Source organism: Sciurus carolinensis, chromosome 13 (assembly GCF_902686445.1).
Source record: "Sciurus carolinensis chromosome 13, mSciCar1.2, whole genome shotgun sequence".
Taxonomy (NCBI): Eukaryota; Metazoa; Chordata; class Mammalia; order Rodentia; family Sciuridae; genus Sciurus; species Sciurus carolinensis.
The window spans coordinates 13,678,408-13,739,355 of NC_062225.1; the positions used below are offsets into that span (position 1 = coordinate 13,678,408).

The following is a 60,948-nucleotide window of genomic DNA, read 5'->3' on the forward strand; positions in this document are numbered from 1 at the left end:
ATTGGTGAATATTATAAATAATATATAATAAATTACAGATTAAACTTTATTGTGTACTTAATTATCATTTATAACTAAAGCATAAATTAAAATTTCTTTTATAATATGGAAAAATTATGTCCAAGAACAGGAATCTGTTGATTTCAACTGATGAAGTGCCATGTAGCCTTATAAAATATCCTGGAGAAATGGATACATCCTAGAGAAAAATGTTTTTGAAAATTTTCTGAGTTTTTATAAGGCAAGTGAGCAAACAATATGCATTGTACTTTGTCATTTTAAAAGGTATATATGTGAACTAAAAAAAGACTAGAATGTCATTTACTAAAATCTAACAGTATTTCTCTGGAATAACTGTAGTATTAAACCTTCTGTAGTATTAAACTGTAGTAAACCTTCTTTCAATTTATCTATGCTATGTCTTCTAATTTTTTTGGTTTATTTAAAAATATTTTTTTGGTGTGTGTATTGTGGGGAGGGAGACAGAGTCTCATTATGTTGCACAGATTGGCTTCAAATTCCTGGTCTCAAGTAATCCCCCTACCTTAGGCCTCAGTCTACTGGTTAGCTCGGACTCCTAGCACACACCACTATGCTTGGCCTTTTTTTTTTTTTTAATAATTAGCACATATTATTTACATAATTAATGAAAGAAGAGGAAATCCAGGAGACAGAGTGTGTTCTATAAGGACTCCTTAAAGAAATGGCTGGTTCTCTGCTGACTTCAGAAAGCAAGGAAGATTTCCAAGGGTTTGTCTAATGCATTTAGAAGCCAAACTGGAAAGGCTCCCACTGGCCAGTAATGGAAAAATTTATGTCATTATAATGGGAAATTTTGTTATTTTTCAATGAGAATAACAGTAACAAAGTATTGAAACACATCAAGGATGGTGAATTCATACATTGCTAATGGTAATTTTAAAGAATTCTCTCAAAGGGGAGTTAGGGATTCATTATTCTGGAAACTGATAAATATAAGAATGAAGCATTTACTCTGCCTCTCTGTACCCCTATTTGCTGAGGGGTGATTTTTCTTCATAGAAGTATTCCAGCTGATAAATGAAAAAGGAATGATTATCACCATTTGCGAATCTTTAATAAAATAATAGATTTAGTTAAAGACCATCAATGGCCACTAACTTTTCAAAGAAGAAAAGCACAATACGATAGGCTTCCAGATAGAAGTAAATAGCACAACCTATAAAATACATCCTCGTTCCTAAACCAGGCCCAGATCAAATCGGATATTTTGATCTAACTACCAGTTCACAGAACTTGTCTCAAGATAAAAAAATAAAAAGGGATGGGATGTGATTCAGTGGTTAAGCACTCCTGGGTTCAATCCCCAGTACTCTATTGAGAGAGAGAGAGAGAGAGAGAGAGAGAGAGAGAGAGAGAGAGAAACTATCAATGAAGAAAATTTGAGAAATATTTCAACATATTACAATGTGTGAATCTTGATCCAAACAATCAATGTAAAATAACATTTGGAACAAAAAATCAGGGCTATTTATGCACTGACTGGATATTTAATTATGTTTTAAAACTGAGCTAATTTATTTATTTTTGAGATGGGTATCCTTTGTCCAAGCCAGACTCAAACTCCTGGGCTCAAGCAATCCACCTGCCTCAGTCTCTCAAGTAGCTAGGACATAAGAGTATACCACAGAGCCTGGCTCAGTTTCTGAAATTCCCTTCCAAGTAATCCAACAGGAAGAGAGGAAGTGTTGATAAATTTAAAAACAAATTAGCCATGGGTTAGTCATTACTGAATCTGCTATGAGTGCAAGCAGCTTTGGCAGTCTCTCTGCTTTGCAAAATGTATGAAATTTCCCTTAATAAAACGATTAAAGGGTAAAGACACCTCTCTCCTTTACCCTAAAACAAACAAAGACTTGGGGGCAAGGCCTGTGAGCTCCTCTGGGGTACTGAGAAAGGGAATTGAAGAGTCTGAGTGACACTTTGCAGCCAGTGCACAAAAAGTTGTGAAGGCATGAGAAAGTGGTGGCAATTCTGGATCAGGGGAAACCAATTGAGGCTTGGAGCTGGTAATGAAAGAATAAAAACCAAGAGGCTGGGCTGGGCCCCAGGGCTCAAGAGCTCCAAAGCCTGTTTCTGTTAGCCTGTTGGGACTTCTCTGACCAGCAAGCCTGTAACCAATCAGGAGTTCATAACTCGGCAATAGTACAAAAGAGTCATTTTCTCATTTAAAACATTGATCACACACACAACACTGTGTTAGTTGAGGTAGGCTCATGCAAACAGCAACTACACCATCCCTGCCCTTGTGAAGTACATAGCATTATAAGAAAAAAAAAAAAAAAACTGACACACCAAAAAATATTGTCAGTACTCTAAGAAAAAAATGGGCTTGGGAAATAGTAATGCTGGTACAACATTTATGTGTAAGCACATCGTACACCAGCAATGTGGAAAACAGGAGGAGCACCTAAGTTCACCCGTAGTTAACTAAAGCAGGTTTCACAGAAGAAACAGCTTTAGAGTTAAAACTTGAAGACTGAGTTGGTGTTTGCCAGGAAAAGAGCCAAGAGTAAGAGGTCATTTCAGGAAGAAGGAAATGAATTTGCAAGACATAACATGAAACCACAATGATGTATTCTGGGAACTATAATATTTTGTTTTGCTGGAGCATAAAGTTGGGGGGCAGGTTCTAAGACTTATTCCCAGCCTGCAGTAGATGACCACACTTTACCTTCTTATTCTAGGTCTGGACAAAGGTAAGGCCTTAAGCCTGGGATCTATCAACCTTCCATAATTAGTGTCCAAATGGGAGGGGTGATCCAATTTCAGGAAAACTTAAGGGTTGTGGTCCACTCTGCATCTTAGAGCACATGTAGAAAGACAAAGAGGAATGCTGAGGGGGGTTAACAGTGTGAAACACTGTGGTGCGGGTGCAAACAACCTATTTCCTGTAATTATAGACCCCTGTACAAAGAAGGAAGATGAGACAGTCAGAAGTCAATGCTCTAAACCTCTTTTCCCGCAGCAGCAGTGTTTTGTATGGTGAAAATAAGGAGAAAAGTCAAGTGTGAGTTCACAAATCACATGGTTCACTGCCATACAGAGAGAATTTCTTCCTTAGGTTCACAGTGCTTAAACAACAGGAGAATAATGTGACCAAATCTCACAGGGAAGATACTTGATAGTTCCAGGTATATTAACCACATGGTGGGTGAGTCCTAATTATTAGTCTAGTTGCTCAATTAGGATGGAAACAGGTCTCTGAGGAAAGTAAAGTCTAATTGAAGGTTGAGGTGTACATTTATACAAGTGGTTCTCAGGAGAAACTGGTTTGACCATTACAACACAGATCTGTGATAACACTCCAAGCTAGGGGGTAATGCCAGCATGGGTAGGCCTGGCTTGGCAGCTTAGTCTAAAGGTCTGCATAGCCTACGACTGTAGGTCTTCAGAGAAGGAGCTGAGTGTAACCTGCCATGACTCTCAAAGTATCCCTGTCAAACTTTTAGGCTTACAGGTATTTCGACGACTATAGCTCACATATGGGGCCTGATTAGATATGATGTCACATTCTCAAGGGGAGGGGGAATTTACTCCAAGTTTTCACATATGGGAATACTGCAAGTTTTTCATGTTCTCCAAGAGAGGAGAAAACAAGACATACACTCCTTTTTTTTTTTTTTTTTGGTGATGCTGGGGATCACCTATGACCTATGACCTCAAGTACTCTACCACTGAACTACACCACCAGCCTCACACTACAAGTTCTTATTATACCAAACCCTGAATTGCTCATGGAGGAAACTGTGTTTGGAATCATTTCAATGCTACAAAACAAGTACACTTTGTATCTATTGCAGTTTTATATGAACTTTGAATCGCCTGTATTTATTTCCAAACAAATTCTTTTCCCATTTTTTTAATTGATTGAATATAACTTAGGTGCTCATTTAAATGGCAGTTTACATATTATACATAGAATACTGAGGTAGGATAGAAGACAATGAAAAATAGAAAAAAGTCATATGGGACAAAACAAGAATGGCCATATTTAAACTGTTTTAAATTCCATGTCTACTTTGTTCATACGCAACACTATTAAATCAGTTATCAGACCTTATCCACAGGTTCCTAAGTAACCTGTTTCCTAACTTGGGCCTAAAGAAAAATAGGCCCCCAAATTCATTGCTCAAGAAAAGAATTTTTCTGTAATTTATATTTTTAGGATCTGATTACTCCATACATGTACCATATTCCTGATAAAATGCACAAAACCCCTCCATGTTACATGAATGTAGTACAGTACTGTTTAAACTTACAAAGCAAAATCATGGAATCCCCACAGAGGGAAGTTGAGATTTTTCTCACACTCACACACAAAACCAAAAGACAAACAAACAAACAAAAAAGCCCCCAAATCCTCCCAACAAATACCTAACAGGTAATGATTAACATGTCAAGGGATTAACACAAAAAACAAAGAAGTAAAAAACCTTCTTAGATCATATATAAATTTATAGATCTTATAAATTTATACATACATATGAATAACATATCATATATATGTATGTATATGTATATGTTTTGCATTCCATGTTAGGGTTAAGTCAACATGTTCCACTTAACTCCTGCTCTATTCTCTCTCACGTGTGTACTTCTTGCTTTCTTTTCATAAGATCAACCTGTGTCTCATACTGACCTGTCCTTGAAATCCTTTCTGTGGTGAGTGTCCAGAACCCTCATAGAGGCTGGGGTTGTGGCCCAGTGGTAGAGCGCGTGCCGGGCACATGTGAGGCACTGGGTCAGATTCTCAGCACCACATAAAAGTAAATAAAAAATGAAGGTATCGTGTCTATATATATGTATATACACACATACATACATATATATACACATATATATATACATCCCTATATCCCTCACAGGCCAAGTTGCGGCCCACTTCCCCTTGGGACTTCCTTGGGACCCTCGGTCCGGGTGACACCACTATAACAAAAAGGGTTGTTGGGATTAATCCTTGAGAGAAGGGTAAGGAATTAAACTCACTACCAAAATTACTTACAAAAGGCATTCAGACAACACGTGGATAATACGTGCACGACTCTGAATTCTTTTAAAAATATATTTTAAGTGGTTTAAACAAGGCCAGTCTTTGTCCTGTGCGTCGCGCGGTCCACTTTGCTCAGACATCCGCTGAGATTTGATTTTACACAGCCGCGGTCCTGGCCTGCTGCCCTGCTTCCCGTTACTCGGGCGGTTACTTCCCCGGACTCGGGGGCGCTCTGCGTACTATTGCACAAGCTCTGCTCGGGCCCGAGGGGGTCAGGCGTGGCGCAAGCCGTGGCGCGGGAGGCCACGCCCTCACCAGCCTCAGCGGCCTCTGGACGTACCCGCGCCGCTCACCTCATCCTGCCTCCGAATGAGCTCAGGGCGTCGCGCCTGCGCATTCCACCCCAGAGGGCCGGGCGGGGTTGCCCCGCCCCCGCGCTCCCACGCCCAGCCAGGTGCGCGTGCGCCGCGGCTCCGCCCCCCTGAGCTGCTCTCCACTCCGGATTCGCGGCGGGCCGGCGGCAGTTTCTCTTCGCTGGTCGGCGGCCTCGCTTGTTCCTCGGCAGCCCGCCGGTAAGGCCGTGGCGTGGCAGCGGCGGCCTATGGCCGGGATCCGAGCCCGCGGCGCGCTGGCGCTGCTGGCCTTGGCCTTGTGCGCGCCCCAGGCCCGGGGCCGGGCGCTCGAGTGGTACTCGGCCGTGGTGGGCATCGAGTACGTGGACCCGCAGACGAACCTGACTGTGTGGAGCGTCTCGGAGAGCGGCCGCTTCGGCGATAGCTCGCCCAAGGAGGACGCGCAGGGCCTGGTGGGCGTCCCGCACGCGCCGGGAGGAGACCCCGAGGGCTGCGCGCCAGGCACGCGCTTCTGGGTGCCCACGCCGGGCGGCCACGGGTCTGCGCCGTGGGTCGCCCTGGTGGCGCGCGGGGGCTGCACCTTCAAGGACAAGGTGCTGGCGGCGGCGCGGAGGAACGCCTCAGCGGTGGTGGTGTACAACGAGGAGCGCTACGGGAACCTCACAGCGTCCATGTCGCACGCTGGTGAGCCATGTGGGCGCGAGAGGTGGAGGGGGGTCTTGGCACGGTAGTCAGGGTCGGCGACCTGCAAGCCCTTGGGGCGAATCCTTTCTCTCAGGCCGAGATGTGGCCCTGGGCACGACTCTGACAGTCTCTGGGTGTTGGGAGGTATTAGGGGACCTCTCGATTTGCCCCCTGTGGTTCTCCGATGCTGCTGAGAAGAAGGCAGGTCTGCACACAAGATTAGATCTTCTTATTTGGTGGTTGGTGTGGAGGGAGGCGCCCTCGGAAGGGGGAGCAGTAAGGAACGAAAATCTACAGGAGGAAGATTGTGGTTCTACCAAGTGGGAAGTCCCATTTCCGTTCACTGTTACCAAAATCGGGCTGGTGGGTAGGAATTAAAACTTTAACCAGTGCAATCCAGGGTCGTGCTGTTCCTTCACTCTGGTATTTTTTTCACTCTGGTGTCTTCACTTTGATGAAATGTCAATATTCTCATTTTTGTTCGAAAATCTGGATTCGAGTCAGAGAACCTGGGCTTTAAGTTCTGTATGTTTTCTCATTTGTTAAATATATGATTTAGCAATCATTTTTTCTGTCTTGTTTGGAAGAAATTTTAGAAGTTACTCTGTTAACTGGAGAAAAAGACCCTGCTCTTTACTAGGGAACTGGTCTTACACTTTCCCAGGGCAACAGGTTGCATCTTCAGGCAGTTATGGTGGTTTGAATCTTATTTTGCAAAATACTTGGGAACCGAGTTCTTTCTGGGTGGTATATAGGCAGGACCCAGAGAGTAAACCTATTTCTGTTGTGCTGAGATCACCTTAACTGTAGGCATCACAAGATTGACTAATTCTGAACTTCCTTTTTTTTTTTTTAACGTTTCTGTGACTACTAAGAGTCAGACATTCTTTTTCCTGTACTACTGTCTCTTTCTTTCTTTCTGGCTTCTTGCATACAATGCAAAACTTAACTGTAAAATAAGGGCAAAAAAGTGAGCCTGGCCTGTTTGGTAGAATGTTGGGAATTGTAGATGAGAGGTGAAAGTGGAGACTTATGGACAACTCTTTCAAGAAACTTGGCTACAGATTGTGGGGAGGCAGAGAAATTGGCTGAAGTTGTAGGAGCAAGGGTGTGTGAGATAAGAGATGGTAAGGGGTATTTGAAGTTGGATGGATCCCAGGTTGCAGAAGTGACTAAAAATGTTGGATCTGTGATAAGGCAAGAAGGCTTTGTCCAGAACACTTGTGGAAGCGTTAGCCACAGATGGAGAGGGATGGGAATGAGCATAGATATCTGTATGGTGGCATGAGGCTACACACCACCTTTGGTGCTGTTACTCTAGTGATTACAGATCTACCTGTTTGTCATTGTGTCCAAGCTACATTCCATAAATTTATGAAAGTTCCTGCCAGATGTCACATAACATTGCAGATCCATCCTACCCATAGTGGACCCAAGTTTAGTAGTTCTATCAATGAAAAAAGGTTAGCGTGCCATGATCCCCCCAATGCTGGGTGTACACACTTTTGTATGTGTACATATTTTAATGACTTATTTTAAATGGGATGCTCATCATTCTCAATCACTCAATTGCATTTTCTGATGATACTGACATCCTTCCAAGCGAACAGCACTTGTTCTAACCATGGTTCAGCACCATGGTTTGTTTATATTATTAGCATATAATGTATTCAGGCCCAGAAAAACACCTCTTTATTGTTCATTTGAGATCCTCTTTTTAGGACTTATGTTCCCATTATCATCCTTCATTCTACCCTTCTTGTGTAAGAAAAGACAGAATTAGTACCTTGTTTTAAGTGTGAAAACACCCATTGTGTAGACATTGTACCCAGTATTCTATATACAGTGACTCAATCTTTCTGACAATACTTTAAGGTAGATTCTTAATTCCATTGTACAGATGAGGAAACTGATACTCAAAGAATTTTAAAAGTTGGCCCAGATTACCTGGTGATCTATGGTCAGATAATTCTTTGTGGTAGGTGCTGTCCTGCTTTGTAGGATGCTCGATTGCATTCCTGTCCCCTACCCGCATTGGATTCCAGTAGTGCTCCTATAGTTTTAACAACCAAAAATGTCTCCAGAAGCTGTCAGATGCTCAAGGAGAGGAGGGAATGACAAAATTATCCAACTTTTTGAACCACTAACTTTAATTGGAGATTACTTTAGTAATAGTGTGACTGGTGGATTAAAGAAAGGAAAAGAAGAAAAGTTCAGTCAGACTACCATGGGCTACCATGTGATCTGTAAAGGCCAGTAATGCAGAAATGGAAAGGACTGACCCCTCACAAAACTTGACCCACTTGGGTTTGTGACTTTGTGAGTGGAGAGGATCCAGTTTAATTAGAGGTCACAGCAGAGTCTTAAAGGCCATTTAGACTTAGGTTTCCTGTATTTAGTCAGATTGTAGCTACAGCCAAGAAAACCCACTGATTCAGACATTCTCTGTTCAGTGTAACACTGATTTCTATGAAGTGGGGAGAGGTGGGGTGCTTGTAAAATTGAATACTGACTGTCTTCTCAAGTCAGGGAGAAAGTCTGTAGTTCTGAAACCCATTGCTTGTCTAACTGAAATCCAGTACTAAATATTTTTTTAGATTTAAATCAAGTTTGTGACTTTTAAAAATGATGACTTTTAAGATAATATTCTATCATAACAACAATAAGGACTGTTAACCTAATGCCCCAAAGTTAGTTCTTTAGCAGACTTAAATTGAGCAGCCATTTTGTGTAAAGTATTGTACCTGCTTAGGCAGCAATGCATAAAAAGCATGCTTACTCATGGGGAGTTTGTGGTCTATTGGGAGCGATAAATAGAATTTTCTGAGACAGTAAGGTTTGGGTGTGACCAGAAATATATGCTCAGGGACTTAGGAAGCATAAAGGAAGGGCATGGGTGTTGCAAAGGTATAGAAGTTAACCTGACCGAGATAGAAATTGGTAATAGTCAAGTTCTTAACACAAAATCTTTTAGATTTTGTAGATATTGTGGGTTAAGAAATAGGGTGCTAGACCAGGTGCCTTGGCATACACCTGTAATCTCAGCAGCTCAGGAGGCTAAGGCAGGAGGATCAAGTGTTCAAAGCCAGCCTCAGCAATTTAGAAAGACCCTAAGCAACTCAGTGAGACCCTGTCTCTAAATAAAGTACAAAAGAAGAGGTAGGGATGTGGCTCGGTGGTTAAGTGCCCCTGGGTTCAATACTGAGTACCAAAAAAAAAAAAAAAGAAGAAAAGAAATAGGATGCTCTTTTAGCTGAAATCTTGGCATGATATTATAAGAAAGGCAGTTTGATTCCTTGAATAATTATTTACTGAGTGCCAAGTACTGGCAAGGCTTAGAGCTGTGTTTAGGGAAAGGGAGTTGGGGGTAAGAGCAAGGGAGGTTTCAAAGACTTGTAGGAAATCCCTGATTTCAGAGCAGTCACATGTTGAGAAATGTGCATTTTATATTGGCAGAGCATGGCCTTTCATGAGTGAATAATAAATTCTTGATTCTATAATAGTATACTCATAAGTTATCTACAAATTTAGATTTGATTTTAAGATGTATTTTAGTGCTATAGGAAGACTGACTTGGCAGTTATGGCCTCAGAGAAAGTGGGGTTAACAGGATAGTTCCCAGCAAGGTTGAGTTTTGAAGGGCAAGGAAAGTTGATGGGGAAGATGTATGTAGTGTGTGGTAGGGGTGGGAGGGCTACAGGACTTCTGGGTGGCAGGAGTAGCGCTGCAAAAGGCCAGAGGTCTGAGATGAAGTAATGCATTTGGGAAAGCTGCAAAATAGTTCTCAATTAGAGGAGTATATTCAAGAAATCCAAAATATTTTTGAGAAAGTCAAATTGTCCAAAACATTATTTAAAATTCTGTAGCACCCAAAAAATGAATTGTATTTATTTTGGAGTCCTAACTCACCCCTACCCTGAAAACATTTCTGTTCTGTGAAATGCTTTTGTATTTCTAAGATGTTTACAGTTTTACTTGGTGTACTATTTTCCCTGCTGTGGAGTCTATAATTCTCCTTATTAATTCATCGCAACTACAGTCATGGAGGATTGACTCATTTAAACCTTTCGATGGGCTGTCTCTGCTTGAAACTGGGGCTACAAAAACTAATAAAAAAGAACAGGTAGTACTCGTCTAGTGAGGAGAGACACCTATAAAGAAATTATAGTAGGTGTGTAAAAAGAGGAATACCTAAGGGGCGTTGATAACATTGGTTCCATGAAGAGGTAGATGTCTGTTGCTGAACAGCCTCAAGTTGAACTTGTGCTGAATCTTAATGATTTGTCAGGAAATTCTCCAGGGAGGGGAAAAGAAATGGAGAATGTATGGCAGTTAAGTTACTGGAAAAAAGAAAACCTGAAAGTGCTCAGGATTCTGTTCCTGAAACTTTAAAATGTGACTTCTTGCTGCCTGAGTTGGTTTTCTAGACTAGAGATCAAATCTCCTACTTTAAATATTTCAGTAGCTCTCATCTCCTTCAAGAGAATGTTGAAATCTACTTTAAATAGCTTTCTTGGGAGGAGAAGTGGTACACTAGATTCAAATGTCCCTGTTGAATTTCTGAAGATGTTGGCCAACTCAGTTTTTTAATTTGTTTGTTTAGTTTTTGCTGAGTAGTAAGTAGAGTGCAGAAATTTTGAAAATGAAATGAACATAATTATATTTTTGCACAAAAGAATTTTAAATTATGGTTAATTTGGCTTGCTAAAAATTATCATCTTTTGTATCTATTATCCAACAAGTAGGTTAATGATCATGTACTATGTACAGTGACATTGTACTAAGTATAAGACAAAAATTAAAAGAAACTACCTTTATGGAGTTGTCCTGCCTGATGGTGAGGTGTGTAGGTTCCTATGTGGGGTGGGGGGATTGTGCAGGATGTCTTTTGTTCTTATCCCTAGCATCAGGGGTCCACCCCAGGACCTTACACATACTAGGCAAGCAGTCTACCAATCTACCACTGAGGTAAGCCCTCATCCCCCACCCCCGGCCCACTTTTTTTTTTTTTTTTTTATTAACTTTTATTGTGACCATTTTTTTTTTTTTTTAGCCAAGTTAGATGTTTAATAATGTTAAGGACTAGGGAAAAAAGGAGAAAATCCTAAGGGCTTTATCACCTGTTCCAAGTCTTTGACTTTTTATATCTTCTGTGAAGTTCATCTGTTTCATTTGGAAATAAATGAGATATGCTTTCATGTCTATTAAGGCAGTCATACAAAATAACCTGAGCAGGTTAGCTCTCTAGGGTTGACCAGATAGGTATTGATGCAACCAGGAGGTGAGTGTAGGGCTGATCCTAGTAGCTCTGCCTGGCGCCCCTTGGATTTGTTCATGAACCAGCTCTAAAGCTAGTATGCACCCTCCTCCCTGCCACCCATACCAGGGATTGAACCCAGGGGCACTTAACCACTGAGCCACATCTCCTGTCCTTTTTATGTTTTATTTATTTAGAGACAGGTTCTTGCTGAGTTGCTTAGGGTCTCAGTGAGTTGCTGACTCTGGCTTTAAATTCACAATCCTCCTGCCTCATCCTCCCAAGCCACTGGGATTACAGGTGTGCACCACCACGCCTAGCCAGAGATAGTATGTTTATATCCAGATACCCTACCTACCCCAATTTATCCCCAAAAGTGTTTTGGGAAAGCAGATCAATCACAGGGTTGAAGCAGTCATCATTCTTAAGTTTTGTTAATTTAAAATAGATCCTGGGCCAGGATCTATTGTTGTGCACCTGTAATCTCAGCTACTTGGGAGGCAAAGCCTGGAGAATCACAAGTTCAAGGCCAGCCTGGGCTAAAACTTGATGATGCTGTCTCAAAATAAAATTTCAAAAAAGGGCTGGGAGTATAACTCAGTGGTAGAGTGCCTGACAAGCACTTGGTGCCTGACAAGCACTTGTAAAGCCTGGGTTCAGGTTTCAGTACAGGGAAAAGAACCCTGGCAGCAATCTTCCTGCTCTATTTACAGCATAACAAACTGGTTAGCGCTCATCCTAGGCACTTTTTTTTTTTTAATATCGTAATTTAACTTTATGAATCAATGTTAATTTTCTAGATAAGTTTCAGATGAATGTACAGGTGTTTTCAGCTCAAGATGTTCTTGTATTCATTGTATTAAGATCCATTTCCTCACTTTTCAGTCTTGAGATTTTAGGTTTTCAGCAACCTCTCTAATCTCGGTTAATCCCACATCCCATTCATTCATCTATTCAATGGAATGCCTTTACATATATTTTAGTCTCTGTCTTTATTAGACCAGTCACCATCCATATATATTATTATCACCACCCATATATTATATTATTATTATTATTAATTTTTTTAATTGATGGTTTCACAGTCTGAGAAGCTCTTTCCTTTGCTTAGTAAACTTTTATCTGGCCTTGAAGATGTAACTCAAATATGCCTCCTGGGGAAAGATTTTCTTCTACCCTAGACAAAATTATCCCCTCCCTTCTGTAACTCTTTGTTACTCCACTTGCTTATTACTAAACAGCAACCCAGAGTAGACTCATGCTTATCCTCATTTCATAGCTGAAGAAACATTCTCTAAGAAGATCAACTCATCCAGGCCCCCAAACATAGAAAACAATGAGATTTGAACCTAGGCCTGTCTGTCTCTGAAGCTGTGTCTCTTGTGATTAGGGCACAGGGAAGGCACTGCCTTGGACTTCAGACCCTTAGAACTGGCTTTTCCAGGCGTATGACATTGAAGAACTCAAACATTCTGAGTTCTCAGCTGCAGAATGATAATATGGTCTCTCTCTACTTCAAGTGAAATAATCAGTAAATATGAAAAGGGTTCAAAGTTGTTTTTTTCCTCTCCATTATCACACAAAGCAAATGCCATCAGTACCAGCAATTGTTATCATCTATAATGAATCATACTCTTTTTGTTTGCTTTCTGTATTGAAGTTTTTAACTGGAGTTGGGACGTGCAGGTTCATGATAATGTTCTTTCTGTTTTAGTTTGTGCTTGAAATTTTCCTCAGTTTTTCTTTTTTTAACTCAAAACGCTTTCAGCTAGTTTTGCAGCACTTGGGGTAGAAGTTAGGAGCACTTTACCACTGAGCTACACTGCTTGCCTTTTTTATTTTGAGACATGGTCTTGCTAAGTTGTTGAGGCTGGCCTTGAACTTGAATCCCCCTGCTTCAGCCTCCTGCATATGTGGGATTACAGGCTTGTGCAGTCCACCCTTATAATTGTTTCTGTATACATCTTTCTTTACTAATGTTTATTTTTCTCAAGGCAGGAAACATCTACCTCCTTATTGTGTCTACCCAGTGATTATATGGTAGTTTGCAGGAGTGCTGCAGAAACCACAGCTCTTGCGGAGGGACACTTATGTGCCCCTGGGCAGGTCACAAGATACCTTCCGGACAGGAGCCTGGAAGGAGCCACTTTAGAAGGGTGCCCTTCTAGCATTTCAGTAACCAAATCCCAATAGCTGAGATCTATATTTGATGTGCTACAGATTAAATTTCCGTGTATAGTGAAATTGCATTATAATGTGATTTCAGTGTAATGTCAGGGAACATTATGTGCATTTTGAAGTTACTGTTTGAATAGGTAATATGTAAGCATGATAAAGAATTTCTACTATGCAAAGTAAGACTCCTACCCCCCTGGTAGCCGCCAGCTTATCTCCTCAGAAGCATTCTTGGCCCCAGCCTTTGCGTAGCCTTTTAGAGGTGGTCTGTGTTGATATGAGCACGTAGCTTCTTGGAGATTTTTAAGGGCAGCCTGCTGTCCCGTGGTTTTACTTGTTGCTTTTTATTTCTTCTGACTACCTTGAGTATTGTTAGCATTGACAGGGCTGCTGCTTTAATCTGCACGTGTGTACTGTAACATATAGTTGGTTTCTTTTTGATGGACATTTAAATTGTGATAAGGAAAAAACACTGGCAGGTAAAGGAGAGGCATAAGGGATGAACCCCTGGACAGACTCCTCCTGGGCAGCTTTGCTAATTTGCAGCAGTTGGACAGTACTCCTCATATTCCTCATCAGCATCTAAGCCTTGTTGTCACATCATTTCATTATGGCGTCAGGAACTGTTTCAGTCATATTTTTTGCTGCTTTGACCAAAAGAACAATTAGAGGAGGAAGAGTTTATTTGGGGCTCACGGTTTCAGAGGTCTCAGTCCTTAGATGGCCGACTCGATTGCTCAAGGTCTGAGGTGTGCAGAAGTGTGTTGTGGAGGAAGGCAGCTGGGAGCATGGAGGCAGAGACAGACAGACAGACAGATACAGATACAGACACACCATCAGTTCTGCTCAACAAGGAAAAATATATACCCTAAGGGCAATCCCCCAATGACCCACCTCCTCTAGTCACACCCTGCCTGCCTGCAGTTACCACCCAGTTAATTCCTACCTGTGGATTAATGCCCTAATTAGGTTAAGGCTCTCAACCCAATTATTTCACCTCAAAACCATCTTGCATTATCTCATACGTGAGCTTTCGGGGGACACCTCTCATTTAAACTATAATAGGGACTCAACTCTGAAATCTGTATAGAAGAAGCACCTGAAGCCCAGTTTTTCAATGGCTTCAAGACATCCAGAAGTACTTGCTTTGGGGCCTAGTGAACCTGTAGGCAAGATGTGCCTGTCCTTGAGGATGTACCGCCAGCTACTCAGCTATGATGATGTCATTGAGAATCCCAGACCCAGGACTCCTGCATGCATCCCCTGGAAGCCAGCGATTCCAGAGTGCAAGTGTCATCACCTCACCAAGGTATGAGAAGGAGAGGCCTGTGAATCGTCCCCTGCCATGACCATTGACAGTGTGGACAAGGTCCAGGTAGTGAAGGCTAGAAATACCCATATCATGAAATCTGTGATCATGAAACAAATCAGAAAAGCTCTCATTATTCTGACAATACACATTCCACCAGGGTCTTACCACCCAGAAAACCAAGTGCCTTCAAAGGGCAGGGGCACTCTATAGACTGAAGTTGCAGGGCAGAGAAAGAACAAAAGAAGAGAAGTGGCCTGCATCTACCCAGTCCACCATCAGCAGCACTCCCCACTCTTCCCCTGCACAGAGGCCCAGAGGCAGATTTACTTCTGATTCCTCTATAGCCTTACCTGGCCCATATCCTAGCACTGTGGATCCTGTAAGTGAGTTAAGGACAGAAACTCATCAGATCAGTGGAGCCTCTTTGGACCAAGACCCCCTCTGAAGTCTGATTCCGGAGGTTTTTGCCAACTAGGCCTACCAGAAAGCCCAGAAACCCTCTCCAGTGGAGCTGATCTGTGCCCAGGCCACTGAAATGTCTGGAGATCCAGCAATTTTCTGGCTACGCAAGATGGCCATAACTGGTGATGGAAAGGAAGAAACAGCCGCCACAGAACCATAATCTCAAACTCCTATCTTTAGTGTGCTTTGTAAGCTCACTGTCTTCTAGAGAGCTATTCCAGGGACTCTGGATAGAGGATTTCTTATACTTACTCCCCTTTTATCTTGGCTCTGATATAGAAAGGTATATTTTTTTTCTTTTTTTTTTTATTGTAAACAAATGGGATACATGTTGTTTCTCTGTTTGTACATGGAGTTAAGGCATACCATTTGTGTAATCATAAATTTACAATAGGTAATGTTGTTTGATTCATTCTGTTATTTTTCCCTTCCCCCCACCCCTCTTTTCCCTCTATACAATCCTTCCTTCCTCCATTCTTGCCACCCTCCCTAACCCTAACCCTAACACTAACCCCTCCCACCCCCCATTTTGTGTCATCATCCACTTATCAGCGAGACATTCGTCCTTATGGCTTATCTCACTTAGCATGATATTCTCCAATTTCATCCATTTGCCTGCAAATGCCATAATTGTATCATTCTTTTTGGCAGAGTGATATTCCATTGTATATATAAATCACAGAAAGGTATATTTTTAAGAACACCTTATACTGAGGCTAGAGCTAAAAAAATAATTTTTAAAAACTTTTATATTTGCAAACATTAGTGCAAAGCTTATCTTTATGTGGCTGAAACCATCTGTACCACTTTAAAGTTATACCAAATTATCTCAGTAGTAATGTTTAGGGTATCTCCTTAACCTATTATTGTATTGTTTACCCTAAACAAGAACTTAATGTTTGTGTTGTTCCAAATCCTGGACTTCTTGATTCTTTTACCACCATCAGTGCATTGAGAAATCATGGTGTGGAGGTGTAAATGACTAGTTAAGACACCTTTGGCCTTGATGGTGCTGATCCTGTGCTACATATACGACTGCATGTCCAATGTGATCCTACAATGTGTACAATCAGAAATGATAACTTATACTCCATTTATGTATGATTTTATCAAAATGCATAAATATATTCTATTGTCATGTATAACTAATTAGAACAAAAAAAATTTAAAATAACCAAAATTAAAAAAACACGAGATAGAGATTCTGAAAAAAACAAAATAGAAATCCTTGAAAAGAATGAAGCAATAAACCAAATGAAAAATTCAATAGAAAACACAACCAGCAGACTAGATCACTTAGAAGACAGAACCTCAGGCAGTGAAGACAAAATATATAATCTTGAAAACAAAGCTGACCACACACTGAAGTCATGTATGATGTACATGAGTTAATAATATCTGTTTCACTCTTCTGTCCTTCCTATCCCATAACCCTTCCCCTCCCTTCACCCCCCTCTACCTAATCTAAAGTAACTATTCTTTCCTAGCCACCCCACCCCGCGTTATTGTGAGTTAGCATCCGCATATCAGAGAAAACATTTGGCCTTCAGTTTGGGGGGTTTGGCTCATTTCACTTAGCATTATATTTACCTGCAGATGCCACAATTGGATTCTTCTTTAAGGCTGAATAATATTCCCTTGTGTGTGTGTGTGTGTGTGTATCACATTTTCTTTATCCATTCTTCTGTTGAAGGACACCTAGGTTGGTTCCATAGTTTAACTATTGTGAGTTGAACCGCTATAAATATGATTGGTTGTGTCACTGTAGTATGCTGATTTTAAGTCCTTTGAGTACAAACTGAGGAGTGGGATAGCTGGGGCAAATGGTGGTTCCATTCCAAGTTTTATGAGGAATTTGCATACTGCTTTCCATAATGGTTGCACCAATTTATAAACACCAACAAGGTATGAGTGTACCTTTTCCCCCACATCCTCGCCAACATTTATTGTTGCTTGTATTCTTGATAATTGCCATTCTGATTGGAGTGAGGTGAAATCTTAGTTTTGATTTGCAGTCCTCTGATTGCTAGAGATGTTGAACATTTTTTCACATATTCATTGATTGATTGTATATCTTCTGTGAAGTGTCTGCTCAATTCTTAGCCCATTTATTCATTGAGTTATTTGTTTTTGTGGTGGTAAGTTTTTTGAGTTCTTTATATATCCTGAAGATTAGTGCTTTATCTGATGTACCTGTTGTAAAGATTTTCTCTCAATCTGTAGGGTCTCTCTTCATATTGATTCCTTTGATGAGAAGAAGCTTTTTAGTTTGAATCCATCTCATTTATTGATTCTTGATTTAATCTGGTGCTTTAGGGGTCTTGTTAATAAGGAAGTCAAGTCCTAAACTGACATGGTGAAGATTTGGGCCTACTTTTTCTTCTATTAGGCGCCTGGTCTCTGCTCTAGTGCCTAAGTCTTTGATCCACATTGAGTTGAGTATTCTGCAGGGTAAGAGAAAAAGGTTTAATTTCATTTTGTTACATTGGCTTTCCATTTTTCCCAGCTCCTTTTGTTGAATAGACTATCTTTTCTCCAGGCAGTGTTTTTGGCACCTTTGTCTAGTGTAAGATAACTATTTATGTGGGTTTGTCTCTGTGTTTTCTATTTTCTCTTTATCGAAGTGATCTTTTGCTGCCTGCATTTGCTCTCTTATATCACCCTTTCCTTCACACGTCATTTTAACTACTTACATTCTGAACTCCTCTGACGAACTCCTCTGACATTTCTTCTGCGCCGTCAATGAATTGTTATTGTAGCATCTTGGTTTGTTTGGGGCCCTCTCTTCCCGTGTTTTTTCATGTTGTTTGTGTATCTTCCCTTCTTGTGTATCTGACGTATTACAGTGTGTACCCTATAGACTTACAGTGTACCTTCAGATTTCCTCACCCTTAAGGGGGAGATCAATATTAACAGCACCCAATGCGAACAATACGTAGTCTTAAACCAAATAGCTCCTGTTAAGACGTTTACAGTTTTGCCCTAATAAACAGAAATGATGTGTTTGATTATTATCTACAATATAAACAGTAGGTTTGCAAAAGGGTCTACTGTTTCTAATGGTGCACAGAGAGAACTGGGGGCTGAGGATGTTATGTTTATGAGGTACGAGGTGAGAATTTAGAGGTATTAGATTATGGGAAGAGTGAAAGAGGAATCAAAAGAAGTTGGCTGTTAGCAGGAGAAAAAAGAGAACGAGACTCAGGGGAAATAGATAAGTGAGAGGAAAATATGTAAAGAGAGAGAAAAAGGAGGATAAAAATGTAAAAAGGAAAGAATATACAACAAAACTGTAATATATTTTTCAGACATATCAGTTCTCAGTAGCCCGATTCATGAAAAGTACTTGATTTAAAAAATGTTGGGGATGTGAGAGCTGGAAAAGAAAGAAAAAAATCATGAAGGAAAATTGAATTGTTTCTGTTTGAGTTCATTTTCTTCTCTGCTTCCCTTCTCATGCAAAAAGTGGAGCTGCCCGGAGTTTGCTGGTATCTCCACCCTCAGGAGGTGAAGGTTACTGGGGTGGGAGGGTTAGCCTTGGAGGTGTAACTCCTGGAGGTGGAGTGTGGTCTTAGCCCCTTACATCACCGTGGACCCCACAATTTCTGGTCTCTTAATTTAGTCTCTAAACTGTATTCGTCTCACACTCTCGACTTCCCAGTCAGGAATCTCTCTCTGAAGGTCCTGAGGGGCGGAACGCCAGGACTTGTGCGCCTGCTGCGGAGAGCTATTCTGTGTCAGGCAGATCAGGACCGGGTGTTGATAATGGTGGGCTGGCCACATAGCTGCAGGTGCTGGGCTGGGTTGGTGGCTAGGGAGGGGAGGTGTTGGGAGACTATGGATTGGGGAGTCAGAGGGCCCTGTTGATGCCAAAACGGGTGGGACCAGGTGATTGGTAGATGCCAGTTTGGGAAAGGAGTCAGGGACCCAGCTGTGTCAGGTCCTAGCAAGTGCGCCAGAATTGGCCCTGGAAACCCACTGGGTGATGAGCTGGTTGACTGGGTGAGCTGGGCTCAAGATGCCCTTACACCCTCTTCCAATCTACCGACCCTGTGCCAGACTGTCTCCTGCCTCTTCAGCAGATGGTAGATACTAGCATACCTAGCGGGGAGACCTCAGGTGTAACAAAGCCTGCAGGGACCTTGGTCCCTCAATCTTCCAGGTCCTGGCTGTTGTCTGTAGATGGAGTCAGCCATGTCCTTAGTTGGTGGCGATGGCTGTGGTTGCAAACTTATAGGTACCTTGATGGGCCTCCAGGCCCTACCCAGTGTCCCTAGGTGGAAACTGCCCCAACTAAAGAAAGGCAGTGGCTGCAGTGAAGGTAACCCAAGATGGCGGCAGAGATGTCCCAAGATAGAAGGAACCTCTCTCAGAGATAGGTCAGCGAGGGAGGTCTGTGTGGTGGCCTTGGGTGATCTGCTCAGAGATGCAGTGCTATGGTGCGTGGTTCTTTGGCAGGCAGCTGCCTCCAGGCCCTGTCCAGTGTCCCACAGAGGAGGATACCACATTGAGGGGTTTATAGTGGTGGCTGCAGTGTCCCAAGGTCGGGGCAGCCAGGGGAGTCACGTGTTAATAGATTGAAGCTGCAATTTTTAAAAACCATCTATATTTTCTTTCCTGAAAACTGACTTCCTTTGTTTTTCTATTGTCCTTTTTCTTACAGGAAATTTATTTGCTTTGCAGTTTTGGGGATGGAACCCAGGGCCCTAAGTATGGTAGGCAAATGCTTTGCCACTGAACCACATCCCTAGCCCATTTTTTTAAAATTATGAGACAGGATCTCTCTAAGTTGTACAGGTTCGTCTCGAACTTGTTATCCTCCTGCCTCTGCCTCCCAGGTACCTGGGATTATAGAACTGTGTAGCACCACACCTGGCCAGGAAATTTGTTTTTTAATTCACCTCTTCCTTCTGGGCTGTGTGTGTGTGTGTGTGTGTGTGTGTGTGTGTGTTTGTGTTTAAACACACTTAAATTCTTGATTTAGTTGGAATTTACTTTGGCATAAGTTGTGAAAAAAACTTACAACTTTTGCCCAGATGATACTCTTTTGCCCCACATGATTAAAAAAAAAAGTCTGTTTTATTCCATTGAATTAGAGTTCTGCTTTCATCATACACTGAATTCTTTTGTTTATTTCTGATCTTTTTATTCTGTGCCATTCTGTGGGTGTTTTCATATACTACTACCATGCTGTTTTACTTACTTTAAAGACTGTTTAAAAAGTTTGCCTGATCCATTCCTGATTATTTTTTCCCTTAATGACTTTAGAAGCAAATCTTTAGTTTCTTAAAATTCTATTTATATTTAATCGTTGTTATATTCATTTATGACTAGTTTCATGTAAAATTGATTTTTTTTTTTGTCCCTTTTCTCTTTATTTTTTATCTCATGGTTGCTTGTGCCTTTAGAGTAATGTTAAATAATAGTGATTGTAGTGAAATCCTCGTATTGCCTCTCTGATTTTAACTGGTATGTTTCAGGTTTTATATATTAATATTTGAAAGTGAAATTAGTCAGTCTGGTTATTTTGCTTTTTTATTACTGTGTTTGGTTTTATAATCTTAGAAATAATTTTACAACTTTCTTTCCCCCTTCTAGTCATCTGTGGAACAATTTAAATACCCTTGGCAGTACTTGTTCCTTAAAGGTTTGGTGGTATAGATGTCACCCATGAAAATGAAGGGTGTCCTGACTTTTGGGAGGGTACTTCTTGGTGGTTTATTCTACTTTTCCTCATGCGATCAGTCTTCTCTTTTTTGGTATCAGTTTTAGTAACTGATGTTTTGCCTGAAAATTTTTCAGTTTAAGTTTTCAAATGTGTGTGTTGATGAACTTAGCTTTCCTTTTGTCTTATTTTGTGTTCTTTACATTGATTTCTTTGTTCCTTCCTCCAGGAACAGGAAATATAGTGGTCATTATGATTAGCTATCCAAAAGGAAGAGAAATTTTAGATCTGGTGCAAAAAGGAATTCCAGTAAAAATGACCATAGGGATTGGCACCCGTCATGTGCAGGAGTTCATCAGCGGTCAGTCTGTGGTGTTTGTGGCCATTGCCTTCATCACTATGATGATTATCTCCTTAGCCTGGCTAATATTTTACTATATACAACGTTTTCTATATACTGGCTCGCAGTTTGGAAATCAGGTAATTATGGATAATTTTAATTTTGCTTTTGAAAAGAGTTCATGAATATATCCCATATATATATTGCTTGAAGTTATATTTAATCATATTCTTGATTTCCTTTTCACTCATACTATTTAAGTATTCATATGACTTTTTGAAACTAACCTTCTAATTAGAATGCATTAAATTTTCTATCTTGTGGAAAATTAAACACTTTTAAGTTCAGGTCACTTTTTGCACATTCAGTTCCTGCACATGTCCTCTGTCCTTTTTCAGACAGAGCAATGGCAGAAAGGTACCAGACAGTGAACCTGCCCTCATAACCCTGGGTCTCTGACTTGACCTAAAGGCAGGGAAGGAGCATCCAACAGCTCTCAAGTCATTTCCTCTCAGAGAGACCCAGTCTCAGTAACAGCAGAGAGGAGGGCTGTTGAAGAGCCAGAGGCTTCCAGTGGCAGGATCTGTGCCTGTGCAAAGTTGACCTTCCTGATTGATGGCATAGGAAGGGCTCTTGTTTTTAAGGCCCTTGATGCCGGGCGTGGTGGTGCATGCCTGTAATCCCATGGCTAGGGAGGCTGAGGCAGGAGGATTGCAAGTTTAAAGCCAGCCTAAGCAACTTAGCAAGACCCTGTCTCAAAATAAAAAATGAAAAGGGCTGGGGATGTAACTCAATGGTTAAGCACCCCTGTGTTCAATCCCTAGTTCCAAAAAGTTGGGGGAAGGACTTGACAGAGTGAGCATTTGGTACTTCTATCCTCAGCCTCTTTCTTTCTTGCTGATATTTAAACACAGGAATTGGTTTCTTGTGGCTGAAGGTGTAGTTCTGTTTAGCATGTGTGAGACCTGAGTTCCATCCCCAGCACTATATACAGACACACAAAGTTGATTTCTTCTTCAGGCATAGAATTGAAATAAGTTTTGTCAATTAAATAGCTCTTAAGTTATATGGCTGTTGTACATATTGAATAATATTAAATGGTGGAGTTCTTTTTAGTTATTTTCATTGTAGTCATTTAACTTTTTAATGAAATTTTTTCTAAATAGCTTGCATATAATTTTCAAGATGGTGATTCAAAATTTTCAAGAATAATAACAACAGTATTTTCCTCCCCAAGAGCTATAGAAAGGAGACTAAGAAAGTTATTGGCCAGCTTCCACTTCATACTGTAAAGCATGGAGAAAAGGTAATATTTTTATAGCTTGTTTTCATTTTGTTTCATGGTTTGGACTAGAGAATGTGTTTACTTCTTGAGAAATACTTCCCTTCTGCTCTGTTAATTCACAGTATTGAGCCTGTGGTGCTTTGGTGAATTTGAGTTAGTAGTAACTTTCATGTATGTGTTTATTGTAAAGAGGGATTAGCAGAGATACTATGGTTGAAGAACATTCCAGATCTGTGCTCTCCAGTGGGTTAGCCACTAGTCACATACCGCCTTTTAAATTTAAGTAAATTGAATTAAATTTAAAATTGTGTCCCTCAGTCCCACTAGCTACATTTCAAGGGCTCAGCAGCCTCGTTGACAAAGAGCTGCCATGTTGGACAGCACTGATGTGCCCATCATCTTAGAATGTGCTGTTGGGCACATCAGGGTGACTATAAAGAAGCTGCAGAACTTAAAGTTCATACCATAGACCGTGATTCCTTAAATTCATTTCTGTTCAATTTGAGACTACATGTCCATTCTCTCTGATTCCCCCAAGTACAGGGAAAACATACTTGATATTTGTGGAAAAGAAAAAAAAAAGTACCTTTAAAACTACTTTTTTATTTAAAAAAAAAAAAAAAAAAAAGCAGCTTTTTTTTGGCTAAGACTTCAAGATTCAGAATCATACCAGAGATTTAAGGCATTTTTGGAATAGGACACATTCTGAATCTAGAACTAAATAGTAGATTGCCTAAAAGGAAAACTTGCTAATGCAGTAGTGTTTATTCCGTTAATGGTCCCTCTTTGGTGCTTTGAAATGTTGCTGACTATTCTTGACTTTAGTTGTGGGATTGGTTTAGTTGTTATGTTGTTTGAAACTTAATCTTCTTTACCCTCTAGTTTCTAGTCCCCCACCCCCCAAAAGGAAGAGAAACTGCCTTTATGGTACATATCTCTTCCTCTAACCTACTTAAAGGATGAATAAAGCAAAAATAACACACTAAATTATAGTTATAAGATTTTGAAATCTGTTATTTATGGCTAATGTGATATATTTAGTATTAAGATACTCTAAGAATTGTATTGGTGGCTTCCATTCTTTCCCTGATATAACTTACATTGCAGTACAGTTTGAATCTTAATAGTTTGTTACAATGTACTGATTTCTTTCTGTATAAATGTTTTGAACAGAAAAAGTAAAAAAAAAATTAAAAAAAAAAAAAACAACACTCTCATGGTTTAAGATTAGAGTCTGATTTACAAATCACTAAAGGGTTCTTTGGGAGAGACTTTCCAGTTAATGCCAGATTCTAAACACATTCTACATGACTAGTTGCTTGACAGGTGTATGGTTTTATGTACCCCTGGGAACATGCTTGCCTCCTGCTCTCTGTAGGAACCACTGGCCTTACATGTGAGAAGACATGGATTTATATGTGTAATGAATGGAATCAAGTCTTTGAGAACTTAAGTAGATTGATATTATCTTCTTCCTATCCAGCACATTTTTGAAAATATGTTTCCAGGGACTGTTTTTTGAAAGTTGTCAAAGTAATAGTTAAAAAAAGAAGATCCGGGGCTGGGGATATAGCTCAGTTGGTAGAGAGCTTGCCTTGCAAGCATAAGGCCCTGGGTTCAATCCCCAGCACCGCAAAAAAAAAAAAAAAAAAAAAAGATCCACAGGTATTCCATGAGTTATGTAGATACATGGATTTTATAGCAGTTTACATTTTAAACATATAGAACAAAGTATTTTTTTGCAGTCTACATCTTAACCTGGTTTTGGATACTGATTTTTTTTCTAATTTTTCTTTTGTGTGGACTTACTAATAGTAATATATAAACTTTAATGCTATTATTAAGGACTTCAAAAAATTATTTCAGGGCTGAGGATGTAACTCAGTGGTAGAACACATGCTTATTAGCAAGGCTCTGAGTTTGATCCCCAGCATTGCAAAAAACAAACCAAAAAAAGGTACATACTTTTAAGAATTATTAAAATTATTTCATTATTCTTGCATGGCATATGTTAAATAAGTGACAATATTTACCTCTATTGCAATATATAAAATGTTACAAACTTGATTTTAATGTGGTCTTTCATAACATCTACAAACAAAATTCAGTTTTTAACTGCTTCCTTGTTCATAAGTGGCATATTAGCTAAATGTATTTTTAAGTAATTATGTAAGATGTAGCCATATTTCTTTAAATGAACTTTGCAGCCACATGCAGACGTTGAGTTCCTGAATCCCTGTCCCAGAATTCCATTCTGTCTTGGAACAGTGACCACTCTGGCCCTGACTGCTTGGTTGATGGGATAGGACCAGGTGGGTGGATCCAGGGGTACCCAGAAAAGTGGAGAGGGCTGACACCAATGAAAAGGGTTGTGACCCATAAATTCTTAGAAGTGGAAATTTTGTCACAAGACTCTTTCCTCTCCAGCAATTTTTTGTTTCTTTGTACTTTTGTTAATTCATTACATGAAAAGTGATGACTTATTCTAATTTGTAATTCTTTTAGCACTAGTGAGGTGGATATTTTCAGATACATAGCCATTTTCATTTTCTCATATGCAGGTTATAACTGTCTTTAGCAGATGTAAATTTCTTTTTAATGATTCCAGGAAATAAGTAGTTTCCTGGATATTTATTCTCTTCATTAAATTGCAAGTTTTATGTCTGAAAATTGATTTATTTTATCATATTTCATGCATTTGCATTCCCACATCCCTTAAAAATGAATACTTAAAAAAAACCTCCAAACCCTAGCTTAGTATTTAAATACTGCTATGTCTGATTAATTATGTCATTATTGTGCATTCTTTGTCCTATCCAAAACCACTGCCAACACCAATGTCAAATAATTTTTCCCATTTTCTTCTGGAGGAAAACAATACAATTTTTTCCTTTTCTGCCTCATTCCTTAGATAACCTCTTGATAGTGGTAAGAAGTAAATACCAAATATAATCATTTGCATTTTAGTTTCATGTTATCCCAATGTAAAATAGAATCCATCATTGTTTTAGTCAACATGTAGTACATTTGCCAAGGACGTGCTATATGCCAAGGATAAAGCAAACTCATTCCTTTTCTTTTTACAGGGAATTGATATTGATGCTGAGAATTGTGCAGTGTGTATTGAAAATTTTAAAGTAAAGGACGTTATCAGAATTCTGCCATGCAAGTATGTTCTTTTTACCTACTGAGATATTAACAATTGCTTGACAAGTTCAGTATCCTGACAAAAGAGTTCCATGTCCTTTATGGTATGAAGATCTTGCTATCTTTGATCATCTCGTCTTTCGAAAGAGAAGCTTAGGTTTTCGTACTGTCTTCAAGGCTCTTTAAAATTGCTTTGCTTAGGACACTTCCATGACCATTAGACCCATTATACATCTTTGTCATAAGTGAGTTTTTAGTCTCATAAGCAGGTATTCATTAGCATACTGGGAATCCCATTGTATACTTAGCAAAGCAAAAAGGTGAAGGACCCAAGAGAGAGGGCCCAAAACAGCCAGCAGGAAGCAGGTGGGGGGAGGGCAGTGGTTTGCTGTTTGCACCCTGAGTTTGAGTTCTCTTTGAGGTTGGGTGAAGTAAATATTCCTCCTTTTCCTTGGTTACAGTAACTTAGTTTTGCTCAAGTTCAGTTTTCGCAACAGGAAGTTGTGATTTCCTTTTTATACTAACAGGCTACTTTAATTGATAACTTCTAAAAAAAAATGTGTTAGCAGAAGGGTTTATTTTATGTACAGAAATTATGTTTTAAGTCAGATAAATTTCAGTTAGACTGTACACCTTTTAGAAGCTGTCATAAGTTTATATATTTGTGTTTTGCTTTGTTGCAAAACATTTTAGTATATATTCAAGTACTTCAGGGTAGATTAAGTTCTTGATAATTCTGTGAAGGAAATAAAGAAATGAGTATCAGAATAACAAAGTAAAAGTTTCCCGAATAAAAGTAGATGTGGGTACCTAATGAATTGGGAACAGTACAGGTTGATCATGTCCTATAGAACATCATTAAAATCAAAAAGAGTTTTTAATCTGGACTGGTTTAGGACAGGTCTTCCTTAAAATAATGCTCACAATACTGCACAGATGAGCCTAGGTGTCTACACCGATGGCTGAGCTGACCTTCAAATGCAGACATGTACATTTCCTTGTCTCCTCATTGAGAGTTTTACTTATTCCCCAATTTTCTCCTGTGATTTATACAACACATTCCCAATCATATTTTTGTAAAAATTATTCCCTTGGATCTGTCAGTTTTTAGTTTGCAGATGGAAGGTCAAAAGGCAAGGTGAACTAGACTATGATATAATTAAGAACTGATACTTTTAATCGACTTGGGGGATTTCGCTTTGAAGAGAAGTTCTTCAAATGACAGTGATAATGAACAGTCACTAGACATGTGCTGTGCTCAGCACTGTTTCACACATGCTGCTTGTGCCTCTCGGAGTAGCCTGTCCTATAGGTGCAAAGAGGGAGGGAGGAGCCTTGCCCAGGGCCAAGGCTGTTGAGTTGCACGTTGGGCATTTGAGCCCTGTCTGTGTGACTCCAAAGCCCATACCTGATGCCCTGTCTTCCTCATGCATCACATGGGAGGAAACAGCTAAGGAAATAACAGCAAACCATTAAAGAAGAAAATATATCTGCCCTTTAAAAATTCTGATAATGATAGGTCCTCGTTTATAAATGAATGTTTTTAAAATATGTAAGAGAAAAAAATGTTTTCTAAGCCTGCCACCCAAAGATAGTTGTTAATGTTTTGCTGTATTTCCATTTGACTGCTTTTAAGAACCCATATAATACACTATTCAATTTATTAGCCTTAGCTTACTTAAACCACATTCATTCCCAAAAGACTTGCAAGTAATTTAATCAGGTGCACAGAAATGTACACCCTAGCATGGGATGGAAATAAATCGTGCTATTTTTGTGGAATGAAGAGAATATTTTACTGGAAGTTCCAAATTCTGTTGTAAGTAGATTAGATTATAACTTAGGAAAAACAACTACTCTAGAATGTTGATTTGACATTGGCTAACTGGTACTGAGGGGATGAGTTGATAGAATGTCTTATTTCCTTTATAAGATATATAAACATTTATTTTAAAACATTAACACATACTTAATTTTTTTAGGCATATTTTTCATAGAATATGCATTGACCCATGGCTTTTGGATCACCGAACATGTCCAATGTGTAAACTTGATGTCATCAAAGCCCTGGGATATTGGGTTTGTTACATTTTTGTTTATATTCAATCTCTGCCCCAGTTCGTTCCTAGTGATTAGATTTCATTATTGACCAGAGACAAGAGAAACAGACAAGCTCCTTCTTATAGCCTGTGGTTCTTTGAAGAAGTTTTTTTCTTTATTAAAAAAAAGTTCTTAAAGTAATCAAAAGTTAATGAACTCAATTCATGATGTAATAATAGGCCAGGATGTTTCCCAGAAAGTTTCTAATTATGTAGACCAAAATAACTTGGTATACTACCCTGCAAAATGTTTATGTGGTGATCAGTTTTGTATAAACAAGAATTGTAAGATGTTTCAAATGGAAGGAACCTCCTAACTCTTCTGGCTTAAGTGCACATTTTACATGAGGAAACTAAAGTCAACAAACACTTCTTCAAATCTGTTCTTCCTTATCACTGGATTTCAAAATTAAATAAAGCTGGGTACATTGTTCTGCATTGAATTTGATCTGTCAGTTTGTGATAGGTAGATGGTCAGGAACCTTTCTCAGAAGACATGAGGGCAAAATGAAAGATATAACAGCCAGCAGTGTGCTTGCTAAAAGCCTTAAATACATGATAATATTTACTCCCACAACTGTTAGCTTCCCTGTCCTACTAGTTAGAAACTCATGCTTAAAAAAGCTGAATATCTAAGGTTGTGCAGGTAGTTCATGGGGATTAGCTTTCAAACAAAAACTTGCGTAATTCTGAATTCACATCCTTGACTACTACCCAACCCAAAGAGAAGACTATAGAGGAAAAAGTTATTTTTTTAGATTGTTAAATTGTTTATTGTCTTATTAGAATCTCCATAAAATGTTAATGTCAAAATACTCTAATAATAAACTTTTTAAAGATCTTTGAAAAATATTTTGAACATTGATTTTGGTTTTTTTTTGTTGCTAAACATAGTTTTAGAGTTTTTTTGTAGAGTTTATTATAGAACAGGAACTACAAAGATGTAGACAGATATTTTTTTAGTACTGGGAATTGAACCCAGGGCTTTGCGCATGCTAGACAAGCACTCTACTACTGAGCTACACCCCCAGCTCCTTTTACTATTTTTTATTTTGAGATGGCGTCTTGCTTAGTTCCCCAGGCTGGCTGATGATCCTCTTCTCAGCCTAGGATTCCAGGCATTGTTTTATGCAACTTAAAGCCAAATAGTCATGTAAGCATCAGTAATGGTATCACTAAAGAATTGACCTGTGAAATAAGACTGTTCGTTACCTCCTGGCAACAGGTCTGTCTAAAATTTCCTCTCATCTAGCTTACAGTGTCTTCAGAAGATACTGAAGAAACCTCTCCTTAGTAACTGCCTCGAAATGCTCTGTGTCTGACATGAGTCCCAGGATAACCTCTCTGTATGCACCCAGGAAGCGGGAAGGCAAGCAACCCAGAACTGCTTTAGTACAACCTCATCCTGCTTTGATATCCTGAAAAGTTGTCTTGCTTCCGTAATTTCTAAAGGTCACTTAGTGGGGTTTTTAAATCATTGTTGTTTCTTCAGCATGACATAACATGCCTCCCCAGTGGGCTTGGCTCTTGTCCTCTTTGCTCCAGAAACTATATCTTAGCGAGGGACTGAACCTTCCTGGCTCAGCATTTTAAATGCTAGAACACAGGGAGTTTGACAGATTATTTTCTTGGCAGTCATAGAATTATCTTCTTTCATTAAGTACACTCTGAAACTCTTGCTAGGTTGTTCTCTTCATTAGTCAGTAATTTTCAAACTTGCTTTTCATTTCTGGACATTTGTATGAGGGAATTTCACTGACCTTACTGTAGAGACTTTCATCCTCATGAGTTTTGATTTGGGAACATAGCTCCATATATATTTCATGTATTAAAAGTCAAGAGTCTTTGTTTTGCATAAAGTTAAGCTGCTTTCTTAGAATGTTCATTTCAGAAAGCTAGTCTTTTATCCCCAGAATGCCTAATTTAGTTTTTGAAGGGTAGAGACCTACAGTAACTTTAAAGCTAGTGAAATAATCCACTTGTCTTACTTTTAGGGTTTTAATCTTTACATGATTTGCCATTTTCTTTAGACCTGTCAACTCCTCTTGCCTTGCATAGCATGCTTTCTTCTAGTTTTCTATTTTTTAATAATCACGTGAGAGTCACCAGTGGCTCCTGACACAGACTTTAAGAATCATCCTTTGGTTTACTCCATGCTACTTGTCACTTTTCATTCATTCAACAAGCGCTGATCAAAGGAATGCCATTTAGGTGTTAGAACTGAACTTGCTGATGGGAGACAAAGATGGATAAGACAGCCCCTCTGCTCAAGGGCTCTTGGGACTGGTGGGGACCAGTACGCAGACACGACGAGAGGAGTGTCTGGGTACTGACTGGAGCATTGAGCAAGGAGAAGTGAGAAAATGGAGGGCCATTGAGCTGGTGTTAAAGGATTTCACCAGCACCTTAGTGTACTGTTGATGGATGGTGCGTCCCCAGGTTAGTTAGGTTTCTAGATAAACAGCGTAGGGTGGGGTTCAGCAGGAGTTTGGCTTTGCAGTTACACAACAGCAATGGGATTGGTTGCTTGGTGTGTTGGGAGTCAGTGAGAGGGAATGCTCAGTGCTAGGTGAGCACTGACGAGGGAGGAGTGGTGGTTCTGGACACAGGCGAAGCGGGCCTGTGGTGTCCTGAGAACCCAGAGGAGAGGGGTGGAGTGCCCCGTGAGCCAGGCGATCACATCAGGCTATGGTGACCCTGGTTTAGGAAGTCACCTTCCAGCAGTGTCATCTATTCACACACCACTCCAACTTTGTTATCCCCCAAATGTCAAGGCTTAGTGTAATGATGCCGTGGAGCCTCTGGCCCTCCTTTCATTATTTTATTTAACTAACAAATGTAAAGGGAGGGAAGGAAGAGTGAGGCAAACTACAGCGGAGAGAGCTGAGAGACCCCATCTACAAGGCAGGAGCCAGGACTCGAGGACCGAGTTGTTTTTTTGTTTTGTTTGAAGGAAGCCAGAATATAGTGTGAAACATTCTGTTGTCCAGAGGCCTGTTGACTTTTGCCATATTCAGTGTTCAAATGTCAGTGATGTCTTAACTGCTTTATAAGCAAGAGGATAGACAAGTGCTGACGGAGTTACTTAGAAAGGGTATTTTCTTATATTTGGATTTTCAAGGGAGCAGACGCCGAGGATGTTCAGGAGCTGCCCACTCCTGAGTCTGCCCCTGGGAGCGTTCCGCCTGGGAATGTGAGTGTGGCGTCACAAGAGGAGGGCAGAAGCAGTGGCAGCAGCCTGCCATCCTCATCCTCCAGCGAGTCCGGGCCTCAGCGCCCCGCCACTTATAAAGAAGACGCAGGGGAGCACACAGCACTGCTAGGTAAGTGGCTGGCAGATTCAACCAACCTATTTGTTTTCCTAATATGTAACCAGTTGCCTTAGGTTGTTTAGTGAGTGGTGATTATTTGTGATTTTTTTCTTTTGTTGTGCTGCGGATTGAACCTAGGCCCTCTCACAGGCTGGGCACTTGCTCTACCACTGAGCTCCCTCTGCTCCACAAAAAGTATGTTCAGATATTGCAAGGCAGGGAAAATTTATTTCTTTATTCTTCCTTTTAAAAATGTCTGAGGTATCCTGCTTCTTTAAAGGTTAATTCTAAAATAATTTTGCCTAGTCAAAATCTCATCTGAAATTTTATTAGAATTAACTCGTGGGTTATTGTAAGTGGGAAGAATTGCTGCTTGCCAATTTGTTGCATCTTGGATAAGAGAGTATATTTTTCTAAGCAGTGAGATTCAAATTCAGTCAGTTTGTTTTTTAGCATGTGAGGTGAAGATAGGTAGACACACTAGAATTGAAGTTTTAAACTAGTACCAGAAAAAAAAAGAACCTTTTGAAATAAAAAGGAGAATGGATATTACAGAACCATGAAGTTGTAAGGGTTGATCTCTTTGCCCTCCACACTCCAGGGCATCTTGTTAAAAATGGCTCTTATTTTTAAGCATCCCATTGTATTAAGCCAAAGTGGTACCATTGTGATTTTGCTGTTGCCTCAGACTTTAGAGACCTGAATTTGCTTTCTCTGGCACATGACTAGCCTTGAGAATGTACAGACACAGGCTCCTGTCCTTCTGAATGTCCTTCAAAACAGTCTCCAGTTTCCTGTTCTCTCTGCCTTGTGACCTGAAGTGCATTGCACTTGATCATAGTGTCTCCTCAGGTGCCCGCTTAGAAGTAAGATAACAATTCAAAGTAGTGGATAGAAGTAAAGAAAATGGAAAAAGAAACTAGGTTTACAAAACAATAAAATGTCAGGTACATTCTAAAGAAACTGGATTCTCCCTCCTGAAAACTTCAGCCCCTTTTGGGGGCTCACTTTTTATTTTTTCTCCTTGTCCTTTCTTTAATCCTAAGTATTATTCTCTAGCAAATTAACTGGTAATTTGTATGATAATGTTCTTTCTGTCCTGTAGCAGTTACAGGATAAACTGAGAAATGCTAAATTTAAAAAATCAGTTATTTTAAGTGGACATTTAGTACTTGCAGGATATAATGCAGTTTTGCTTATGGTTAAGAAAACGTTACTAGACTCAAAGTAATAACTAATAAATCAGTGTGGAACCATGAGTGGAGCACCCCTGTGAGTGTCCCTGCTGCCTGCCCTCCCCCTGTCCCGTCCATTTACTCCTCCCTCTTGTAGGGAACTCAGAGTATTTGACTCTAAGGCAACACTGGTCAAAGCATACAAAATTTCTGTTAAATGGGAGGAATAAGTTCAAGACATGTATTGTACAACATGGTGACTCTAGTTAACAATGTATCATGTATTTGAAAATAGTAAAAATAGTAAAAAATGGTAAAATTAGACTAAGTGTTGTTACGACAAGTATATAAGGTAATATATACATTAATAAGCTTTGTTCAACCTTTCTAGTTTATACATATTTCAGAGCACCATGCTGTACATCATAAATATATACCATTCGTATTTTCCAATTTGAAAAGTAAATCCATTTTTTTTCTTTAGGTCAGAGAAGAAAGGGTTAATAATAGGGGCTGGGGACACTCTGTGATAGAGTGCATGCCTGGCATGTATAAAACCTGGTGTTCAGTCCCCAGCACCAAAAATAAAACAAATTTAGCAGTTATATTTATGTTATTTTACCACTAAATTTTAAACTGGAGTATTTGGTTCTACTGCTGTGTTGAGGGAAGTATCCCACAGTCCTCAGAAACCTTTTGAGCTTCAGTGATTTTGCACCCCTGGTTTTCTAGCCTGAAGGCCTGGATTTAAACACCAGCTCCTCCACATCTTTACCCTGATAAAATGGGGATAATGACATACTAGTCTGTACCTCATAAGATCATATGTAGTGCCAGTAAATGTTAGCCATGTTTTCAGTGGTGGCTACATCATTATCACATCTGCTTTTTGACTATTAAAAACATTCCAGTACTGTCAAGTCAAACTTTGTCTTTTTTTGTAGCACCATGCAGATGAGATTAATAACACTTTGTCTAATACTAGAAACCCTCTCTTAGCATATATGAGAAACATGGTTCTGTATTTTTCTTGTTGACTGTTTCTCTGGAATGGGATATTATTTTTGCATGTAAGTTTATGTAAATGTTTCTGAAATTTGTTTCTTGAAATACCATATTCAGATGAGTTAGCTGTATTTGTGTAACTGAAGTTTGGAATGTGTTGACCAACCTACTGACCTAGGGTGACTTTTGATGCTTTGTTGTAGATGCCGGCAGGAGTGACCCTCAGCGTGGAGGACCCATCTCCTAGTGCACATCCCTGACAGACCCATAACTTGAACTAAAAAGGACATTTTATTTTTTTATTTTAGCACATAGTTTATATACTTGAAAATAATGTACATTATTTTACCTTTCAGATTCAGATTTGATATACAGAGGGCTAAGCTATTTTACTCTTAAAGAGACTTTTTGATTCATCTTCATATATTTATCTATAAGAATACAGTGTTTATGATAAATTATTTTGGACTATCAGATGATGCCTAGGGAAGGCACTAATGTGGAAGGGGGTTATTTCTAAATACTACACTAGCTACTATGGTACTGTAAACACAAGGTTAATTTTGTTTCTTGAGCTTTTTAGACAAAGCACACCAATTTTAGATTAGTTGAAGTGGAATTGTGTGATTACATTCAATAATTGATCACACAGGCTTTCTCCAAAGGAAAAACTTGGAGAACTTACTTTAAATTTGCAAGATGAGAAATCTATAGCTTTCTTACACATTTTGCATTGCACATAGAGATTTCAGAACCTGAGAGAGCGATTTCCATTGTCGTCTGGAATTATGAGAAAAGCGCTAGACGACTTCAGGAATTGCATCTTCCCTGTAGTACCAACTACTTGTGACATCTTGATGGAGGGAAATTTGTCCACCTTTCCTACAAATAAAAAGTTAAGACTTTATATTTCACATAAGCATTAAGTTATTTGCTGCTTGATTATGGAAATCAAATAGATGTACTATGATTCATTTTTATAATGATGAATATATTGGTTCTAATTGTAATTTAATCTTTACAATTAAAAGGTGGTAGATGAAGAATTTTGGTTTTTTTTGTTGTTGGAATAAAGTAACCAGTTTTTCTTGATTAGTTCTTAAGCAAGCCCTTGCTTTTAACTATTCCCCTGCTCCTTTTTTTTTTTTTTTTTTTTTTTACTTTTGTTTACTGTTCTCATAGGTCAAAGGTAAAGCTTTTGGAGATTGCTGTTTTATAAAGTGACCAAACAGATTCTGCTCTTTTCTCACTTCTTGGAGGTAGAAGTCAAGGATTACGTAATAGTTATTTCTGTAGAGTGTAGATTCTATACACTTTTGTTAATGCTGAACTATTTACTTTGTTTATTAAGGAAAATGTAATTTAAAAAATGTATAAAGAATTTATCTTATAGCTGTATCTAGAGTATAAGGGTTTCTGAAGCTTATTTTCTCCAGCTATGTACTATATACATAAACTGAGTCTAGCTATTTGGAGTAAAGTACTTCATGAGTTGTTTTAGTGAAATAAACTGTATAGCCAGATTTGATAAGAGGGGCTGTTGAAATAGAAAATTTGTCTTGCTTTGAGCACTTGTTTTCACAGACAGCCTCAAAGTTAGTTTCCATAAAAGCTGTTATCTTGAAGTCTACCTTCTGTGTTCACTGTGAATAGAAAAATACATTCTTGATTCTGTATCAAGTAGATTGTCTTTCAAGAGACACGTAAGGAAAAGTGCTTTAATACTTCTTTTTGGTAGCTAATGAAGCTGTCTCAGAACACTGTCTCAGACCGAGGTTAATTATAGAAGTGTAACTTCTTAATCAGCAGATGTCAAAATAACTTCCCTTAATTCTTACCAGAATCTTTATGGAAACTTTAAAGTTAATAAAATACTGAGAATATGGGGAATCTAGATGAAGAGTATAATAAATAAGAGATCTAGTTTCTTTCCTCCTAACAATTGTCATAAAAGCCATTTGTTCACATAATGTGGAACAGTGTTTTTTACTTTGAAAATCGGGAATGGTGTGAAGGAAACAGAGTTGGTGACACTGAAGCACATGGCGGTTCTCTGCTTGCCTGCCTCTTCACTCCCTGCAGTCTTGATTGGCATTCTGACTTTCCCAGCAGAAAACCTCAAAGGACCAGAGAGGTGTAAGGACATGCATCATTTGGCAGGTATTGGTTTCTTATGTGCTGTCTCTTTTTGGATCTTGAACATAATGCCATTCCAGAAAGATCGCTCCCTGTGGTTACTGAGGAATGATGACAATAAAAGGCCGAATTGCAGTGTCCCCCTCAGCAGTTTGCTCTCTGGGTGCACAATGACAAAAATCTCCTGAAGCGACCTACTGGCCTGACCTCAGTAACACCAGGATTGAAGCTGCATGCCTAGGGGAGGCTTTCTGAGTGGGAGGGCTCAGAAGGGCATTCCCAGAGATTGGGCTGTTTCAAAGAAAAAGTAATCACTGGCTTCAAGATGACATTAGGGCTTGACCAAGTAGTAAATACCTCTCTCTGTGCCCACATACTTACCACCTCAAGGACTATTGGAATTGTAAAAATAATAACAGAACTTGAAAAATAGGTGTGTGTCCATCTGGAGGAAGTACCCAGTGTAACCAAATTTCCCAATAAGATGGTTTAATTTGACAGCAGTTGCTTTGAGCACTTTAAAATTTATTTGTTCTTGAAGGAGAAGATTAAGTTCATGTATATGTATTACTAACTAGAACTTGAGGTAATTGTGCTTTAGTCAAAAGCAGTTTCTAGGGGCCCAGGATAAGCCCTGCTTTGCCATTTCCTGAAGCACAGGATGTTGGCTTGAAGCAAAGTTAGTTTTGTGGCATAACATGCTTCTGTAAGGCAACCACCCTTGAGAAGAGCCATCTGTGCCTTTCCCAGCTAGTTTAATTTTAAAAGTCTTAAAAACACTTGTCAGCATTTCAAACGCTAGTAATTGGATTACTAGTTTGAAAAGCGAAATGTCTACCATGTCATGATCAGCCACATAATCAGAGACTTGCCCTCTTTCTACAGCAACATATTAAAAAGGAAGTTGTGAGTTGAAAAGTATATGGGTGCAGTGGCACATGCCTGTAATCCCAGTGAATGGGGATGGGCTCTGAGGCAAGAAGATTGCCAAGTTTAAGTCCAACCTATTGAGTTGCTGTCTCAAACAGACAGGACTGGGGCTGTAGCTCAGTGGGAGAATGTTGGCCCAATTTCCAGTAGAGGTTGGGGGACAAGGGGATTGAGATGTTAGGAAAACATCAGGCCATCCTTTTGAATGAGCTGTGGGCCTGTATCATGAGCTCATGAGAGAAGCCTAAGACTACTAGTACCTTCTGTGGGCTGATATCAGTTTCCAAATTCCAGGATTATACAGGAGCTTTTTGATGTTTCTTATGGCTTTTCCTGAATTGAACAGTAGTGATTGCATAACAAAACAGACCGGATAGAAAAATACAGCACAGCAACATGTCTTAGTAAGCACAGGGTGCTAGAATGATAATAAACATGTAATACATTCTTCTTAATTTTCCAGATACCCTTACATTATCTTAAAGGGAAATCACTCAGAAGTATTGCTTAAAATAGAATGAGTGATCCATCATTCTCCATGAGAATGGGAATGTATAGAATAGTGTGCTGTTTAAAAACAGAGGTGAATGAGTACATGCTCCATAAGTGTCTGAGTGAAACCATTTCTGTAAAATTGCTTAACTGAATAATAAATCCTGTTAATGAGTATTATTTGGTTATATTTTTGGATCCCAAACTTTCTCTTTTGAAATAACTTCTTTTACTACTCTGTTATTTATTGCTGTCTTTTTTTTTTAACAGGTGATTTGAAGATATTGAAACTACAGAAAAATCCTGAGAACTCAAGGTTTTATTTTTAATGTCTTGCTTTTGTCTAACAATTAAATTGAACTCAATTGTACTTAAAAGTTGATCCCAGTGAAGGGAAGGGAATCTTGCTGTTGTCCAGGCTGGCCTTGAATTCCTGGGCACAAGTGGTGCTCCTGCCTCAGCTGCCTGAATAGCTGGGATTACAGGCACCACCTCCACGCCCAGCTTGTCTTTTACTTTTCAATATGTTTAGTGACGAACCTTTTTGTGATATTGTAAGCCTCAACTCAAGTCTTATTTTTTGTAAGATACTTTCTAAATACAACTATTATTATTTGTAAGCTGCATATTTAAAAATAAATTTGAGGGACTGGGGATATAGCAGAATGGTAGACTGATTTACCTGTGAGAGTCCCTGAGTTCAGTCCTCAGCACTGCAAAAGCAAAATAAATTTGAGACTCTTTTCTTTTTCACATAAACACTATGTGAGATCTTGATCCTCCTTATTTGCAGAATTCATGTTTAAAAACTTGCCTTCTCACTAAAATTCATTTATAACCCCAAAATCATCACATACTGCTTTCAGGAGTCATTTTCAGTTGAGCATGGGTTGAAATTTTGAGTTGCCTGATACATTTCTGAGGTTGGTTGAATAAGGGAACAATCTGCCTTGTTTCTGCTGTCATAGTACATAGTACCTGTCAAAGCAGGTCTTTTCCGTGGTCTATTTAGTACCAAATTTTTTTGTACTTTTGTTTGCAACTTCACTGTTTAAAATTGGCCGTAAGCATGGTAAAGAGCAAGACTTGTGATATGCTTTTAGGGTAAAATATGTGTTAGATTAAGCTTCATTCAGGCATGAATTACAGTGCTGTGCTGTTGACTTTTCAAGTTCAGTGCTATATTTTGCTAGAATCGGAAGTGCATGGAATCTAAGTTGGGTTGTTTCTAACAATAGCATTTATTGAAACTGCAATTCCAAAACAGTGTCTCAGTAATGAACTGTTCTTTATCCAAGAATAGTTGGATCTAATTTGCAGAACAGTGATGCCCACTTTTAGGCCTTGAGAGAAATTGGTGTTCTTTTTAAAATTTTTTCTTTTGCGAAATTGGCAAGCAAATTACAAAATTTATATGGAAATGGAAAGCACTTAGAATAACCAACATAAGTTAAAAAGAATAGAACTGAAGGACTCATATTACCTGACTTAAAACTTTACAATAAACTGACATTAATGAAGACAATGTGATGTTGGCAGAAAAATGGCACAGAATACAATTCAAAAATTGACCCACACAGAATACATGAATTGATTTTGAGCAAAGATGCCAAGGTAATCCAGTGGTAATGGATAGTGTTTCAACAAATGGTGCTGAAATAATTGGACTTCCATGGTAAACAACAAAACCAATATTCCTTGATACCTGTGTTGCATCAAATAGAAAAATGAATTAAAGTGATCAAATAAATACAGATAAAATATATGGATTTACAAATAGTAAAATACAACATTCAGAATATAAAAATCTTTACAGCTCAGAGAAAAGTGATTTTAAAATATCTTAAAGATTCAGATATAGCATGAAAAAGTAATAAGTAATGATACAAAGCTCATTCTCTGCCCATGATGAAATTAATAAGACATCAGAAATTACTAACAGAAGAAAATTTGAGGTATCCACAAACACAAAGAAATTAACACCTTAAGTAATAATGGATTAAAGAAGAAATCACAAGGGAAATTGGAAAATAATCTGAAATGAATGAAAATGAAAACATAACATGAAAGAATTTAAGTTATTCTGAACATATTCTTCAATTACAACAACTAAATTAAAAATCAACACCAGAAAGCTATCTGGAATAATTCCAAATATTTGGAAACTAGTGCACTTCTGGAGACAGCATATTGTTGTGTCTTGTTTTTTTTAATCCAGTTTGCCAATCCGTCTTTTGATTCATGAATTTAGGCCATTTACATTCAATGTTACTGAGAAATAATTTTTATTCACTGTCATTTTTATTTCTGGTTTTTAATTTGAATTAGTTTCTCCCTTGATTATTCTAGTGTTTCTCCCTTTGCTGGTTTTTGCTTTTATTTTTTATTCCTTCTTCATGAAATATATTGAGTATATTTTGTTGTACAGGGTTTTGCTGGGTGAAGTATTCTTTGCTGGTAACCGTTTTCTTTCAGAGCTTGGTATATAGTAGACTTCCTTTTTTCTTTTTTTCTTTTCTTTTTTTTTTTTTTTTTGTAATTTTTTAAAGATGTTGATAGACCTTTGTTTTATTCGTTTTTATGTGGTGCTGAGAATAGAACCCAGTGCCTCACACATGCCAGTCAAGCACTCTACCACTGAACCACAACCCCAGCCCCCCAAGACTTCCTACCTTTGAGGGTCTGGGTTAAGAAATCAGCTGAGATCCAGATTGGTTTCCCTCTAAATGTGACCTATCACTTTTCTCTAGCAGCCTTTAAAATTCTGTCCTTATTCTGTATGTTAGGCATTTTCATAATAATGTGCCTTGGTGTGAGTCTGTTGTAATTATGTATATTTGGGTCTTATAAGCCTCCTGTGTTTGATTTTCCATCTCATTCTTTAGGTTTGGGAAATTTTCTGATATAATTTCATTGAAAAGAGTGTACATTCCAATAGTTTGTATCTCTGAGCCTTCATCTATCCAGGTAAATCTTAAATTTGGTCTTTTCAGGTTGTCCCATATTTCTTGGAAGTTCTGTTCATGGTCTCAACATCTTTTCTACACTGTCTACTTTATTTTCAAGATTATATTTTTTTATCTTCATTGCCTAAAACTCTGCCTTCCAGGTGGTCTAGTCTGTTGGTGATTTTTAATTTGGTTTATTGATTCCTTCATTTCAAGGATTTCTGCTTGGATTTTTTCCCCAGATATCTCTTTATTGAAGTGGTCTTTCACTTCCTGTATTTTCTCTCTGATTTCATTTCTTACATTGTCCTTTTTCCTGCAGATCAGTTTAACTGTGTACATTCTTAACTCCTGACATTTCTTCCACTGTGGTGTTAGTGGATTCTGTTATTGGAGTATTTTGGTTTGCTTGGGGCAGTTTGTTCCTTGCTTTTTCATGTTGTATGTGTGTCTTCCCATCTAACAGTATGAATCTAAGCCAGTAGATTCCTGAGGACTTACAGTGTCCCTGGAAGTTTCCAGTACCTCACTATTTATGTAGCGACAACCTAAATACCTAAACTACCTAAAGACTACCACCAATGCAAATATGCAGCATTAAACCAAATAGTTCCTGCTGTGACCTCTACAGTGTTGTCACAATAAGCAGTTTTGCCTACAATAAAAACAGTAAGTTTGGGGCTGGGGAGATAGCTCAGTTGGTAGAGTGAAGGCCCTGGGTTCAATCCCCAGCACCGCAAAAAAAAAAACAAAACAGTAAGTTTGCAAAAAGTGTTTACAATTTCAAAGAGTGAACAGGGAGAGAACAGAAGTGATATAGAATGTGATGATTATGAAGGAGAAGATAGTAAAAAATTGAAGAGTGAAAGAACAATAGGGATTGGCTGTTAGCAGAAGATAAAAGAAACAAGGGAAACAGGTGAGAGAAAATACATATAAAGTAAAACATTTAGAAATTAATACAAATAAAAATACAAAACTAAAATATACTGGTCAAGCATCCTAGTCCTCAACTGATTCATGAAAAATAACTGGCTTCAAAAATGCTAGAAATAGGAAAGAAATATGAATATGTATAAACGTCCATGAACCATTAAGGTCACAGAAAATCAAAAAGAAAATAAATCTGTTTAAAAGTTAAAAGAATTTTTTCTGTTGGAGTTCAGAAGATTCTTGGCTTCTCAGCAGTGTTAGGTGGAGTTGTCTGGAGGATGATGCTTGCTCCACCCTCAAGGTGGGGTGGCTTGAGTGAGAGTTAATCCTGGAGGCGGGGTTTAGGCTCAGGTGGGCTCCAGGCTCTCACTGGATGCCAGTTGGTCTGGAGGTTTTAAATCAGTGCACCTCCAGGGTCTGGCGTTGACCAGTGCATGCTGGAAGACTGCATCCTAGTGACCTTCCCTGGGTTCCACTCATGTAGTGACAGAGCCAATTAGTCCACTATGTCACCTGTCACCTGCAGACCCGTTTCCTGGTCTTGGGTTCTGTCTCCAAACTCAATCTCCGCTGGCCCTGCCCTTTCAAATTCCAGGCCAGGTGTGGCTCTCCCAGCAGGTCCTCTAAGCAGGTGGATTGGAGGGGCAGGTGTAGGGCCTGGTGGTAAGCCTCTCTCCATACTTGGTTTTCTCCTGGTCACTTAGGCACACTGTTGTGCAGTGTGGGTTTTCCAGGCCTGTATTTTGGGTCAAACTCAGGTTTGCCAGGAATTGGCTCACCTAGCTGCTGGCCCCTGCATTGCAGCTGCAAAATGTTTCCCTCCTGTGTCCTACATACAGCTGGGAGATGTGGCCTCTTTCCAGCACAAGGATATTGGGCAGCACTTTTCAGTTTAGCTGGGCAGTGTCTTTGATCTCCAGACTCTCCTTTACCCAAAGCCTCAGGCCTCCTAAAAAGGCAGGTTCCTTTAATTTCCTCACCCACTTTGCTTGCTGAGCTACTGCCCTGGCTGGTGTCTCCAGCTGTGGCAATGGCACTACAAATTTCTTCCTTAATTAATTCAGTCTTCTGAGTCCCTGATCTGCTTCAAGTGTCCAGTTTTAAATTCCAGTAATCTCTCTTTCCCCCATTTTTTGTTCACCCACCTTTGCTGAGAAACTATCTACTTTCTTGGTTCTGCACTATGGAGCAGTCAAGAAAGTGACCCCTAGTCCACCATCTTGAAACCTCCACTGAAATTGGCGTTCTTGCCATCTTTTGTCATCTGAAGGCAACTAAACTGTTATGTGGGCTGTCATTAATTCCTCTGACCATATTTTCAACTCCCAAGCTTTCATAAGAGTGAAATATATAGTTTGTTATAAATTAGGCAGACTACTCTTTCTCAAATGTTATTAAGTGTGAAACTTGTACTTTTAAAAGTACAAGCTTGGGGCTAGGGTTGTGGCTCAGTGGTAGAGTGCTTGCCTAGAATGTGTGAGGCAATGGTTCGATTCTCATCACCACAGAAAAGGTAAAGATACATCCACCTGCAACGAAAAATATTTTTTAAAAAAATCAAGCTTGGTTTTCTTTAACGCTTTGCAAAGTTTTGGATTAGAGGGCAATTCCTGTTGAACAAATCGTTTCCCTGTAAATATGCTTTGGGAAGTTCTGTAAAAGGAATTTTTCATGATTTCTTCAAGTAAAAAAATGCATCAGATGACAGAATTGATTAAAAAAAGAACTTTACTGGAAGGCACTGTTGTCCAAAGTGACATGAGGGGTGACACATGCACTGCCCTGCTCTTACATCTCTCACACACATCTATCCCACCAGACAGCAGTTCCTAGGGGTGACACTCCCTCCCAAAGCCCTGTTTTCCTTTAAAACAAACAAACAAACAAAGTCCATTTTAGGCTAATAACAGAGGACCATCTCAACAAGTGAAAAAACCTAAAAAACAATACCAGCTATTATAACCTCAAAAAACATTCCTAAGATTTCCATGTTTTTTAAGAGGCCCTCCAAACACTTGTTCTGTCTCCAAAGTTCCCATGACCAAGTTATATGCATGTCCTTGGTTCAGACTCCTTAATAAGAAGTTAAGAGGTACAATCATCTTTCACCACATGACAGTATCACAATTTCTTCACAATTTCTTTGCTCTTGGATACTTTAACATTGGAACCTTAGGAAAACTGGATTCCTGATTTATCAGAAGCCTGTAACTTGCCTTTGAAGCAAAAACAAGCACTTTGTTCTGTAATGCTTAAAAGTTCTCTTAAAAAATACACACCTCATCTACTTTTGTAATAACTTGTTGGGATAATCATTCCTCCTATGGAGTCATCAGCAAGAGCCTTAGAACATTTTCTGTCCAAGTTCTTACCAAGAATTCATCTATAGGAAAAAGTCATCCAGGAAAAGCAAAACTTTTGCTTTAAAGTAGATAAAGTGTTATTATATGTGTAAGACCAAGCAATCCACTCAGTTTTCAGTTTTAAAAACTAAATCACAATACAGTTGAACAACAAATTGGGTAGTTCTGGTGAGGTATTATTTTGACATTTTGGTCTCCGAAGGCGTTTCTCCAGTATCCAGTGTCTTCAGCAATCGGAATAGGCCTGCAGCTTCCCGTATCCTACTGAATTCAATACAGAAGGCCTGCACTTCTATAAATAAGTCCTGCACATTTATAATTTTGTTACGGATCAAGGACTGAAGAAATACACACACAAGACGCACCAAACGATTCTGGAGGAAAAAGGAAAAGTTTTAGTGTGCCCATTCTCTTAGTAGTTATTTATAAAATTATAAGAATTTCCCTTACTCACCTGCATATATTTATCCTTAATTTGTTCACAAGTAGAGATGCAATTTGATATATAAAGATGAATAAACTCAGGAGGTAGATCAACAGCTGTAGTCAGTCTGTTTCATAAAAGAAAATATGGGCTGTTATTTTATTTGCTAACATCAAAAGGTATTGTTAACCAGCTAGGTATAGTGGTGCATGCCTGTAATCCCAGTGGCTAAGGGAGGCTGAGGCAGGAGGATTACAAGTTCAAAGCCAGCCTAAGCAAACTACTGCTACCCTAAGCAACTTAGACCCTGTCTTAAAATGACAAAAATAAAAAGCTGGGGAATGTAGCTTAGCAGTGAAGGACCCTTGGATCTAATACCCATTTAAAAAAAAAAAAAAAAAAAAAAAACTATAAAATACAGTTTCCTGTGGTGAAAATTTCTGATACCATGATCCAGTTTTTCAGTTTTAAGTATTCTTCAGCAAATAAACACAAGAACCACAGCCACTGGTTTTTGACACTTCTGTTTTTAAGTATATACTTAGAATTATACAATGCAATTAATCATTAATGATTTATTCAAGCATAATGTTCCCAAGTATTCTTGGTTGAATCTAAGTCTCTTCTATCACAAGCACCAACAACCTGAGCATTTACTGTGTTCATTTAACACTCAGGGAAGCTCTATTACCTAAACTGCCAAGAGGTAGTGTGTCTGAGAAGTGTAGATCTGTACGTAAACATTTCAACATATGACTAAATGCTAAAATAAGGGCTAAGTAAAAAAATCCGGAAAAAGGCACAAAAGGGCAAGTGACTTAAACCTGAGAGAAGCCTTCCTCAAAGTTGATTAGATAAGCAGCACAGAGGCTAGGAACTTGGCATTATTAGCACAGCATGTTGGGAAATATGGCAGGGAAGAGCTGGCTGTGATATAACAAGAGCATGTCATGGACCCAGAATCTGATTCTGCAGTCTTAAAGGCCAAGGCCAGTATTTGAAGTATTGTGTGGAATGTTTAAAAAAGAAATAAAAATGGGGTGGGGGATGAGAATTCCATTTTCAGCTTAGTTCATCTGGGAAACCCTGGGTCATGTTAGGGTTTGTTATTGCAAAGTCTTTGCTAGGCTAACTAAAGTACAAATTTCCAAAATAAGATTAATACCTTCTACACTTATCTGACCTTGAAACTTCTTTCCTGAGGGCCCCAATGAACTAATGCTTCAAGGAAACAAGTACCCCAGCCCCTATACTCAGTTGAGATTTTTGTCAATAACAAGTGTGTTCCATGCTCAAGAGTAATGCATTTGCATTATGGTAGGTGCTGGGGGGAAAACAAAAACGGGACCTTGTCCTTGAAATTCCAAGACATGAGGGAGATAGAATCAATCGATAACAAGACACAGTTATTCTTGGACTAAGGGCCAAATGTCTGGTAAAGACACTAACTGCTACAAGAATACTGTGAACACAAACACAGCACAGACCAAAAGACCATTCAACCACTGAATAAAGAGTGAGTCTTGACTTCATGAAGAGGCTTGGACAAGGGAGGCGGAAATAGAGCAGGACTTTGTCAACAAGCAGCTACCTGGTTTTGCCAATGGTAAGTTAGTTTGGAAACCTCGTTCTTCTCTTCCTCTCTTGTCCCTCAAAGGGCACTCCCCATGCATAGACTCATGTTTGCTCAGCTGCCACCAGTTTATCAACATATTTTTTAGTTCAAGTAAGTTTAAAACAATCTCCAACTTAGGACACATTCATTAGTTTAATTTCAGTTTTTAAAGTCTCCTCTTACAAAAAGGTGTTCCAAATGTGCTCTAGATTTAGTTGCCTAGCACTCAGGATGGATTTCCCCCAGAGCAGAAGGACCATATAATTTGTCATCCAAACAAGATACCACATGAAAGGGAGCTCAGACTATTAAGCCTAACCTGGTACTGTCTCTAGTGAACCAGGACTTACTGCCACCCTTGATGTAAACAACTTGATAAAACAGTAGATTCCCAAGTCAACCTCCTTAAGGTCATTTAATTCATAATTTACCTAAAATATACTGGTAAAGAAAATAAGATTAAAAAATTACATCTAGAAGGGCATACATCGTTTCCCTGATGGTCACTAACAACAGGATAAGAAAGCTGAGAGAAGGGCACAGGGACTCTCCATGATGGCATGCCTAGAATTCGCTCAGCTTTTTTTTTCCTTCAAAATAAAATTCTGGTTTATTGTTAGACGACATTATTCCACACATACATAGGCTAAAAAAATAAACAGCGACTTCACAGGTGAAAAAGAAAGGAAAAGAAAAAAAAACCTTTTTATCTGTGGCCTTTTTAACCATCTTAAACAAACCAGCTACTTAACAATACAGCTAAAGTACATACACATAAAAAGTTACTGGAATGCTCGTAGACTTTTTGTTTTTGCTTTTTTCACAAGGCTTTTTCCTCCCATGAAATTACCACAAGTAAAATCTTAAGTAGGACAGAGAACCACTTGAAAGGCTGGTTTGGTCATCCAAGATCATTAAAAATGGCTGACCCTAACAATATGTACAAAAATAGAAACAAATTTTCCATTTTTAAAGTACTTTTAAGAAAAAAAGCAGGGCCTTGTACGTTTTGGTTCTTTTTCTTCCCCTGTTGCAAATTCATGCTGTGGTTCTGGTTGGGTGGTGGAGAGCACATATTTTCTGGGTGGCACTGTGTACAGGGGTGGGATGGGGCCTGTCTACTTGAAGGTGGCCACGTTTAGACTGAGGTGGGAAGTGGAGGATGAATAGGTCAGGCAGCTTTTATTTTTAGTTGAACTTTTCCTTTTTTGCTGTCTGCTTATTCTCATTGGTCTTCTGCTTCTTGGTACCAACATCATCATCCTCATCATCTTCAGCTGCCCGTTTGCCCGTAGCTGCCTCAGACTCCTCATCTTCATCCCAGCCTCTTCTTCACCATCACCTTCCTCCTCTTCTTCACCACCCTCTTCCTCTTCTTCCTCTACCTTATGGTCATCCTCCTGCTCCCCATTTTCCTCATTAGCATTCCCATTTGCAGGGAGTCTTCCACTTTCTACCTCTGCCACAACTTACTTCTTCAAGTCCTCAGTGGTGATATTGGAGCAAGTGTCCAAGGCTGGTGTCTGACACAGTGGCGCACACCAGTGATCCAATGCCGTGGGTTAAAAAGGAAACTAGAGTTCAGGGACTCTGGCAATAATGCTGCAGAGTCCGTGGTTGGAGGAGGCGTGTGGCGGAGGTGGTTTCACAAGCAGGGAGCTAGGCCCAGGACGATGCAAAGATGGCTTTTCAGAGCAGCCAGTGGGGCTCTTTCAGCTCTTAAGGAATTTTCCATACTGCAGCTGTTAGTTTCCAAGAAAAAACCCCTAAGATCTATATTTACATAAGGGTAATAGATGATAGGGAAGTAAGTTTAAATGATTTATATTTAATTTACACTTCTATTAACATGAAATATGTTGAAATCCTACCCTCAGATTTCTTACTAATGGATGCTAAATTCACATGCAGTAAACACTGAGGCTCAGATTATTTCTGTTGTGGGTTATCTTGGGCTAACAATATCGGGGGAACAACATTATACAGCTTTTTGTAACAGCTTCTCTCTCTGGCTGTTTAATCATTTATAAACCCACATATAAGATCAAATATAAAACTTACCGATTCACAACTTCCATTGAATGTAAGGACATGTCCATATTGACCAGGACAGAAAAATACTCAGTAATCTGGCTTGACTGCATTAATTTCAGCAACATTTCTATTGCAACTAGAGGGTTGTTTTCCACTAAGTCTGGAAGTTTGGCTGGAGTGAGGCCAATATGATAAACAAGTTTGGGGTCTTTTTCCAATTCACCAAGGAGCTAAGGAAAAAATAGAGGTTTTTAAGTCAAACTGGAAATTTTTTCCCTTCATACAAAAGCAAATATTTTACACACAAAGTGTAAAAATCATGTTCATCAATTTCATAAATTTCTTCCCTTAAACCCATGGTCATTATGTCTTAACATTTTAAAATTTAGATTTAAACTCTGAGGATACTAAAATACAAACATTGAAGACAATTTGTAAATCTGCTCATGATGCCTCCTAGACAGGAAAGCAGACTCAATATTGTCTGGTCGGCAATGATATTGTCATATCATCCTTAAGTCCTTTGTAGATTTTTTTCTGTCATCTGTTATAAGCAAAACCAATTTTTTTTTCCTTGCAGTACAGGGGATTGAGTGCAGGGACACTTTACCACTGAGTACATGCCCAACCCTTTTTATTTTGAGACAGAGTGTTGCTAAGTTGCCCAGACTGGCCTTAAACTTGTGAGCCTCCTGCTTCAGCCTTCTGAGTAGCTGGGGTAACAGGTGTGTGCCACTGCACCCTGCTCAGAAACAATCTTAATTACCAATTAGTTCTCCAAAAAGCACAAACCACAGAGAATTAATGAACATCAGAAATAATGCCTGCTCCACTGTATCCTACCCCACCCAGATGGAGAACAGAAATACCCAAGGAGGGGAGCAGGATGCACTGCAAGTTCCACCCACATCAGCAATTCCAGGAAGTATCCTCAAAAACCTTGTTTTCAGGCCTGGGAACACAGCTCAAGTGTAAGGTGTCTGCCAAGCACATTTAAGGTCCTGGGTTCCATCTCAGCACTGGCCAAATAAGCACTTTTTCCTTGCAATTTTCTATGCTCTTTTCCCTGTCTAATTGTATGTTACCCAGTGGACTGTGTTTCAGGCTGGTCTACACAAAAGGAACTACAAGCAACTCTTAATTATTTTGACTATGAAAATAATACTTTGGTGAGGGACTGAATTGGAGACATCAGTATCTCTCTACTAGTTCTAACTTAAAAGTGTGCAAACTGAACAAAATTCACCACAGAGAAACCTCCCACAAGGATGTCCCTGTCTTTCCCCAGAGCATAGCCATCTTATCTTGCCCATGGACAGCAAGCAGCATTTTTAATTTCTAATCTACCACCAGGGAGTTGTGTGCTGGGGGCTAGTGCATCTTCCCTGGACCGCTTCTCCCTCTTACCAGCTGTTAATAATTCCACTTACCCTCAGAGGTAAATGTAATCACTTCACTTAGAAGAGCTACAGTTCAGTTTTAATGCAATGATGTATATAAAATGGACAGCTGCTACACAGCAGGAGGAGTGTGCCAAAGAGTGAGGCCCCTCCTACCTTACCTCTGCCAGAAACAAACTGATCATTAGGTCAAAACATTTTCAGTCACCAGACCTCTTGCCCTACCAGAGCAAAATGATCAGAAGTGTAAGGGCAAAACAAAGCTTCGGAGATCCAAAAACTTTTTGAGATTTCTTACTGCTAACTCATGTTTCAATTTTAGTGTGCTGCTTAATTATCACCTTATGAAAAACAAACTCATATGGATTAAAGCTAAAATGTGGGATACACATACCTGTGTTTGTTGGGGAGAAGATAAGGGGCTTTTGAAGGCTTTGGCCATAATTCGCTTGATCTCCACACCAGTGCTATTCTTAACACACATGGACTTATCCCACTGGATCGTATGGTCAGGCTCCGTAGGATTGAGCCAAGCCAGTTCATCCTCACAAATGTGGAGTGGAGGTGGTGGACGAATGAATTCTGGCCGAAAATGGCCTGTAATGAGAGTAGTGATATTTGAATGACATTTATCATACACCACAAATAAACTTTACTTAATGAAGTACACAAATGCCTCTTTTAACAATAGCATGATAAAACTCTCACACTTCAAAATCAGAAGCAGGAATGATTCAGAAAGTCAGGTTTCATTCAGAATACAAAAAAGAGCATGAAAAAACAATATAACAACATGATGCCAAAGACAAACCTATTACTTTCTGAAGGATGGGAGAGGAAAGCAGGGCTGTGGGTGGCACTTTTAATTTGCATATGACCACCGTTCAAGTGCAAAAGGACACAACTGTTAGAATGGTAAATCTTTTAATGGAAAGATGAAATACTATTCTTCTTCACTCATTCTCTTCTTGATTGCTACTAATAATCTGTTCAAGGATCGCTGATTTGTGTGAGTTTTAGATTTACATCTTATAACTCTCAAGTGACAAATTATGTATGGTGAGATGACAGAACAGAAAAAGTACTGGTTGAAATTTTCAAATCTGGAGTCTTTCATGAATCCTCAAATTCACAAATACCATATCCATTTCATAAAACAAAACAAGAAAATGAAATGATTATATTCAACTATTTCATAAAACAAGGTTGACCTGTACGTTATACACTGACTAAAATAAACTCTGGCTACATTTCTGGTGAACCACTGTCACACCTCACTTTAGTTTTCACACAGGCCAAAAGGTGGCTTATTCTCATATGGATCCTAGTCCCTATCAAACTGGAGATTATACTGTCCAGTTTGTTGCAAATGACTATTTTCTGGCTACAAAATGACACTTAAACATCTCCACTGTTCCAATGCTTGCAGCCCAAGGACTGGCACCTGAATCCCTCCTCAGACACTCATGAAAAGAAACAGTCTAACACTTCATGAGAAGTGCTACTTATGTGAGGAGGGAATGCCCAGTGTGTGGCCAGACTCACTTATCATGAGTGATGTGCTCTTCACATACCTTCCTGAAGGTTCATGCAATTCAAAGCTGTGCCTGAGTAAATACTAAACAAACCATTATGTGCCATGGATCTTCAGGCTCACTTGTGACTAGATGAAACTTCAAATATTAAACCCACTTATGCCAAAGATACACTGTAAACCAAATGGTATGAAAAGTCAGTGTAAGTTTCAAACTAATGGTGACACTATAATCTGGAGAAAATGTTCTTATCCCGATGCAGAAAGCATGCCTTCATTATTCAAACATGGAAGCCTGTAAAACCAAAAGGTGCAGCTATATTACTTCGAATTTTGTAAGTGCTTCCTTTGAATTAAAGTAAATTAAGAGCTGTAAAATCAGTAAAACTTCAAAGTGCTAAGGTAATGGCATTGATAAGATTACTAAAGAAGTTATAAAACTAATAAGTAATAATAAAAATAGACTAATTTCAGTAAAATCAGAATTTCCATATTCAGGTATATGTATAAGTCAAGTTGTAACTTTTTTAAAGAAGAAACTAATTTTCACTGAGTTCTCTATGGACACTTCCCTAGAAGTTCTGTATTACTACTTAAAGTTTAAGTAGTAATGAAAATAACAAGATATTTCAATAACATTAAAAGTTTCAGTGGATGCTGATAAAACCAAGGGTGTAAAATTAATCTCTATATACCTACTTTCAATAGGTGGTTTTGGTCCACTGACTAAAGATTCTGTGATCCGGGAGGCAACTGAGCTGTCAAATCCAGAATTAGAAGAATCCGGGTCTGGGTCACTGAGAATACTAGGGAAGCTGGCTTTACTTTGGGTTGGCAATTCAGACTGGCGTTCTGAAAGAGATTAAAATGGGAGATGTTTGAAAATTAAGGACACCACAAGTAAGAGTGAAAAGACACGCTACTAAGGGGAAAAGCTGCTTACTTTTTACAACACAAAAAAACAAAGGGCCAGAGTATGTGTGTGTATATATATTTACACAAATATACTTAACTCCTACATTTCAATTTTAAAAGATAACCCAGCTGGGCATGGTGGCACATAACTGAAATTCCAGCAGTTTGGGAGGCTGAGGCAGGAGGATTGCAAATTCAAAGCCAGCCTCAACAACTTAGCAAGGCCCTAAGCAACTCAATGAGACCCTGTCTCCAAATAAAATAGAAAAAAAAGGCTGGGATTGTCGCTTAGTGGTAAAGTGCCACTAGGTTCAGATCCCTGGTACCAAAAAAAAAAAAGATAACCCAATAGGAAAAAATAGAGTATTTTAAAAAGCATGGCCAATAAACAGCTGAAAAGATGTTAAGGACCAGGGAAGGTTCAGTCAAAACACACAAAATACTATTAGACACCTCCCAGAATGGAAAAAAGTATCAAACCTGACATCATCAAACATGAAGGAGGAAATAAAATAACTCATTTGCTACCACTGGGAATGAAAAATGGCATAGGACTTTGGAAAATTATTTGACATTACCTAGTAAAGTTTTACACATACAAATCTTTCCACCTAGAAGGGACACTTTGACATGTGCCCCAGAAGAATGTTCAAGAATGCTACCAGTCCTACTGTGTCCATCAAGAACATGGTATTCCCTATACACTTTTACCACAATAATAAAAAGCAACCACAGTAGCTATGTGCCATCAATGTGGATTTACCTCAACATTCAACTGAAGGAAGGTACAAAAGAATAAATACAGTATGATTCCACACATGGCAAGTTGAAGGGCATGCAAGCAAAACTACAGGCATACACTATAGGGAAGGCAAACTGAAAATGATTATCACAAAAGTTGGGTTAGTGACTGATGGAGGCAATCAGGAGAAACACAGGGAGCTACCAGATCCTGAAAATATTTACTTTTTTGTTTTAATTTCAGGTGGAGTCTCACTATATTGCCCAGGCTAGTCTTGAACTCATAGGCTCCAGAGATCTTTCTGTCTCAACCTCTGGAGTAGCTGGGACCACAGGCATGTACCACCATGCCAGTGGTATTCAATTTCTTAACCCATAGGCAACTGCTTCAGGTTGACTTTATTACAATTCCTTGAAATGCAAATGCATGTTTTGTATTTCAAACTTTGTCATTTTAAAAACACAGCTTTTAATAGCTCTTTATCTTCCTGATTAAAGAGCTTCAAAAGTCAATAAAAGGCCACCAAGCAAAGGAAAAATGACCAGAGATCCATGAAAAAATGCCTTAAGACATGACCCGATTGTCCATTAAATAAGAAAAATGCTAATAAAATTATCCTGATGCAATTTTTTTAATCCAAATCAAACAAGTACAAAAGTTATTAGAAAACAGACAATTAAAAAAATGTTCAATTGGCAACTTGTAAACTAATTAGTGGTGAGTTTTTAATAAAATTTGTTTAACGAACACTGTCTTCTTAAAGGGTAAATCTCTTTGTGTAACTTGTCTGCTTTTTTTTTTTTTAAGTTAAGAAAGCAAACTGCTGGGTGTGGTGGCATATGCATACCTGTAATCCCTGCTACTAGGGAGGTTGAAGCAGGAGGTTGCATGTTTGAGGTCCACCTAAGCAACTTAGTGAGACTGTCTCAAAATAAAACTTAAAAAGAACGGGGGACGTAGCTCAGTCATAGAGCGCCCCTGGGTTCAACCCCTAGTACTACAAAGAAAAACACACCCTACATCATCCACAAACACACCTTTGGTCTATAGATCCTACTGAATAACATCTCTACTTCGAGACTCTGCAGAGATGATCCGTGTAGCTAGTTCCAAAACAACAAGGTGTGCTTACTTCTTTCTGGGGAGGGGGAACACTGAGGGAGGTGGGTAGATAAAAAAAAGGCATATATTTAGAATCCAGTACTGAAACCACTTTAAAATGAAAAGAGAACTAACCCTTAGCACAATGAAGGTACAAAGACCTTTGTTTCAAGTAGAATATCTCAAAAACAGACAAGAATGTTCAAATCACTGATTCTTCCTTACCAGCCAAGGCTAACTGAAGCCCGCTAATGTCCACAGACTGGCCCATGTTTCCAACATCCATCAATGCAATCTGGCGAGGAGTCTTTTTGAAGAGTTCCCTTGGGGGTGCCAGCATGAGCTGGGAAAGAAAAAACTTTTCTGGTGGAGTTATAGGAGGTAAAAATCCTGTAAACAAAAATGTATAATGATATCTCTGATGGGTACTTTTAAAAAGTAACTCAAATTCAGTAAAATTAGCATCTGTTACTTGTCACTGCAACCCACACATTTTTATAAACTAAATTATAATTGAGTTTTGGTTAATAAAATATGTATCTTTGTGAACTCTGTAATTAATTCACTTGTAATCTATGATCTGTGGCACTATTAGTGAAACTTAAGATTTCTGTAACTATTTAAGAACTTTGCTTTTCTAAGTGCCTCAATTCTTGCAAAGGCTAAAGCTTATACATGCAAACGAAAACAAATATATAAACTATAATGTTCCCAAGCGCTTTCTAAGGCAGTGACTGTGTATAAGCTGAAGAGATTCTTCAGTACACCACAGTGCAATGTTACCATCCTCATAAGGCTGAATGTTCCCTTTTGTCCCAAACTGCTCACCAAGCTTCATCTATCAAGTTATTGATATCTAGCAATCTCCCCAGACTGCATTCCCTCAGCTCCAGTCCCACTCCTCTCTTGCATGGACTACAGGACAGACTGCCTGATTTCCTCAGCTCCCAATTTTTTATAATTTTCTTCTTCGTTGGCTTCAGTCAACCTTGCACTATCCCAGTTTTGGCCCCTGCCAATCCACCATTCATGCCCACCTTGCCATTTAGTTCTATTTCTAGAATACAAATCTAAACATAATACTTGACCAGTTCGCATAAAATTAACCCCAAACATCTACAGCATAAGACACTTATAATCTAGTCACCACGCATCTTCCTAATCTCACCTGATTCCCTTTCCATTCCTGTAATCTACTCCAGGCAGACAAAATCTCTCAGCTTCTCTGAATAGACCCAATTCTTTTAACAATACCTGCAATGTCACATTCTTCCCTTTTACCTGCATCCCTAATCAATGTCCAGCAAAAATATCACTTCCTCTGGGAATCTTTCCAGCTCCAAAGTTTGTTCCTCTGTGTTACCTGTATTTTTTATTTGACCCGTAGTACAGCCCTTACTGTGCTGTTATTGACTATGTTTATGTTCTCCCAACCAGACTGCAAATTTGTTGTTTGGGAAGCCATCTTTCTTACTTCCAAATACATCCTGTATCCTAACTCAGAATCATTTGATAAGTTTTTAAAAAATATGCCCATTGGACGCTCACCCTGTATGTACAAGACAAGCACTAAGATTGGAGCTCTGGCAATAACATTTCCTCTTCTGTATAATTTAAGCATCATCCCTACCTATTTGAATAATGGTAACAATAGGTGAGTGCTGTAGTGCACATCTGTGATCCAGCTACTGAGGATGCTGGGGTAGAAAGAGTTTGAAATCCATCTCAAAAAAATATATTGGTGACAATAACAAGTAATACTTTTCATAGGTACTTTTATTCTTCATAACAACTCTACCGGCAAGGAATTATCTGCATTTTATAGGTGAGAAAACTGGGGCACAGAGATTACATCCCAGAGACTCCTTCCCTGGTACCTGCCTCCCCTCCCCTCAAATGTGTTTACAGTGCAGTGTATGAAGGAGGTATATGTTTAGACTCACTGTATTTGAGACATGATGATGGAGTTTGACATAACCCACCCTTCAGAATTCAAAGGGTCTCTGACCTAAATCCCACAACGCTCCCATTCCCCAGGATAGCACTCTAGGGTGGCATTCACTTTCTGGGCAGTCACAAACTTCCTGAATGCAAAGGCTGCCCTTCTTAGATAAGGGTAGTGCAGGAAGGCAACCAAAAATGTTTTAGATTCAGAGAGGCTGCAGGCATTAACACCTTGCTTCCTTAGATTGGATAAGGCCTTGGGTTTGATCCCCTGCACCACAGAAATTTAAAAATGCAGCCTGGCACCTAACCTACATCTGATCTAACCAATGCTGCACAAGCATACTTTCTACATAATGGACACATGCGTTTTGTAAGACAGTTCATGAACTTGAGACAAACTTCTATTCTCTGCCCCCATCACATCACAGCAGTCCAAAGAAAGCAGCTGTAAGGTCCTTATACGCTGTTTAATGTGTATTTTCGCCTGACAACTTTCTCGGGTTCTTAAATATCAATTTGTTTACTCCTTTGAGACTTAGAAATGGGGGCAGATCCAGTGTGTCACTACTGGTTTAACTTTACACACTCCAGATGGGATTTAGAAAGAGAAACCTTATTTAAGAAACTAAAACAATTAGCCCTACAAGGACCTGAATGACTTGATGGCCTGTACAACTGGGACGAATAATTCTCGGTGCCATGAATTCGTAATGAATTTGTAATTCAGCTACCTCCTGAATTCCCTACTCTAGTAGCTGGGGGTTGATCATTTCCAAAGGGGGCTTTATTTCCCTCGGAGTGGGCTCTGGGAGCGCAGGTGGGAAGCTGCTCAGTCCACCTCTCCGCACCGCACACCCGGCTCCGGGAAGTACCTGAGAGCGGTGGCCGGTCGGGCTCCTGGCCCCCGCGGGCGGGCGGCGCTGGGTTGAGTAGATGCGCGAAGCTGGCGGCGAAGGGGTTGGCGGCGAGCGGCTCGGTGCGGTACATCTCCCAGAGCAGGTAGAGCGCCGTGAGGCGCTGCGCCGCGCTGGGCAGCAGGTCTGGCTGCTGCAGCAGCATCACCAACACCGAGCCCAGGCGGAAGTGGTCGGCCTTGCTGAAGTAGTGGTGGAAGGCGGTGGACAGGCCCTCGAAGGTGCTGCCGCCGCCCGCCTCCTCCGAGATGATGCTCAGCAGGCTGGAGAGCTCCTTCGGGGTCAGGCTCATCCTGCCCGCGGGGCCGCCCGGGCCTCCGCTGCCCGGCCCAGGGCCGCCTGCTCCGCCTCTGCTGCTGCTGCTGCTGCTGCTGCTACTGCTGCTGCCGCCGCCGCCGCCGGAGCCCCCCGGGCCGCTCCTGAACGCCGATGCTTCCCGGGCTCCCCTTTGCTCCGCGGCGGTGAGAAGCCGGCCAGACGCCGCGCTCGCCCCGCCGCCGGGCATCAACCTCGCTCGCCTTCCCCGCTTCCCGGCCCGAGTGGCCCTGGCGCCGGCTCGCTCCGTCCCCGCGGCCGTAAAGCGTGCTGTTACACGACAGCGTCGCAAACAAAACGCGCCGCGGAAGCTGGATGGCCGCGAGGAAGAGGGCCAAGCGCCCAGCGAAGGCGAAGCCTGGAGTTGGGCCAAGCAGAGCTTCCGGAGAAGCCGGGTGGGCAGGGCGACACGGACGGAAGTTGAGGCGGGGCCTGAGGGAGGGCGGGGCTGGCGCGGCGAGGCGGGGCTCGGCCCTTTGCCGGGTCTTCAGCCTGGCAACCTGTACAGGACTAGACTTCTGCGCATCTGCGTGCGCAGGCCGGCACTTTCCAAGTCTCCAGCGCAAGGTTTGGCGCCCGACGTTACCTTGTTTTTTGTGAAATGCGTCTTAGATGCTAGTTTTCTCAATATAACATCAGTATTAAAATTATGGCAAATGCAATAAAGACGCGACACATTTCTCATAACCAGAATTAATTCCCGGCCTTACATTTCTTTTTGCAGAAAAGGAACATTTCAAATGAGCCACTTTACATGGTTAGTTTAATAAGATTTCGAGAAAATCTTTTCAAGAAATATTCATTTACAAAACTGCTTGCTGCACTACTTTTTACTTAGCCAGTGGGATGCTCATTCTTGGCCTATTGAAGCTGTAGAAACCCTCAGAGTCCATTTGCATAGTAGTTCCTGGATCCAACCCTAGGGATTATGAATCAGGTATTTAAAAACCGAAAACAGTTCTCAGGTGCAGTTTATGTGTAGTCCTGAGGACCCATAGGTCCCCTTCTTCCTTGCTGAGTTGCAGGTAGCTGAGGTTGATAGACGTTTGCCTTTCACATGTAAGCTAAAATATTGCCTGATGTTTGCTTCATCATTCTGATATGGAGCAAGGACCCACTGTCCGACATGCACAGAAGTCAGTAGTATAGCACCAGGTTTTGCAAAAAGAAAATGGTTTAAGACGTGGGACACAAACCTGTAGTCCCAGCAACTTGGGAGACTGAGACAGGAGCGTCATGAGTTCAGTTCCAATCTGGGCAACATGTAGACTCCATCTCAAAAAAGAAAAGAAAAAAAAAAAAAAAGGCTTTATTGCAGTGTCATGGACATAGAGGCCAGGAGCTAATAAAAGCTTAAATTTGTCTCCCCAGTCAGTTGCTAGTAGCAAATTTACAAGAAGGGAGGAGGGGAGTTTCTTGTTGATTGGATGGCATGAACGTAAAGTTTGAGGGTTCTTTTATGCAGGCACAGATGGTTATCATGTCTCTTTACAGATCAAATGTTTCTAATGGTGGGAGGTAACATGTTCTGCTCTGGGGATTTTAAACCTGGAATATGACGTTCTAAAGGACATGAATCGGAGGATCTACTCCTGCACATATCCATTCTTGAAAAACCTGTTTCAAATGGTCCCTAAGTGGAGTCTGTAGGCTTTTCCTGAAAGCTAGCTTAAGCTTTTTGTTTTTTAAGGACTTTATGGGTGTGTCCAGGCCCTAAATGAATTCAGTTCTGTTTTCCTCCTTTCGTAGAAATTCTCATGCTTTTCTTTGACTATTTCTCTTTCCTTGATGTTAATAATAATGTATTTCCCGTCTAAGGGTAGCTTGAAGAGTAAGCAGTAACTTTGGTATGAGGCAAGAAAAAAATTTTATCATCTCTTTTCAAGAATTTCAGGAAGTTCAAAACAAAACTAGGCAGTGGGACAGCTCATACCATAATTACACATGGGGAGAAGATGGCCACGGAGTGACAGGCTGAGATTAGAGCAGTGCTGCCACAAGCAAGGAACACCTGGGTTACAAGAATCTGAAGAGTCTAGGAAGGGAGACTGTTGGTACAGCTCAGTGGTAGAGTGCTTGCCTAGCATTAGCAATGCCCTGGGTTCAGTGCCCAGTGAGATACACACAAAGAGCCAAGGAAGGATTTTCCTCTAGATTCCTAGAGTATGATCTTGACCCTGACACTTGATTTCAGACTTCTAGCCTCCAGAACTGTGTGAGAATATGTGTGTGCATGTGTGTGTTTGTGTGTATTTTTTAAACCACTTAGTTTGTGGTATAATTGATACAGAAGTTCATTGTGTGAGTGTACAAGAATTTATTTACTCATTTTATTGTTGATGGGCATTTAGGTAGTTCCTAATTTGGGGCTCTAATGAGTGGAGGAACTATGAGCATTCGAGGAACTCTTTTTGTAGACATAAGCACTTTCTCTTGGCCATATACGCAGGAGTAGAACTGCTAAGGTCACAGGATATGTGCATGTTCTGCTTCAGTAAGTACTGACAAATATTTTTCCAAAGTTACTATACCAATTTATACTTGTCCTAGAGGTACAGGAGAATACTGATTGGTCCACATAGTCACCAACAATTAATGGCTTTTCTTTGCAGCCAATCCAGTTGCAGATGTATAGTACTATCACGTTATGCTTTTAATTTTCCCTTCCCTCCTAACAAAGTTAACCCTTTGCACATGATATTGGACATTGTGTATTTTTTTTTGCAGAGTTCCCATTACAATCTTTTGCTCATTCTTTTGTCTTTCTCTTACTGATTTGTAGGAGTATTTTTATATTCTAGATATGACTCCTCTGTCAGATATAAGTGTTATGGTATTTTCTCCCATTCCATGAGTGTTTTTTGTTCTATATAGATTTCCTATAGTTAGGTTCCTGATTCCATGTGGTTACATTTGTTGTACCAACTCCTACAGGGCTTTGTGAGAGGTTTGTAACATGGTATAAAACCCAGCCACTCCAGAGGGACTGGGGTCACCTGGATTTTGAGTGTGGGTTCAAGCAATGCTAAAAAATGTTTGGTTGCTGATTTTTACAGTTACATACCTTAACAGCAGGGCAAGATGAAATCCAGTTAGTTATATATGTTGATGGGCTCATTTGCCCTGATGTGTGACCTTTACTTACTGCAATCTACCAACACGGCTGATCTTCAGTGAAGCATGTCACATTGAATTCTATCAGCAGAACCATGAAGCCTAACTCCTCCTTTACAACTTCTCCCTTCTAGGTTCCAGTGGAGCTATTAAGGAAGATGCTCAACTCTGTTGAAAACCATTGCCTCTTCAAGCAAAGATCGTTTCTTAATCCATTTTCTGCTGCTATAACTGAATACAACAGACTGGGTACTTCATAAAAAATGGAAGTTTATTTGGTGCATAGTTCTGGAGGCTGGGAAGAGCATGGCACCAGCCCTGTTCAGCATATGGTAAGTGCCTCCTTGCTGCGTCATAACCCGGCAAAGGGCACTACATGGTGAAACAGAGCAAGCAAGACACCAAAAGCATGTAGGCACAGAGAGACACCACATAAGGACATGTGGAGAAAATGGCCATCTCTAAGTCAGGAAAGAAGTCTGAGGATTGCAGCCCCACCAGCACCTTGATCTTGGACATCCAGCTCCAGAACTGTGAGAAAATACAACTCTTATTGTTTATGTAGACATATATTAGGATATATTGTTTATATATCCCAGTTTGTGAGATGTTGTCATAGCAACTCTAGCAAATTAATATAACCTCTTGAGGTAGTCAACAAAAATCCAGAGAAGGCACAAATCAAAGCATGCCGAAGTCTCCTGGCCACTGTTGTACCAAGCAAGTACCAAGTAGCACACTGCCTCCAGTCATTTGACCACAAAGAGTATGTCATGATACCAAATAACTTTAGATCATACATGCCCAGATCAAGTACACATGGACATGATAGGACTTACTAGTTTTTTCTATGAATATGGAGTTGGCTTTCGTAGAATGCAAGCTATATATTTATTATGAAACTTTTAATTTAGGAAAATCTCTTCATTGCTCTTTGTGTGTGTTATAGTTTGGCTGTAGTGTTCCCCAAAAGCTCAAGTGTAGGACAATGCAAGGTTTGGAGGAGAAATGATAACCTAATTAGAGAATTAAGCAGGGGGCGTGACTGGAGGAAGCTGTTCACTGGGGCGTGGCTTTGGGGATATATTTTGTATCTGGAGAGCGGAACCTCTCTCTCCCTGCTTCACGATCATCATGTGAGCTGCTTCTCCTCTGTCACACTCTTCTGTCATGATGTTCGGCTTCACCTTGAGCCCCAAGGATGAAGTCTGCTGTCTGTAGATTGAAATCTCTGAAACTGAGTCCCCAAATAAACTTTTCCTCCTCTAGAGTTGTTCTGGTCAGGTCTTTAAGTCACAGTGGTGAAAAAGCTGACCAAAACAGCGTGTATTCAGCTTCACATGTCTAGAGCCATCTTAAAGATGTAACCACCATGATTGCCCCGGAGTAATACTAGCCAGTTTTTCCCACGCGGTTTCCCAGCATACTATAAATAGACAAAACCATTAGGGTGGGTGTGGAGCTTTACAACTGGACAGTAGTAGCACCGGGAATGTGCCTGGGTTTTTTGGTTTTTGTTTGTTTGTTTTAGCTAGAGCTCAACCAGGTATGCCCCAGCTTGGATGAAGTCACTTTTGCCCTGATCATTTCATAAGCCTGTCTTCTGACCCAAAATGCAGGGACGCACTCATTTTGCTGCTGTGTAGAACCATGCTTCTGTCAATAACTTGCACTCTGTGCAATCCTCTATCTATCTGTCCTTCAATCTCACAGCACCTTGGGGCTGGTTCACATACGCTGGGATCAGTTTGTTCCAGAACACTGGTGGAACATTTCTACAAACTTTTGG

At 39.8% G+C, this 60,948-nt stretch overlaps 2 protein-coding genes, 1 non-coding gene and 1 pseudogene across 3 annotated transcripts; 3 read left to right on the forward strand and 1 right to left on the reverse strand.

The window, feature by feature from the left end:
* The first annotated feature begins 3,369 nt into the window (after positions 1 to 3,369).
* Positions 3,370 to 37,520, forward strand: Rnf149 (ring finger protein 149). The gene is made up of 10 exons (XM_047523283.1): positions 3,370 to 3,373; positions 5,197 to 5,303; positions 5,412 to 6,069; positions 21,170 to 21,420; positions 22,518 to 22,586; positions 25,652 to 25,734; positions 27,695 to 27,791; positions 30,933 to 31,134; positions 33,506 to 35,462; positions 37,131 to 37,520. The coding sequence occupies exons 1-9, from the start codon at positions 3,370 to 3,372 to the stop codon at positions 33,547 to 33,549; spliced, it is 1,515 nt and encodes a 504-aa protein (XP_047379239.1). The 3' UTR covers positions 33,550 to 35,462; positions 37,131 to 37,520.
* Positions 14,717 to 19,060, forward strand: LOC124963467 (putative monooxygenase p33MONOX; annotated as a pseudogene).
* On the forward strand, positions 35,539 to 35,651 carry LOC124963754 (small nucleolar RNA SNORD89). Its single transcript, XR_007104795.1, has one exon. It is a non-coding gene; the product is annotated as a small nucleolar RNA SNORD89 (small nucleolar RNA).
* Positions 37,521 to 40,579: 3,059 nt separating the features above from the next.
* On the reverse strand, positions 40,580 to 56,325 carry Cnot11 (CCR4-NOT transcription complex subunit 11). Its single transcript, XM_047522901.1, has 7 exons — positions 55,689 to 56,325; positions 53,095 to 53,259; positions 50,811 to 50,963; positions 48,972 to 49,174; positions 47,205 to 47,407; positions 43,559 to 43,655; positions 40,580 to 43,478 (listed from the first exon to the last, which is right to left on the reverse strand). Exons 1-7 carry the CDS (start codon positions 56,233 to 56,235, stop codon positions 43,281 to 43,283), a joined length of 1,566 nt encoding a protein of 521 aa, XP_047378857.1. The 5' UTR covers positions 56,236 to 56,325; the 3' UTR covers positions 40,580 to 43,280.
* Between the last annotated feature and the right edge of the window lie 4,623 nt (positions 56,326 to 60,948).

Excerpts from the sequence above, each read along its gene's own strand:
- Rnf149 (XM_047523283.1), top strand. Across the intron at positions 22,587-25,651 it reads CTGTAAAGCATGGAGAAAAG|GGAATTGATATTGATGCTGA; the intron begins GTAATATTTTTA and ends TTCTTTTTACAG. Across the intron at positions 31,135-33,505 it reads GGAGCACACAGCACTGCTAG|ATGCCGGCAGGAGTGACCCT; the intron begins GTAAGTGGCTGG and ends GCTTTGTTGTAG.
- Cnot11 (XM_047522901.1), bottom strand. The coding sequence starts at position 56,235 with ATGCCCGGCGGCGGGGCGAGCGCGGCGTCTGGCCGGCTTCTCACCGCC. Across the intron at positions 50,964-53,094 it reads GCTTCAGTTAGCCTTGGCTG|AACGCCAGTCTGAATTGCCA; the intron begins GTAAGGAAGAAT and ends AATCTCTTTCAG. Across the intron at positions 47,408-48,971 it reads CTTCTCCCCAACAAACACAG|CTCCTTGGTGAATTGGAAAA; the intron begins GTATGTGTATCC and ends TTTTTTCCTTAG.